We start from the raw sequence: 72,089 nt of genomic DNA on the forward strand, positions 1-72,089 counted from the left end.
GAGTCTAGGAGACAAGTAGAGGGCTTTGATGCCTAAATAGTAGAGGTTAATTTGTTAAGGTCAACTGTAGAAAAGCAGTCCAAGAATATATCAGGTTGGGCAGTTGTTTTTTAAGGTTCCTGGGTTTGAAGAAAAAATAGTGCCAAGCGAGTTCATTTTGTCTCTAATAGTTACAATTTTATCATTAATGAAGGTCATGAAGTTGTTACTACTGAGGGTTATAGGAATACATGGCTCAGTAGAGCTGTGGCTCTCGGTCAGCCTGGCTACAGTGCTGAAAAGAAATCTAGGATTGTTCTTATTCTCCTCTATTAAAGATGAGTAATAGGCTGCTCTGGCATTAAGGAGGGCCTTCCTATATGTTTTTAGACTTTCTTGCCAAACTAAGCGAGATTCCTCCAATTTAGTGGAATGCCATTCACTTTCCAATTTTTTTTTTTGTTTTAATTCATGGGTTTGTGAGTTATACCATGGAGCTTACTTCCTCTGTTTGATTATCTTCTATTTTTAAAGGAGCACCAGAGTTGAGTGTTGTTCGTCGTGAGCCTGCAACACATTCAACAAGGTGATCAATTTCAGAGAAACTAACATTAGTACTGGAATCTTGAATATTAGGATAAGGCATTACATTAAATGCAGATGGAATCGCTTCCTTAAATTTAACTACAGCACTATCAGATAAACATCTAGTGTAGAAATGTTTGCCAAGATGTGAGTAGTCCTGTAATATGAATTCAAAAGTTATTAAATAATGGTCTGATAAAATAGGATTCTGTGAAAAGACTATTAAGTCTTTAATTTCCACACCATAAACCAAAACAAGGTCAAGGGTGTGATTAAAACAGTGAGTAGGTTTATGTACAATCTGACTAAAACCAATCAAATCTAATAGAGAGATAAACGCAATAATATTAAAATCTCCTACAATGATTACTTTATTAGATTTAAGGACTAAATTTGACAGAAACTCTGAGAATTCAGATACAAATTCAGAGTACGGACCAGGAGCATGGTACACTATCACAAGTACAATTGGCTGCACAGTTTTCCAGGTTGAATATGAAAGACTAAGAACAAGACTTTCAAATGAAAGTCGACCACTGCCTCAAGGTAGATGAGTATTAATATGACTGGGAGGAGTCGATTCATTTAGGCTAACATGACAGAGCCAGATATTGAATGAAAATACTCAATAAGACATGATTTTCACAGGAACTCCATCCTAATATGTACTAAAGCGTACCCTGCAATGAATCTGAGGTCAGCCATTACACTGGAGGTCTGAGGAGTCGAGCAGACAGAAAACCCCACCTTGTCTGTGACGCACTGCAGCCATTTAAGGCTCAACATTGGCCACCAGTGAAAATGGCCACTCGGTGATTAGAAATGAAGCAGTGTGGAGAATGAGGAGGGGGAAGCATGCTGACACTGTATCCAGCTAATAGGAAAGGAGCCCCAGCCTCCGCCATTTTGACTGCAGAAGAAACAAGGAGGCCGAGAAGAGACCGAGAGAGAAATGTGCTGGCGTGCATTAGCCAGACCCCACCTACCGCCAATTACACATGGAAATGTTTTGCCCGGGAGAGAAAAGGCCAGACCACTGTAAATCTGACACCCCCTCAATCCTTCAACCACAACACCACCAGCAGCTACGCTTCAAATGAGTTAAATCGAAGCAGTTTACCCGCTGCACTGCTTTGAAGATGGACAACATTTTCAGCTTGAGTGTCTCTGAGGTGTCTGAGACATGCAGCCTTAAGGACTGATAATGCACATGGAGGTGAAATGGAAGGAATATTCAGCAACCAACCTTTCTAAGCAGAAAAAATCACTGAAGTGGGAGTAAAATGTAAGAGCAGCAAAGCAATTCATGTATGAATGTCAGAATCATTCATTCAAATATGTGGAGGACACATTTTTGTAATGCAAAATGCAGATTCACAATTTGAAAAGATCCCAATGCCCTAAAGCAGGAAAATGGCCTGCTTTTCAACTCTGGATGATGTAACTGAAAATAATGAAAGTCCAGTTTTCATAAGCTTCTTATGCTGTGAATAGTTTCAGATATTCTCGCATTTAATACTTTGACATGTTTCGCACTTGCATCCACTGGAGTGTTTAGTTTCAATAATATACAGCTGAAATTAAATGTTTTATTATTTTCCCCAACCCATATAATTGCTACCTAATGAGAAATTGTAATTGTTCTAAAAATTTAAAAAAAAAATAAAAAAAAAAATAAAAAAAAAAGGGGTGGCAGTAGCTCAGTCCATAGGTGACTTGGCTGGGAACCGTAGGGTCGCTGGTTCAAGTCCCTGTGTGGACCATGTATGGAGCGTGGACTGGTTGCTGGAGAGGTGCCAGTTCATCTCCTGGGCACTGCCGATGTGCTGTTGAGCGCCGGTCACTGGCAGCCCCCTTGCTCTAACATCTCTCCTTAATTGCATGTATAGGTCCTGTCTTGTCTGTGCATGTGTGTATTTCGGGCCTGTGTGTGTAACATGATTAATAATAAGAGTGAAAAAATTTAATTTCCCCGTTGCGGGATACATATGGTAATTCTTCTTCTTCTAAATGTAAGCACCATTACACTTTCAAAGTGTTATCTCTGTGTATCTCCAAAACAGTTTCCAATAGCTAAAATTATAGCCCTGTTTAAGCTATGTGAATTTGAAAAAAACTGAATAACCTACTGTTAACATGAAAATACAGCAATGTTTCTATAATATAATATTACAGCGACATTGCTGTTTCAAGCTGCAACAATGACAAACTGTTCCCACAGTGACATAGTGTTCCATATGAGACTATTGGACACAAACAAGACGGTTTACAATCAAATACACACAAATACAACATATTCTTTTCAATATAAATGCAGGTAAGTATTCAGATACACCTATTCATTCTTTTCTTTCAATGTTTTGTCCCATGACCATATTAGGAACTCTCACAATGATTATATTAGATTTAGGTTATATAAAAATATAGTTATAGGCTAAAGTAAGTTGAGTTAAGGTTCATACAAATTCTGAGAGACAGGGTTGGTTGTGGTGGATACTAGTGTGTGTCTCCCTTCCGGTAATCACTAAATGGAAGTCATATTTCCCAGTCCAATCCTGGTGTCAGAGTGACTGCAGCTGCAGCCTCCTCCTGCTCCAACCACGTGACGGTGGGAGTGTGTCTAGATTCAATTCCCCTCCAGAACCTCAGCTCAGTTCTACTGCTATAAAAAATCTAACTTTTTGATTGCAGCAGATACTTGCAGAGGTGCTGCATGGATTTGGCACAGTGAGGAGCGACATTCCTCCAGTAGAGAGGACACTGATGTAGCAGAGGTCACGCTGAGCTGAGAGCAAAGCAGGAGGTAAGAACGGGCAGAGATCCCTAACACTGATCCAGGGCTAATCAGTAGTTTCTTAAATGAATGGCTTTTTACTTGTGATTGAACTTTAAATAGTTCTGCCTGCATGCCTTTGCCTGTCAAAAGTTTAAAAAAAAAAAGCTAAATTTGGTTTTTAAAAAATGTGCATGAAACAGCTTTTGGACATGCTCACTTTTCTGCAGGTTTGCTACCTAAACTTACCATAATTCCACAGGTTTTGGCTCTATGACCATGGGACACACACTGTGTAATATGCATGCAAATATACATTTAAATATATAGGCTGGTTCTGTCTTGTTTTTATCTCACAGTATTATTAGAGCTTTAAGGCCCATGAGCCTCCCTCATGTAGAAGATGCAGAATCAGACTTTACAGGCTCTGGATGAATTCAGGCTCCAGTATAATTGAATTCTGGGTAACTGTATCTAACTGATTGTCTAATTGGCTCTGACAGAATAATGGCCTTAACTGAAGATAAATTCAGCCATCTTTCTTTTTGATGTGTGGATAGACACCAGTGCACTCACCTAAAAACACCCCAGGCGTTATTTTACAGCAAATAGTTCAATCAACAAGCGTGTAAAACATGAAAAGTTTTACAATAATAGAATAAAATGACTTGGATTATTAATCGACTTTGGATGTGAGTAAATGAAGCAGAGAATGTACTGTTTAGAGTGTAAACGAGGCAGGGTGAGAATGTGTGCGTGGTTAATAGTTTGTGGTTGGAGAATAAAGCGGCGGCAGCAGCTCCATCTGCACTTTTCAGCAGTTGGAGAGGGTCGCAGTTGAGTGTCTGTCAGCAGCGCTATCAGGCTGTTTGGAAAGGCAGCGGAGCAGAGCTGCACACACACACACACACACACACACACACACACACACACACACACACACACACACACACACACACACACACACACACACACACACACATACACGGCCGACTGATAAACGGTGGCCCTTCATTCGCTCATGTCACCAACAGATATATAAGCCACACTGGCACCTGATTTATTGACTCGCCGCAGACTTTATGCTTCATTTACTGCAAAACCACAAGCGCATATTTCACCTGCAAATACTGCACACACGCACGCGCGCACACACACACGCACACAAACACACACTAAGGCAAGCATAACCAAGGTGATGTGAGAAGTTTTGGAAGATTATTTTGGTTATGAAGTGATCCATCTTTACTGCGCGAGAATCCGTTTTTTCGTAACCACCAGATTAATTTAAATAAACCATTCTTAGAATAGTTAGGATCCGATGAGTATATACTATAATAGTAGAATCGTTACTATGGTGCCGCTGGTTTGATATCAGTAAAATAACAATGTATGTCTTTATTTAATGCCATTTAGTGTTTGCCAGAGGAATGCGCAGTGTGCAAAACAAAACGGGCCCATTTTCTCACGCTAAAAGAGGATATTTTTCGTAAATCAGAATCAGAATCAGAAATACTTTAATAATCCAAGGGGAAAAAAATAATAAATAATATTAATAAATAATAAAGGTCACTCAGAGACTGTACTGCGGGCTTACGTCGTTACATGATTTTTTCCAGGTCCACCAATCACCATTTGAAATGACAGTTTGGGCTCTTTTACGAGTCTATTTATTGACCACAGGAGAAGAATATTTCTTTCTACGGATTGTTTTAGAGGAATATTACCGCAGGCTATTTAATATTAAATAAGATATGCACTGCAATGCACTGGAATAGATTTCTGATCAGAGGTAATATCTCTTTGATAACAGTGTTTGGGTAAATTATTCTTGGGAAAAAAGAGTGTAATTGTATCGCTGAAGGACGATCACCATTTCCCGAGGCCGGTGAAGGCTGCAATGCTGTTTGTGAGTGAATGAGGTTATTTCACGGAGGTCAGAAATGTGCATTCGGCTGAAGTAATATCTGACTCCATGGGTTTGTGCATTGATGCCATGTCTATGAGCTGTGTGTCAGCATCAGTTCAGGGGAATGAAAGGCTTCTTAAGGTGAAGTCCAACTGCTGACATGAAGTCACATCACCTCATAGCGGTCTGATACTGACCGGAACACGCAGGTCATTGCATTTGACTGAATAATCCTGTTGGTCCCCAAAACAAGATAATGTGGAATAATTGAATCCGGTGAATGTGTCGCAAAAGTGCATGTTGGCTGAGTGAGACGAATAATAAATAGATGGTGGTGGTCAGAATGTGTCCAGTGAGTGGATGTTACCGAGGCTCAGAGGCACAGTCCGCCTGGGACGCACTGCTCCCCAACTGCAGCGTCAGGGCCAGCCCGGTGAGAGCAACAGGGGGACATCACTCTCTCCTGCTGCTCAAACACACTGAAAGTGGGCTGAGCAACTGTGTGTGTGTGTGTGTGTGTGTGTGTGTGTGTGTGTGTGTGTGTGTGTGTGTGTGTGTGTGTGTGTGATTCCAAGAAAACACCCCAGTGTGTTCCCTTCCTCAGCCCAGAGAGCGCACTGCACAGGCGCAGAACGCAGCTCGATGCCGGAGAAGCTGAAAGGCACTAAGGCAGCCTAACTGACCGAGGCACCGACACTTGTGGGCGGACATCCGCCGCCGGAGAACGGGCGTTTTTAAAAGCAGGTGCCGCCGCTGTGTGGAGGGAAAGAGCCCGCTGTTACCGGGCTGGAGACAGCGCTGCGGTGCACAGGGATGGATTCAGGCAGATGATAGCTGAGTGCATGAGGTACAGTAGAGACGCGCTGTGCTGCTGATGAGCTGCACTGTAAATGCATTATCTGCTGATTATCTGCTGACTTGTAAACAGCGCTGTGTGTTCCAGACGGCTGCATTTCAAACAGTACAGTGTCGTCCTCTGAGAGAGGAATCAGCTGCGGTCATTAGACTGCAGGACAGTCTGATATGGGACATGTGGATGTGACAGTTATGGGCAAAAAACGGCTCATTACAATAAGACTGAGGCTGCCTCTGTATGTCACTTTGTTTATTGTTTATTTTGTCTGAGATTTAGTTTGATTGTTTACATTACATTCGTATTGTTAAGAAATAACATAATAATCAAATGCTTATTTAGAGATGCTTTTTTTACTATTAGCTATAATTATTAATAATAAAACCCCTTTATTTTTGCCACACGCTAACAATAAAAATGTCTTATTGTTATTATTATTAGGCGATTTCAAGTAGTAATAATAATAATAATAATAATAATAATAATAATAATAATAATAATAATAATAATAAGAAGAAGAAGAAGAAGAAGAATAACATCGTGTGTGTTTTATTGTTTAATTATTGGCAGGTAGGCTATTAGCAGATGGTAATTATGAACATATGTGATTTTAAATTCCTGTTTTAATTTTAATATATATTCTATCCTTTTAATAAGGAGGTGTTGAGAGGGGTTGTATATGTTCGTTTCCTAATTTCCCTAAATATAAGGCTGGACAGAATCACTTGGGCCTGTTCGTTTCTCAGTGTGACAGCGGTGACTTCTTGTCTTTGAAACCTATCGCAGTGTTGTTAGGTTGTTTGAATCTAAAGCGATTTCTATAATTTCTGTTTCAGCAGACTAAGGGATTTGCAATGAAGTGACATTTGAAGAATGTATTTTACGTGCTTCATTTGCGTGTTCATCATCTGACATTGTTTGTTGTGTGGACCGAAAAGCCTCCCTGTTTATGCTCGGGCCTTTATGCGTCAGAGCTGCAGACACAAAATGGCGGCAGATTGAAATGTATTACAGCTGTCACAGTTAAAACAATCATATCTCATAAACAACACACGTACACACACACACACACACACACATTTATTTCTCAGCTTTTTTGCATGTTTACAGTTGAGAGCCCTCTGTATTGTGCAGAAACAGAACTCCTGATTTCATGTATTTACTTGTGTCTGACAGGTGATAAAGTGTCACAGTGTGTGTATGAATATGTGCCCTGAACAGTTTTCAGAGTGAGTGCCCACAGTGACACAAACCCAAACAGGGTTCTGGCTCCTGCTGCTCAGTTAAACAGCACCAGTGAAAGGCCCATGGTTTCAGGCAGTAAAAGGCTCTATGGTCATTTCCCTGTCAGCCCTTATCTTTATTAGCGTTCACAAGTGTCTCCATCAGTTTACAGTGGACACCGCCTCTCAACTTCCATGGCTGGGAGAGTGGCCGCTCTGTGTTTACAGGCCCACATCCTCCTGTGTGGAATGAGCAGCCCTGGGGTTTCAGGGGCAGGGAAAAGAAAGCCACAGGTTTACACTGACGTGGAGAACTGTGGTTGTTTGCCTCACTTCTTCACAAACATTGGCAGTTTCTATAACTGAGAACACTTATAGGAGAGTAGTGTTGCAAAGAGGCGGACAATTTCTGGTAAATTTCCGGAAATTTTTCAGAAACTTTCCATGGGAAGTTAAGCTGGAGAATTTAAATGGGAATTATGGGAATTTATAGGAATTATTTGGAAATTGGGGGTAAATTAAACAAACTGTATTATATCCAAACTTTAATATAAATATACAGTATATATTGTCATAGGCAGTCATCCATGAAAAACAATACAGTTTAAAAAAAATGTAATGGATTTATTTGTAAGTAGAACTTTATCAAGTTTTAATTATTTTATTTAACTAATCTAAAAAGGCATGGGATGGATGAATGCACAGTGTATGTAGGGGGTGTGGCCTCAATACCCCTACAGTGAGAAGTGTATGTGATTGAGAAAGTGTACTTGCGTGAAATCTGGTTGTTTTAGTCAAGATTATGCTAAAATATATTTTATCCAACTATATTTAAAATCCCTGTTAAGGGCCAACTTACAATTTTGTAAATTCCAGGTTTATTCCTGTTTATTCCCATGGAAAGTTTCCAGTTTCTAAAATTCCCAGAATTTTGCAATGGTATATGAGAGTGCTGAGAACTTGTGGCCAGTAAAACAGCTGGAATAGGATATGAAAGATATGAAGTGTGTGTGTGTGTGTTGAAACACGTCAGAAAATAGTATTTTTAATAAAGACAATGTTTTTGATCCCTCACCAGTAGTTTCAGCTTCGTAAAGAGCGTTCAGAAAAGTGGGAGCTTGCAGTGTAGAGCCGGCTGGCGCCCTCAAGAGTGTGAGACAGATGCAGGATGAGACACAGACACAGATGTGGGCTCATTATGAAGCAGTGGGAAAGACAATCTGCAGTGGTTCTGTAGGTGTGACAGAGAGAAGGACTTATGACTGTCAACATAATGACCATCATTGGTTTTGGTCCTTTCCTGTTAAAACCCCCCTCTAATCCATCTAGTTTGAGACTGCTTTAAATCCCTGGTCTGCAGGTTTCATAATGAAATTAAAAATGGCCCTTCAGGGGCTCCAGTTTTACAGTGTGCTACAGTATTTCAGTACAGTGAACCGCACTCTCAGTTGCATTTTTTTTTAACAGATTTTTATGGAGTCTTGTCCAGAAATGTGAAATAAAAGGTGTCATGGAGCTGAACTGTTTTAAGTCTATTTGGACTTGGGTTCACGTGTGAGACGAAGGGGAGAGTGTGTCGGTACTGGGTGAGACTGTACACTTCAGTAATATTTTTGTAACAAATTCACACCTAAGACGAGCAGATGAGTAAAAAGAAATGCTGATCTGATGTGCAAAGTTTGCCCCATTGCATGATGGGATGCAATGAAGCCTGTCCACAATGAAAAAGTGCTACCATTCTGCTGAACGACAAAATCTTTAATTACATTATTATTAAGGACAAATGGCTCTAGAAGAAGCTCCCCTCAAATAGTTGAAAATCCAATTAGTGATTTTGTATTGTTCATATCCTAATATGTGAGAATTGATTATGTCCATTTTAAATCTAAATACCAAGCCACTCTAAATACTACTTGAATCAAGTTAACAGAAGATTTTTCACTGCAGAGCAATTTTGCCTGACTTTCTTACCAACAACAGCAACTGCTGGTCCAATTCAAACAAATGACCTTATTTTTTCTGAAGAAGTAGCTGAGATGAGAAATCCAATATTTGCTGGATTTTTATGTCCACATTTGACATTCAGAGTATTTTTAGTTCTTCAGTTGGGCTTAAACATGTGAGCTGTGGTGGGAAATGGCATTTCTGTTGCACACCTTCACAGCAGACATTCCCACAGCAAGACAGGTATTCGTTTCAGGGAAGGGAGGGGGTTTATACACTGCAATTAAATATAAAATATTTAAATTTATATTCAAAAGCCAATTAAAAATATGGAAGATGATGGCCAACATCTTTAGGGCTGCAACAACATTTTACCTCTACATTACTTACATTAACGCGAGGATGGAATGTAATTATGGGCTTGCATACAAAAATATATATTTAAAAAATATTCCCATCTCATAATTCCACCTTTTTTCCATGCTCCAGGACTTTCTTAATTTATAATCACAGAGCTGGAGGGAAAATAAATTACATTTGAATGTTATAGAAGACAAAGTGAGGGTCATTGTTAAATGGGAGGAGATGTTATGAGTGAAGACTGCAGATTCAGAGGGAACAATGGGACCAAAAAGAAAATTAAATGTCACTTCCCTAAAAATCTAAAAACAGAAAAATAAGCCTACAGAGAAATCATCCAAATACAATTTGTCAAAGGAAAGTCAAGTCATAATCCATTTCAACACTGCTGATGATACAATGCCTTTTAGGCAAATTTCTTTTTTACAGTCACTTTATAGTCATATTTCACAATTCCCTCTGTATTCACAGTAAAAACTGCCCCGTAAAATGGATGCAACCTCGAATGTAACTGTGATTGGAAAAGGACAGCGCAACATAGACAGAAATGTATTGGCTGGACTGAATCTCTGCGTTTGCGCTGCACTTGACGGCACTGACCAATGGTGCATTTTTACAATTACTCCGATAGTATAGGATTTATATGTGTTAGTATGGGATTCATAACGTGTATTAATGGCATTGGAGAGTTGGAATTAAGCATCTGAAAAGTGTCACATGTCAAGACTAATGTCACGCGGACATGTCTGCGCGTTCACAGCTGCGTACTGCTCTGACAGCCAAATATTTGTGTAATCCTGCAGAGATGCTGCAGGAGAAGCTTTCCGCTGTGACGGATGAATGTCTGAGCCGGGTCCAGACAGGCGGGGAGACGGATCTTCTTCCAGACCAGTCACGACTGGCCCTGTCCACAGACCCCACCATTCCAAGCTCCAGTGATCCAGACCAGGTACGCAAAGACGTACACGTACAACGTACCAACCTAAACCTAACTTAATTTACTGTACTTGGATGAATCTCTTTGCGGTCATAACAAATGAAAGACTTTCCTCCAGATGCAGAATTTTTTTTTCCATGATGGGGGGCTCAGTTAGTAAGGCACAATCCTTAAAATGGATTTCACCCCCCCATTGTTTACAACTAGTCACTGTAAAAGTGTGTGTGAGTGTATGTTTTGTGTGTGTGAGAGTATGTGGGTGATTGTGTGTGTGTGTGTGTGTGTGTGTGTGTGTGTGTGTGTGTGTGTGTGTGTGTGTGTGAGTGTAACAATGATTTCTCTCTTTCAGAACATTGAGAATATTAAGGTTGTTCTTCATGAGAGGGAGCTGTGGAAGAAGTTCCATGAGGCTGGAACAGAGATGATCATTACTAAGGCAGGCAGGTTAGTAAAGCAGCAAACACACCATACCTATAGGAGTAGAAACTTCACCCTGCCCGGACACGGAAAGGATTGACAGATTGATAGAATGCTCATAGCTGACCACGAGAGATTCTTAGTTTAAATTAACACTGCCAGAGCAAATGGTGTCAAACTAGTCATTTCAATTTCACAGTTATGCAAATATGAGTCATGCTCTCTGAATACGAATACATTAGTTCGCCTTTGCTTCGGGCAGTCACAGTCCAGTCCAGACCTAAAGATGGAAAAATCATTCCATTTAGGTTACAAATGAGTCACGATGCTTTTATTCTTAATGTAAACATGTTTCCAATCCATCACCAAACAAACAATTGTAATAGAAATGTGTGTGTGTGTGTGTGTGTGTGTGTGTGTGTGTGCAAGGAGTATTCAGATATTTTACACTCAGCAACACCACACTGTAAAAAACACTTTTTAGAGTAAAAGTCCTGTATTTTAAATTCTAAATGAAAGTACAGAAGTATGAGTAACATTTACTTCATGTGTCCCATTCACAATGTGTATTCTACCATTATATATTTTATTAATCAAACAAATATTTTGTTGATGTAATAACATACAAAGAAAATATTAATGCTGAGGATTTCATGTACTGTTGGGTATTTTAATATATAACAAGGGATCAATTCATAAGTTGATCATAGATTTTGTATGGAAACCTTTATATGTGAAGGAACTATAGTCAGACAAATGTAGTGGAGGAAAATATTTTTAAAAATCCCCCAGACGTTTAAGGGAGTATTAATATAAAGTAGCAGAAAATTAAAATATTCAAGTAAAGAAAAAAAACTTCAGCATTATAATTAGGTACAGTACTTGAGAAAATGTACTTAGTTACTTTCCACAGCTGTTAATAATGAATATGATTTGTTAGAATGTACTTGTTACTATCAATTAAGGCGATATAATGGAGTATCACAATATCTCGATATATGATTTAAAACTGTAAATTATATTGAATTATCACCCAGCCCTACTTGGACCACACCCATCTTTGAACTCTAAATGTAAACTCTAAATTTACTCAAATGTTGTATATGTTGTGAATCACATTAGATATGAAAGCTGCTGATATTCTTTTTAAGTTTGTGGAACATTACGAAGAAAGTGATATCTAAGTGATGGATTCATTACGCAAAATGATTATCATACTCTCTGCGACCATCTGTCCAGACTGCTAATAGTAACATATAGCAGTTATAACTTTGTCTTTAAGGAAGAGGCAGAAATTTCCCGCAGCAGTGACTACATAATTGAAAACACAAATGACTGCTCAGCTTGTTGGATTTAATGCAACCTGAGGATTAGATAGTGAGGCCTTTGGACATTAACCAGAGAATGGGTACACTCTCAAATCGACCTCTGCCTCTCATCCCTCATGGGATGGGGTTTTTTTCCAGTCAAAAATGTAAAAGGTCACCACATTTTTTCTTTAATGCTGCATAACCGTAAGAGATGGGCTTTCCCTTGTCCAGCTGATAAAGTGGGCTCTGAATCCTTAAAGCCCTTTGAAGGGCTGTGCTGCGGGTTAGCTGTGCAGCTGTGCTGGGAAACCTGTCTGGGTTTACCTACTGTCAGTCTGCAGCAGACATGCTGAAGGTCACACAAAACCGGCCTCCTTCAGAAGCATCAGCTCGGATAATGAATTCACACGAAATGATATCAACACCAGACTGAATTATTATTAGTATGTTATGAATAGTGCATGGTAGAGCAGCTCACCATGTTATCATAGCAGAAGACAGTTAGTCACGTTGAAATCTGAATGTTGTAGTAGCTCAGTACATAAGAGTATAACACTGTAATAAGTCTGACATCTGAGCAGAGCATTCTATTCATTTTCATGTCATAGTATCCTGGAGCCTATATATGAATGTTATGCAGTAAAATGAAAGTTATTTCCATTGATTCTCCAAAAATGTATGAAATATTTATCATGGTGCTGAAAATAAAAAATAATAATCCAAATGAGAGTATCTCAATTTTAGTAATCATTGATAACTTTTGAAAGTCTAATCTGTGTTTAATTTGCTCAAATCTATGACATCAATCTTGACAGGGTGATCTAGTAATCAGTGTCAGATATTTAATCATTAAACAGAAGCTAAATTATTTAACAGACAGACAATCATGACAATATATGACAAAGAGCAATATAAAGTTGCATTCTGCTTGATAAGGGAGTGAAATATCTGAAAACAGACAAAACAGGGGAAAAAAACAGGCGGAACAGGCGTCCCACTGCACATACTTATGTTCCTTTGTCTCACATCTCATATAATATCACAATACTCAACAATTTGCCTGGTATTGCATTGGTCAGTTTTAAACAGCCTTCAGTGTGAACAGTGCCAATTGCACATTGCAGCTCAGAGTCAACAAGCAGCAGAGCAGAGACAGCAGGTTAGACCAAGACTTTATTTCTGTCCATCACCCCATTGGTTAAAACATTTTACTCAACAGCTAATCTTCTTAGATTTTGGGATGCAACAACACTGCTAGAGAAAGACTCTGTTGTTTCCAGCCTTTTTGGCCTGTGACAATTTAAAACAAAGCAATGTCCATTTGCTCCACTTCACCATTGGTTGGATTTGTCTTTTAGTTATATGCAGTTCAACCAGTGATTTTGTTCCTTTTTAGATTGTCTCATGCAAATCATTGTAAAGGCCTGTAAGTAAACATATCTAGTATTTTACAAGAAAAAAGCAAAGGTTAGATTAAAGTCAGAAGAAATTATTTTGTGTGGTAGAAAAGTATCCTCTTTCCTATCCTGTCAATAATTTTGGAGCTTTTATAATTTATTTTGTAATCTCTTAGGACTTATCACCCCAACATAAGTGCCAAAAAGCAGGGGTTTAGAAAACATGGTAATACTTAGAAGCTATTCAAAAATGTTTAAACTCTGAACCAGTTTTCCTGTACATTCCACTGCAGCTGTGGCTAGCAATCACAATGTGGTATATTCAGTATCTTCAGTAAAAATACAATAAGACACATAACATAAAAACAACCAAGAAGCTGATGCAGAGCATCTCTTAAAATGAGTCTTCAGTGTATGATAGAGCAGAAGATGGTGAATGACTATGCTGTTCTATGTGGAACTGAAAGGTCAAAGGTCAAGAGTGAAAACACAATAGAGCAATGGAACTAAAATGCGGCTGAACTTTGTGCATGTGGTATGTGTTTTAAAGTATTTGAACAAGAAAAAAACAACATCAAAAGTCAGAACAAACAGACTTCTAAGAGATTGTAAGGTGCACTTCCTGTCACACAGTAAATTAAAAATAATTAGATAAACAGTTCTTCAAAACCAAATAAAATGTAGGTTATCAGTATTAAAAATTAGAATCTGGGCACAACAAATGTGTACATGTTTGTTCCCTACACTTAAAAAGTATGTTGAAGCGGGAACTATGTATGAAAAATGTTTGGTCACAAATTGATGAAGCTAATAAATCAAAGAAGATTCTACTTTAATCATTGCCATGAAAAAAATGAAGCTCTCAATAGCACCAGGATATCTTTGGATGGTAATAATCTAAAGGCAAACTCTACGTTGTGTTTCCATGTTAGTGGAGATTGAATGATTTTTTGTTCCCAAAGTTGTTGCCATGTTTTTCTCATTTCCATTCATTTTTAATAAAGTATCAGTGTACACAAAACAAAGTGGCATTAATATTAACGACATTCGGATATTTGCTTTGAAACAGAAAAATTGATTATAATCGCCATATTAAAAACCCTGTTAAATTACGTGGTTATGACTCAGCTAACATTGGTGTCTGCGCTTGCGAGTTGCCATAGTGACACAACAGACTTGCCTGCCTGTGAGTTTTCCAGGTGCGCAGTCGTCAGAAGCAGTAAATGTCAGAGGGAGGAATGGAAATATTTGTCACTGTAGAGCTAGAATCAACCACACATTTTGATTTCAATCCAAAACAAAATAAAACTGGATGGCAGATATGTGATTCAAGTCATTTGGTCCAAGTCTCAAGTAAGTCCCAAGTCATTTTTTCATGGACAAGTCAAGTTGAGCCATAGTTTATCTCTAATCTAGGTGAGTCCTTAGTTAAGTCAAGTCACTCACCTGCAGTATCGTCTTTATAAAGAGAGAAGGCCTACCTGTCTAATAGGTACGCCAACTTATCTAACTAGTTCAAACAGTATGACAATTAACTGAATTTGATTTGATATTATTGATATTCAGCAAATAAATGTTACTAAACAAAAATCAAGTAACTTTATAAAAGCTTTTTTATTGTTTTATTTTTTCTCATAAAAAAGTGAAATACTGACAGCCATCAAACAACTAATACTTAAGCTTATTTATCTCTTAATATCTTCTCAATCAAAATACAAATGTTTTATCCTAGCGATGGGGTTCATTAGTGATATCAATCGTTATCAGACTAACATTAGCTAGGTACAGAGTTGTTAAGAAACAGATTGTATCTGGCTAACGTTAGCTAACATCTGCCCTCACACACACCAGGGAACATTACACAGACACTTGTAATGTCATCATGGCCAACGTGGAATATTTCTAATATTCCAACTGTCTCATCATGTCTCAAGTCAAGTCTCAAGTCTTTTGTTTCCTGTCAAGTTAACTTGCAAGTCATCAAAACAGTGTCTTGAGTGGACTCAAGTTCAAGTCACCAAGTCTCAAGTCCACGTCTGCTGCATTGCAGCAAACAATACATAGCATTCCTAAGAACTTTGTATTACTTGAGGTAGCCATACTACCCCAAGACACATAACATTATATTTCTGATAATTACAGTACAGGTTGTGTAAATACATATATTAGGTCATGAAACAATGTTATACACTGGGCAATTTATATGCTGCAAAAAAATCAAATAAAGAAAAAACCTACATCAACACATTTGTTAAAACGAAAACAATCTTAATAAAGCTGTGTCCTAGTTTAAAGAGAGTTTGGGAGCCAACGCTCTAACGTGTGAGGAAGGTTGGTGCAGAAGTGGTAGCAGAGGAGGACCAGATGCAGAGCCAGGCCGTCATACAAAGGATCCAACGTTTTCCCAACACTCCGAGATGAAACTCGCTCCATTCCCATGCAGCACCTAACTGAGACTAGTAGACTTGTTATTGTGAGTGTCATTGTCCAGGCGTAATCCTCCCTCTTCAAAGCACCCAGTGCAGCTCTTCCCTCACTCTCCCTCTTTGTACACAGCCCGTCAAGAGAGCAGCGGCAAGTTGATAAGAGGAATCCGGCGCCCACAATAGGCCGAGTCTACTAGGTTGTAGCGCTTCATCATCCACCCCCCACCCCCCAACTCTCCTTTTGATCTTGCCGTGGTACTGGAGATTCCCAGAGAGGGAATGGATCACTGGAGGGCCTAAACATGTGGGATTGTTAAGAGAAACAGCTGGCTGGGCACAGAAACACACACACACCCGCTGACACTGATATCATACACACACTCTCCGACTTCCATTTCTCATGCTCCTCTTAAACTCACTCACTTAGTCACACCAGCGTATGTATATGTATGCCTTCATGTTGTCTGCCTTTGAAAATCAGTTGTCTAGAGTTGCAACACCAAGTTTCATCACATGTATATACGATTACAGACAGACACACAGCTCAGTGACAGGACTAGAATAAAAGCCACTTTGCCTGAGAACAGTTACACACACGCTACAATAAGGGTGGACAATATACATAAATCACAATGTATGTTATATTCCCATACCCGCACACAGTATGTTGTTCTATTCAGCAGATTTTCTTTTTTTTTGAAAAAGCGACAGTTCTACTAATTTTCACCAAAAATTAAAAAGCACTTTCCCCATTCTCCCACTTCTGGCAGCAATAATAATAAACTGTGCAAAAATTAAGATGGTTAAGATATATACAGTAGGTTCTAATACAAAAGTCATACAATTCAGATGAAATATTTAGATACTCAATACACTGGGTTAAAATAGATTTTTAAAGGCCTAGCACTATGCTTCAAACATAGAGCCTGCTTCATCGCCCAACAGTGTCTGGAAACACATTTCTCATAGAGGAACTGAGAAGCTGTTCAGCCATTTTTGTAACTTCCCGATACATAATCCCACAACCCTCCCCCATTACTCTGCAACTGGCCCGGTGTGTGGAGGTGTAAAAGCCGGTAAGGTACAATTTATTGCAACTGGCTCTCACCGTGACTTTAAGTGGCTGTTCTGAACAGGTATAAACACTTTTGCCTAACACATGGCCAGCTGATCTAGTTTGTTTGAAGCATACTTAGACATTAGGAGCATATGTGATTCTAGGACCAAGCTAAATTAGTATCTCGACAGAACTAAGACACATTATGATACAACAATGTTCATTTGTCCATGAGATTACGGTGCATCCGCTTTATCTGTCATCTACAGACTCACTTCCACAGTTGAAGTGTGAGCAGCAGCAGTAGAGCCCTTCACTAGGTAGTTACGGCCATATTACACAAATCTGAGGGCCACATGTGTTGACACAGGCGTCCGTCTGCTGTGGGTTGGAGCCAGAAATGAGAAGAGGTCTGTTTTGAATGTTCCTCTAAGATTAACACGTCTTTCAGTGAGGATGATACCGGGACTGATCTGTCAGACTGATTGGATTTGAAGCCTGGGAGAGAGATTTAAATGACCTGCCCCCAGCCCCCCTCCTCTGTCTCTATCTTACGTCAGGGAGTATTTACAGTAACATGATCAGATGGTGTCAGGCACTTTGAGCCTTTGAAGGTGGGCATTTGAACCAATCGGAACAGCAAGTATGTAGATAGAGGTTTTGATGCTGCGCCATTTTCCCAGAAATGATGCAAGGCTTTCATGAGCGTCTTCCAATGTTTGAGCATGTTGCCATTGGCATCACCCAAAGATAAACTGCAGGCCTTTTTGACCGTAGCCTCTTGAGCAATGACGAGTCGACTGTCTAAACTGTTGTCCGATCTTGGGTGCCATTAAAAACCACTTAGGGCTTTATAAGGGGAGCAGAGCCTGTGCTGAAATTTCCTTTGCCGCAGATGGGATGAAAAAGTTTTTGGTTTCCCAGAAGAGGTCGGCAAAGGTAGCTCCCTTCATGTGTTTTATGGCTTTGAGTGGTATATTAACATATTCTTTCTTTTAGTCTGGCGGCATTTAAAAGATGAAAGATAGAGCGTGTTCCCATACTTTTTATGGCGTCTCAGTATCACAAGTATGAGGTGATTTCAGTCATCTCCCAAATAAATGCCTGCAAGGAGACAAACCATTACCAGGCCAGAAAATGCCAGATTTTGACAGTACTGATAACATCAAGAAAATTATCCTGGAAGGTTTGGCAAGTGTGCTTAGTGGGGTTATCTGTGTAGAAGTAGGTTTCATCCACTTAACGTTCAGGGTGAGGCAGCCTCTCAACCTACTCTTCTCTCAGTCCCATGATATCTGTGAGTCCTTTCTCATCCAATCCCTCAAAAAGACATTCTTTCTACATCACTGAGCTGCAGTCAGTGAGCTAATCAGATCTTCATTTGCACTCTTTGAGACGATACTTCACTTATCTTGCACACACACAACTGTTTTTAATAGCCCGTTGAATCCTTTTTTTAAGAAGACAATCTTTGCAGAGTGCAAAATACAGACATTTGGTGAAAGCAGGTTTCATTAATCCCAGAAATTGGTGTATATGAAAAGGCAGTTCGTTTTTATTGTCACTGACGATCATGTATTGGTTAGAACCACAGTGATTTCTGTTTGAGAGTAATACATTTTGATGCTGAAGCTATTTAATCTAATTGTTAAATTGATTATTGCATCGCCTTCATATGAAAGCCAAATAAGAGCATTTTTCTTTATATTCTTCAACAGGAGAATGTTTCCCAGCTACAAAGTTAAAGTGACTGGGATGAACCCCAAAACCAAATACATCCTGCTTATTGACATTGTCCCAGCTGATGACCATCGATACAAGTTCTGTGATAACAAGTGGTAAGTTTGGAAGTGCAAAGCCATAAATAAGCCTTGCTTAAGGTTGCCTACTACGTCTGGTGTGACCGGTAGCTTAATTTATGTTAGATATTGCTGTGTTGCTGTGACATTACAAAGTCTTCTCTAATATAATATCAGATAAGAGGGGTCCTGTATTGAATGCATGACAACTTTATAAAACCTTTATTACAGTAATGGCATGGTACTCATTTGTAGACATGTCAAATCTAGTTTTAAGACCATCATTATTTTTAATTTATATTTTACACAATAGGAAACCAACTGTAAATATTTGCTTTCAGGCCCCTAACAGGTTGACCAGGGCCTGGCCCTTTGGGCTCATTCACACTTTGCCGAGCCGTGCTTCAGCGTGATAGTCCCCTTTCCCTCTTCCCCTGCAGCCCAGTCACTGCCTTCACTTACATTCCTTCAAAAGATCTGGGTCTCATCACAACACCTTTTTGCTTATACGTCATCACCCCTCAGAGTTTAAGTTTTGTCCAACTGTTTATGAATATTTTCATCTGACCAAGTCTGCAGTAAACATCCCACCTCTGCATCAGACCACCGAACCCTTTGGCGGCATCTTTTTAAATGTCTGTTGCGAGGAACAGTCATATATAAATAGTCTCAGCACCGCCATCAATCCTTGTGCTCGTACTCGTACACATGCACATGCTTGTGCTCTTACATGTGCAATCCAGACTACCTCTCTCAACCGGGCTGAGGCTGGGAAGTTAAGCACAGAACAGTTGTACTCACACTGGTCAAACAAACTAGACTTCAGCCGTGAATCGTGCTTGGGCACGGTACGAATGGTATAAGTGAGAAGGGCCGTAGTTAGTAAACCAAAAGGTCACTAAAAAGGGCCAAACCATGATACCAATGTTCTACTCCCTTTCTTTCCATGAGAAAGGGGGGATGGAGGGTCATTATGTGTACTTGCTGCTTCAGTCATGCCTATATTGGGAAAATAATATCCTCTTAAAAGAAGCACTTGGTTCCTCTGATATCCATCCTCTACTCACCCAAGACGCACAGCTTTTACTAAAATCCTCAGAAAGGGAAGGGACAAAATTGCCACACAAAATCATGGTGGACGGTCGTATTTCAATTATTATATAAGAGCAGAACACCTAAGCCTGTCATGGTCTGATCACCTAAGTATTACAGCAGATCATCACTGGTTACAGCTCCTTACTTCATGGTACAGTCAAGATGCTTGTCAAAGAGAAACAGCTGCTGGACTGAACTCAGTTTTTTCCCCTTTGCCACTGTATTTGGAAGCAAAGACATTGCAGACCTTCATCAATCAGTGGGACATTAGAACTGGCACTGCCACTTGTCCATGGGTGGACAAAAATGTTTTGCCAGGAAAATCTAAATAGAACCCAAAATAAGTTATTTTACAGCCCTTTGCTCCTGATCTTGGGGCATGGCCTGCAGCTGGTGGGTTCTGGTGTTTCTCAGGGACGCCTTGGAGAAGCATAATTAGTAATGATGTTTTAGCAGAGGCCACCTCCTTCCAATCTAAGGGATTTATACTGTGAGCCATTGAGAGCACTCATGAGCAGCTGCATTAATGAATAGGGGACTTGGTTCCTGTGTTAACAGGAATGGACATTTTAAATTAGCTATGTTATATTAACAGAGACATAACCTCTAAATGTTGGAGAGCATTAGCTCTTGAAAACAGCTGGAGAAAGACAACATCACATTACTTGTTTGGTTCCTTTTCACAGTTTGCTTCAGCACGTTTCTCAATCTGTTTTTAGGATGGTGGCTGGCAAGGCCGAGCCAGCGATGCCAGGCAGACTCTACGTGCACCCTGATTCCCCTGCCACAGGAGCTCACTGGATGAGGCAGCTGGTGTCGTTTCAGAAGCTCAAGCTAACAAACAATCACCTGGACCCTTTTGGGCATGTGAGTAACTGAAGAGAATATTAGTACTTTATTTAATTCAAGACTTTTCCAAAATGCTTTTATAGAATGTATTTGGTTTTGCTATCATTCTAACAACTGATGATAAGAATCTGAGAATATGTCAACAGGTCTCATAGATTTATAAGTATGTCACTTAGAAATCACTGGTTCACACAATAACCACTTAATAACCTGTCTGACTCATGTAGCCTGTCCTAATGGGCTAAAACTGTTTTGAGAGCTGTTGCCATGTTCCCAGACTGAAGCAATTAAATTGGTGAGTAATATGTTAACGGTCTGGAACGACTGATTGGAATGAGTTGCTACACCCTTATATCCCTCAAATACATCTGGTGACTATCATCCAGACAATGAATCATGGGCAGGATCTAATAAAATAAAACATATGATGTAAAAACAAACAAACAATATAAATTACAGAATGGCCATTAAAATATTCAGCAATTGACACATCTGAGTTAATTCCATGACAAATTTTGATACGTTGATGGAGCTAAATGAAAGGTCAGGACAGCCGTTTACAAAGACCATGAATGTCAAACTGCACTGTAATCCACTCAACAGTTTAGACACTTCTCAATGAACCACTAAAATGTCAACCTCATGGTGGCGCTGAGAGAAAGTCAGGAGATCGCCAAGGTCACAGTTCCTTTTAAACATAATTACATCCATATGAAATAAAACAAATATATTCCCTTTTTTAAACTTAAATTATATATTATTGATTTAAATGAACTCAAATAGCATAACTGACTTTGATGGCAGCTATACTCCCACCAAATCACTGGTGATTTCTCTAATGAACTAAAGATAAAGATTCAAATAATAATTCAGATAATGTTTATGATATTTGGTGTGAGGAAAGGCAGTGAGACAAAAAGGCTGCATTACTCAGCTTCAAGCAGGGTGACGGTCTTGTGGATTGGACTGACGAGGTAGACTGGCTTGTTGAGTCGCATTCCTTGGTCACTCAAAGTTGAGTCATTGATAAGCAATTGCAGCTACCTCACACATCCATCTTCACCAGGGTACACTTCAGTGACCTTGGCCAATTTCCCCTCATTTCGTGGTGCAAGGTCATCTTGTATTATCACTACATCGTTGACTCTTGCATTCCGATGTGTCTTGTTCCATCATGTCTCCATTGCAGGTTTATCAGGTACTCTTTTTTCCATCTCGACCAGAACTCATTGGCCAAAGATTGCACTCTTCGCCATCTTTTGCGAAGATAAAGGTCTTCTTTCACAAACTCTCCCGGTGGTGGCAGGATTATGGAAGACTTCATCGTCAGGGTGTGATTGGGCGTGAGAGGCTGTGGCCCAGTTGGATCATTGAATAAATGTGCTGTTAAAGGTCGGCTATTTATGATCGCCATGACTTCATACAGATAAGTTCTCAAAGGCTGTCATGTCTTTGGGAGGACTGATCAAGAATGGATGTCAACACACTTCGTATTGTCCTGATTTGCCTTTCTCAGGCTCCCCCCATATGGCTGGCAGATGGAGGATTCATGACAAACTCGCAGCCCAGTTGCATGAAGTACTCTTGCTTCATCTCCTTCACAGCTTCCAGGAACTCACGTTTCGCACCAATAAAATTGGTTCCTTGGTCAGATCAAAGTTGTCGCACATTTCCACGTACAGCGATGAAGGTCCGAAGTGCATTAATAAAGGCGTCTGTTGTCATGTCATCAAGTAGTTCAATGGGCATAGCACGAGAACACATACAAGTGAACCGCAAACCGTAGCGTTTCAGCTCTCTCCGACCCTCCTTGACATAGAATGAATCAAAACAGTCCATCCCACAATAAGTAAAGGGTGGAGTTGTTTCCATGTGTTCATGAGGTAAATCTGACAATTTCTGTTCTTCTGTAGAACGTCAGAATTTTCTACAGTTCACACATTTGTAAATGTAGGACGACACAGCATGATTACATCCAATTATCTAGATACCATTTGATCGTAGTTCATTGTTATGCAATGCCCTTGGTGGTGCACTTGCTGATGATAATACTTGATCAGTAAGGTCCATATGTGGCTAGACTTTGGCACGACTGCTGGATGCTTGACGTGAGGATGTAAAGCAAGTCGACATCCCACTCTAAGGATGCCCCGTTCATCCAAGAAAGGATCCAGTCAATGCAACTTACTGGTCTTATCCTTAGCTGTGGAGGATAAGACCAGCAATCTCCTGGCTTCATTGGTTCTGGATACCAATCCTTTCAGCTCTTTGACCCACCGCACAAGCCTGGCGATGGCTTGGACTAACCTTGTCCTGCTGGAGAACTTAAGGAAGCGATCGAGCAGTGAATCTTCTTTTGTTAAAGTCTTGTGTACAAAAGCTTTACACACTTCTAGATCTTGAACTTCAATTTCTGAACCAGTTGGAAGCAATACGCTTCTTTGACTTAAAACCCCGAGATGCGAGGCCACATATCTCCATTGACTTGGATCAGTGCTTTCCTTGAGTCGCTGAATGCGATTTGCCACAAATAAGTGGAATCTTCTGGTCTCGTTGTTGACATATCCAAGTACGACTCTTGAGTCCGTCCAGAAGATTTCCTGGGCTCCTTCTGGCTCCAAGCAAGTCACTGGTGCAAACAACAACAACAGCTGCTGAAAGCTCGAGTCTTGGTACTGTAGTGACCTTCTTGGGGTCACTCTCAGCACATCTGCTGGAGAATTTGCTTCCCGACAAGAATGAAAGGCGTTACGAAGCAGAATGGGTCGTAAACAGACTCTACCGTTGACAAAATGCCTCTTCTAGAAAGCAGGCGTTCACTCACCACCACTCTAAAAAGGGAACTGAGCTAAAGAGATGCACCACTAGGGCTCTCTCAACCAGTGGCTCACTCAAGGCCAATTCTTGATGTCTTGCTTTTTCTGGCTTGGCTTGAAAGTTTCCATCGTCCCACCAGAGGAATCTCAAATAGTCCTGGTCTTCTTTTCTGACATGAAAATGATGGAACATACGTTCAATGTCGCACATCACTGCTACAGGACCCTTGCAAAACCGACAGAGAACACCAACCACCTCTGGTCCAGTAAGCAGATGGTTGTTCAATGATACGCCTTCAAACTTTCCTGAACAGTCAAACACGACTCTTATCTTCCCTGGTTTCTGTGGGTGGTACACCCCATGGTGCGGGATGTACCAAGCAGGGCTATTATTTACAACTTCCTTTGAAACCTTCTCAGCTTCTCCGCAAGACATTGTTTCACTCATGAAGGCTACGTAGTCCTTATGATATTGTTTCTTTCAAATCTTCTTCTCAAACATTTCAGACGATGCTCTGCGCATTTCCAATTGTCTGGAAGATTCGGCCTACCTTCTTTAAATGGCAAGTGACCGTCTTCCTTAATTCTGATTCCTACCACCATTATCGATAGGCGGATAAGCGGAGATCCTCTTGAGAGATGTGAGCATCTTCTACACCTCTTTTGTTGAAGTCAGACTCAAGTGCTTTTATCACATCCGGTGGAGTGATGACTTCCTTTACTTGTGTTCGACTTATGTATCGGCCTTCACTTGTCAGATTAGCAGGCGACTGCTGATAAGGTGTCACTTGTCTCACGACTGTGTGGCTGCTTCCAAACGCATCACCATAGTTGACGATACTTCAGTCCGTTCTGTGGGCAAAGGCTCATTGTCTTTGCCAGCCAAAACCTCTCTTGGTAGCAGGGCTTGAGAACAATTGTAACCTATAAGCAGACCAACATCACATTCAATTAAAGGAGCAATCTCTTCGTCAAGGTACTCTAGGTGAGGCCATGCTCTTGCTGTCTTAGATGTGGGAATATGACTTAGATTGACAGGAATAATCTTCTTGTGTAAGTTACTGGGAGAGGGATTTTCTTTGCCACTTACTTGCAACCCAGTTTGCTTCTGACTTGGAATTACTGTACTTCTGGATGTGAGCGTTGAGAGTTTTAATTGCACAGGCTCCCTTTGTGTATCCAGAGTATTAGCCTTTTCTTGCAAAACAAAGGTGGTATCACTTTGATTGTCAAAAAGTGCATATAAGAGAACATCACTGTCTGGGTTACTTGTTGTGGATAACCATACTGGCATAACCAAGGAGATAATGGATGCTCTTCATATCTTGTACGACCCGGTGAGAAGTTGCCTCACTCAATGTTGCATCAGTTGGTTTTTTCTTTTGACTGTTCTTTCTTTTGACCTCTTTTTCTCTTTTGAGTGTTTCACACTGTCTTTTCCTTCTTCGTCGCAATGTTTTTTCTTTCTGTCCTCCTTAGGTCGATCTTTGTGTAAGCATGTTGGATGCTTCCTTTAGCATGTGTCGCAGACACTCCTTTTTTCACAGTTCTTTGAAACGTGTCCAAAACACATTTTATTTGTTTGCACAAATTTGACTCACTAATAACTGACTTGTCCATGAATCTGCTGAATGCTATGGTTTGAATTCTCACAAAATACACAACCTTTAACATCTGAGTTTTCTTCAGAGCTGCTTGCTAGCACCTTTACAAGGCTTAGGGCCTTTGGTGTCTCTGTTTCAACATCATTAGATTTCAGAGCATGAAAAGAGAGGTCACAGGACTACAGGCTATCTTAGCTTCCTTTGCGACAAACTCAACAAACTGACTGAAGCTGGGGAATGTCTTAGCTTCTTCATCAATCTCAAATCTGTTCCATCTGGCTGTCAACCAATCAGGAAGTTTGGTAAGTATCCTTTGGTTTTCACCACAGTCAATTAGGGCTTTAATAGTCCTAAATGAGACCTTTAATCTCAGACATTGCTGCTTCACAGCCTCGAAGAAAGTCTGTTCAATACTATCCCTGGGTCCTATCTTTGGCCATGAGGTGAGCTTATCTCTGAAAGCTTTACGGATCATGAATGAGCTTCCATATCTTTCTTCCAAGACGTCCCACGCTGAATGGTAAGCTGTATCCGTGCCTATCAGAAAATAACTCTTAATGGCTTTCTTTGCAGGTCCCCCGACAAACTTACGGAGGAAGTAGACCTTCTCATTCACTGGAATATGTTTCCTTCCTATCGGAGTTTGAAAAGACATCTTCCAGTCCTTATACCTTAGCGGGTCTCCACTGAAGACAGAAGGCTCTGGTACAGGCAGTTGGCTTGCATTGATGTAGTGCTATGCTCTTGGCGGTCGATAACAGCTGGCTGCTCTCTTGTGGTAGTTTGCGTTAACACAGCAGGTCGTACATGTGCACCAGGCTGTGTTATATGATGCACTGGGCGACTTCTTAATTCAGATTCAGGTTACTCTTGCCTGGGCTTGCAGTCGTGGAGCAAATCTGATATCTCTTGATCTGAGTCTACTTCTTGTGGATTAACAGTACTTGCAGTCGATGAATAGTCTTGCCTTTGCATTATTCATCTACTGACTGTCTTTAAGTGCTCTATCCACATGCGCTTCTCTTCTAAAGCATTTTGCCTTGCAGCATTTTCAGCTTCTTGTAATGCAAGTCTCTGTCTGTTCTCATTTTCAAGTGCTTCAAGCTCTTGTTTCTCACGTTCCATTTCTTGTAAAACTTCCAAAGTGGCTTGAGTTGCAGCTAACTCCGCTGAAGCTTCTTGTACCCTTGCAGAGGACAGACTTGAAGGTTAACTCCTTGATAGTCCACATTAGATGGGCGGCTGTGGCTTGGTGGCAGAGTGGGTCGTCCTCTGTTCGAGAGATTGGTGGTTCGATCCCCATCTCCCCCTGGTCCACATGTCGAAGTATCCTTGGGCAAGACACTGAACCCCGAATTGCTCCCCGTGCTGCGCATGGGTGTGTAAATGTGGTGTGAATGGTTAGATCAGATTAGATGGTATGTAGATGTCCACTGCCATCAGTGTGAATGTCTGTGTGAATGGGTGAATGTGACAGACACTGTGAAGCGCCTTGAGTAGTCAGATGACTAGAAAGGCGCTATATAAGTACAAGTCCATTTACCATTTAGATCTCTGGTATGTTGCAGATAAAAAAACTGAGCCAGTCTCAACCCAGTATGCTTGATCTTTATTAGAATCTTGTCCTTTACCTGTCTCTTCGCTCAAATCCCATTGCAAGATCAAGTCTTCATAGGCTTGTTTTACATCTGTTGAAGCATGGTGGACTTTAGCAATGTGGTCTTGCAGTATCTCATTGGAAGGAATCCGTCCTGGGCTCTTTTAGCCTCCCTCACAAGAGATTTCCATTTCTTGTAAGCAGTTGTGAAACTGTTCAAAAGCTTTTTAGATTTGTTGTCTTGGCGTTCTTGACCCTTTTCAGTCAGTGTTCGGTTTCTCTGACTTTTTCTTGGTCCTTCTTGCACAGCAGCTTGTTTCTCAACACCAACCTCACTCTCTTGTAGTGAAATTGTGTTTAAATTTGCTTCAATAAGATTTTTAGACTGCTTTTGTACTTCTATAGCTTCAATATTACCATGATACACAGCCATGTTCAGAATTGTTTGAGTTAACCTTACTTGTATTTATTGATGTAGTTACCCTTTAAATGTAACTGAAACTAGTTAAGTTGACTAGCTTAGCTTGAAGATTACTAGTTAGTAAGTATAGCTGTAGAAATTTCAACTAACCTAACCCTTTTAATATGTAAATTTAATTTTTTGCATTGCAATGAATTATATCACTTATTTTTAACTTTAAATGTACCAAAGAAGGACTCTTTAAATGTCAAAGAAAATTCAAATGGCAAAATAATAAACAAATATGATGAAATCAGAAATGACTTGCTTGTTTTCATGTACATAACACCAGAAAACTTGGCTCTTATAGAGTCCCTTATAAGCAATTGATAAGCTAGACCTCTTAACATTCAACTTGTTTTAAATGTATAACTTGTTATACGCTGATGCTCTTGGACTCTGCCTGCTGCTTGCTTGAGTTACTGGTATGTGCACAGTCTTATTTTCTTGCAGCTCCGTTCACGGCGGGCGCACACATCGTCTTTTCACCTCACGTCAGACAGGTTGAGTTCTTACTGTAACTACTGTTCAGTCAATCATGACACAGCGTGTTCCTCAAGTCACAGGCATTTATTTCTCTTGCAATCAGCCGAGGAATTGTCAAGAAAATGTCCACAAATCGACGAATGTCATAAGAACTAAATAAAACAAACATAAACAAACAATTAAATTCACGTAACACAGAGCGAGTTACGAAGCACAATATAAACAATGATAATACACAAACATACCTCATTGACCTTTTTAACTAAACCGAGTTAAGGACACTTTATTCTTCTCCTTTCATCTGCTATGCTTCTTTCATACCGGACTGACCGCTGCTCACTTCAAGCATGGTGAAGATAAAGTGTGTCAATACAAAATGACGTGAGAGCACTGACACGGCGAACATTGGTTCCGCTACAATAAAGAGTTCCTTTTAAACATAATTACATCCATAGGAAATAACACAAATACATTCCCTTATTTAAACTTAAATTATTTATTATTGATTTAAATTAACTTAAATAGTATAACTGACTTTGATGGCAGCTACAGCTACCAGTGACTGACTTTACTTCTGCATGTCCATGTTGTCTGGGGGAGCAAACATCAAAGCAAGAGATCATCAGCCATAAAAAAAAAAAAAAGGGACCAGTCTACTCTACATTAACAATCACATGAAAACTAGCCTCCCTCCTCATCTTTTCACTATTTTGCTTATGTAAGCGCTTCTCAAACAGCAAGGCTGCTGTCAGTCATAGTATAGAGACTTTGTAACAAAACAAGAAGGCTATTCAAGGCAAACGAAATATGAACAGGTAGTTGAATGCCAAGCTTTGATTTTTGGTTTAACAATTTCTTGAACATTTTATGGTGACAGTGTTTGACCCACCTCAACTCAGCTACCTGGAATCCAGGCATCACTGAATGACAGCTGATGTTAGTGGTGCGTTCATGTGTATGTGTGTGAGTGCTATATGAGAATCTGCAAGGTAGCAGTGAAAATGTGGTAAACGTGGGGGGGTTCTACACTTATAATTTTAATGATGGATGGGGGAGAGTGGGAGACTAACATATCAATCACCACTTCTGGCATGGCTAAAAACAAGAAAAAGACGAGAGCAGATCAAGTCCTATTTAAGATGAAGGTCTTTTCAAGTGTTCGCATGATAAGTGAAGTGATGGTGATCTGTCCTGTACTATACTGTTATGAAAAATCATGTGAAACATTTAATTCTAAAATTCATCCCATCATCATTCCCAAGGCCCCATCCAAAAACAAGGCATAAACCTTGCAGGGAATCATACAGCTGATATGAAAGATTTAGTTGATATGCAAACAGCAAAAGGTGAAGGTGTTATTCACAGGCAGCTTTCTAAAAGGAAGGATTAAAAAAGTGAGGAGGCAGGGGCTGCAGAGGGATGTGAAGAGTGTGACTGTGGCAGCGCTCCCCAGGGGGACTCTGGGATAGCTTGTCTGAAGCCATCCCATCAATGGGCGGGCTCATTAGGTTCATAACCTCTCAGATCAGTGGCTGGGCCTGCTGTCAGATTGAGTTGAGTGCCTGGCTAGTGATAAGGGCGAGTAATGAGGACAGAGCAAGTTTGAGCCCAGGAAAAGCCCAGATGACGCCCAGACCTGGAGGTGTGTAGTCAGCCGGGGCTTCTCACAGTGGAGTGAAGGAACTCCTGTCCAGTACTAATTATACACATTACTGAAAAAATTCAGCCCGACTGTAGAATACTAGGTTGGCACGCTGTAGAATCAGTGTTCTACTGCCTATAGTACAGGAATAGAGACTTCTATTCCCAAGTTAATTTACATCGGTGACTGTCATTCTTCTCCATATTGCACCAAATCCATCACCCACCATCAACCTGTCTTGACAATGGACATGCTCAGCATCAGCAATATAAACTATCTTCTGTTTACTGATAACATATAGATGTTAGTGACCTGGGATAGATTTGCTACTGTTAACCACACAAAATTCAGAGGAAGCTCCACTTTAACAGAGCTGATTCATTTCACACACTAGTGATGGGGTGGTACAGTCTATTGATGTCCAAATATAGAATGATCATGTACTATGGTTATTCAGCCCAGTATCCCAAAGAATGACGCTCATATTGAACAATACCGCCATTCACCATTCATGCCCATGCCAACAGTCATTACCAATGCAGGAAGTATTATGCCTTTTATGTGGGAATGTAGAAAGTAAGGGTGGGTAGGCTGGTGGATGGATGTGTAGACTGGAATTTCCATTCCATCACAGACCTTAAGTTGATAGTCACCTTTTTATTAACCATAACCTTAACTAAGAGTTTTATTCGCATAACTCCAGCCCCACTTTAACCATACCTTCACTTATTTGCCATAACCTTGACATGACATGACATGACATGCCATTTTTCCTCTAACCATACTGTAGTTGCCATTCAGAGAAAGAAACCATTTTTAAATTGTTAACACTAGACATAATCATCCAATTTTGACATTATTTTCTGGCAATAGGGTTGGGTCATTACATGCTATGGTAATAAAATAATACTTATTTTCCTCAACTCATCACAAGCACATATCAGTTGAAGCAATACTCATGCCTGAATGTTTTTTTATCAGAGAAGATGAAAGCAAATACCCTCTTTAGCTCTTCACTGACCTGAGGAAGGCTTCACTACATTCAGACAGTTGCCCAGGGGTACAGTATCACCCTTAAAACAGCCGCCAGATAGCAGAGTGGACAAAGGTCAACACAGAGCCTCTTTTGAACCAGCTAATAGCTTATATATGTCCCTCGGTCTGCCTCAGCAACAGGAGCATGTGAGCACGGGCCACTCTGTGCTCAACCTGAGCCTAACTCCCTTATGCCCTGTTCAACCTTTGCCTGGTTTTGACAGCCCCCTAGAGGAGAAGGCTCCTTGGGAGAGTGTCTGGCAAATGAGGAGGGGAGCCAAAGTGCAGAGCTTGATGCTTATCAGCACTGACAGAGCTGGACTAGTGATGACCCTGCCCTGCTGTTGCTAACGCTTCGCTATACACAGCACTCAGATGTGGTGAGCAGACTGACCGGCAGTCACCCAATCTACCTAAACACTAAGCACGCTCAGCACATGCTACCTGTTATACTAATACAGAACACATTTAGATTCTAGATCAAGTGTTTTATAAATAAAAAATGCATCTAATCCGATCTTAAATGTTGCACTTCAAAGGCTCACTTCTAATGAGGAATTCAGCAGGGAATGGATGGTTAGAGGCATGGTGTAGTATGCATGTTAGCTAACAGTACTAAAATACATAATTCACCCTATCAAGCTAACTACTTCACGATCAATAATATCAAAGAAAGTCATAAACAAACTCATACAAATAGTTTGATCTTATGACATGAATTTAGGTGTGTCAGACGGGTGGTGAACAGGCCAAGGAGTCAGACATTTTCTTGCATGTGAGCCTTCATTATTGTTACTAATTTTACCTGCGGATGACCTACTATGACAGGTGAATACTGAATACTAAATCTGCTTGATTTAGCATTTAGGACTGCAGACACATCTACAACTAATATAAGTAATGGCATATGGAATATTACGCGGTTCCTTTTCACAACTTTTTCCAACACTGTATATAGCTTCTTACCTAATGTGTTGTTGAATTTTTAAAATGTCCCAGGTCATTAACTCATATCTGAGTCTCAGTGTTATTTGAATCACTGGTTGTAAACTACTTCATTTAGTAGTGATTCACTACCTAATGCACAGTGTTGACTGGATACTCTGGAAAGAGCAAGGACAATATCATGTGGAGTGTCCCAAACCGCCAGATCATACCATAGCTATTTAGCAGATCTTCTCTTATTTTTAGTGCATCAAGGACTATAAAACGTTAACTGTTTGATTTATTTACACTTTAAGGTCTCACTACAAGACTTCCAAAGTCATCAGTTGTCTGTACTGTTCAAACTACACAACTTGCTGTTTTATGTCAAGAGTCTTGAAGTTGTGGTTTTCACACTCCTTGCACAACTACAAGAACCTTCACCAGGTGGGATCCCTGATGTGTGTCTGTCTCCAAACTGGAGCATTTGCTCTGATATCTAGTATCACCTCGGGTGGGTTTCAGGTTGAAAGCCCGCTGTGTTTGAAACCGATGCTCAAGGGTGCCTTGTGTGTCCGAGGGCTGTATCAACACAGCCGGAAGCAGCAGCTTCTCCTCCGGCCTTCTCACTGGACCCCGGGGCAACAGGTTATGGCTATGGCCGCACATACAATAAAGTTTAAGGCGTCCCCTCCCCCTGGTTTCCCCTCAGCCTGTGTTTTGTCATTGGCTTTAGGAGTCCCGACAACTACAGATATTTAGCCTGCTAGATACCTAGAGTATCTGCAAGGCACCAGCAAGCTGCTCTGCTCACATCTTTAAAAACTTCACACATCACGCTCGAGTGCCGACACATGAGCGCTGAGCCAACCCTGATTTGCTTCTGATCTGGGGCTTTTGTCGTGGAGGTCAAAATGCTGTCGGGGAGTGGAAAATCAGGTCAAAGTTGGGTAGTGGGCACTTTGCATAGGCTAGTACACATTGTCATTTTCTTTGCAAGCTAGTATTGAAAAACAAATGTATACCACAACATAGTGGCTGTTCAAAGTTGCTATAAGAAGTTAAAAATGGAATGTGATACCTTCTCTTCCCCTTCCTAGATCATCCTGAATTCTATGCACAAATACCAGCCCAGACTACACATAGTCAAGGCCGATGAAAACAACGCCTTTGGATCCAAGAACACTGCCTACTGTACTCATGTCTTTCATGAGACAGCCTTCATCTCTGTAACCTCTTATCAAAACCACAAGGTACAGCAACAATAAACAATACTACAGATATAAAAAATAAAGTTCATGCATTATTTCTATTTTTTCTTAATTTTCCTTTATGAAGGAAAATCATGACTAACTAAGGTGTAGGAAATGCTTCTAGGTGTAGATTTAAAGAAATTTAACTTTAACTTTTTAATTTTTATTAAAGTGTGCATGGGATTACATGGGTGGTCCCTCACATCGAAGAACCTGAGGTTGAAAATTGTCATTGTTCCTTTAATTGCTTTATCAAAATGAGGTCTTAAATGAACCATCATTTTCCTAGATCACTCAACTAAAGATAGAAAACAATCCATTTGCCAAAGGATTTCGGGGCAGCGAAGAAGGAGATCTGCGCGTTTCAAGACTACAGGGGTATGTTTACACATAAGGAAAGTAAAACTGATCCTGTAGAACCCTTTAGCACAGTCTCTCGTAGCTTTTTTGTTGTGTCTGGATATAAAAAAGATACCTGGCATTGAAAGACTGTGCTGACTGGCATGGCAGACTGATTCCTTTTCTTTTCTGTTGCTGCTTCTGATGTATAGGAAAGAATATCCAGTGATTTCGAAGAACATGGTTCGCCAGAGGCTCATCTCCACGCATAGTCACCTAGCAGGGAAGCTCGGAGCAGGAGTTCTCACAGGGCACCCTCAAGTCCTGTCCTCTTATCAGTACGAGACTGGGGTTCCTTTGTCTAACACTGACTCCCAAGATCCTATCTCGAACCCCTTTCCTCAGAGCAGAGATCCCAGTCTTCTGTACCACTGCTTCAAACACCGAGGTATGTCCTTAGCCGGTGTTCTTTCAGCCATTGCACAGAATCAGAGGTGCGCATCAAGTACTCCTTGGTTTAAAAAAACAAAACAACAATGCCGTTAACTTTATCCTTTTGCAGATAATGCCCGACACCTAGAGCTTGGATGTAAGCGGCCATATCTGGAGACATCATCTGCAGTCTCAGAGGAGCATTACTTTCGTTCAGCTGCCTCTTATGACTCGCCGTTACTGTCTCATCCATACTGCACTGAGGCAATCACCTCTAGAGAAGCTTGTATGTACGGTAGTATGGAAACAGAATCTGAATCTGGGGCTGGGGACACAGATGACCTGACCAACCCCTCTTCAATAAATTGCAACATGTGGGCGACAATGCAGCCCTACCCTCGCTACAGTGTGGAGGGGGTCTCGTACCAGCCCTTTACTGCTCACTTCACCAATGCGGCCACCATCGCGCCGGTTGTACCACACCCCACATCATCCATGGCGTCACGACCACAGGCTGACTTGGGGCCCTACAACTCAGCTACGGCCCAGCGAGGTCTACCCGTCATATCCCCTTCATCCTCCTCTTCATCCTGCTCTCCAGCTGTTCCGGGATCCAGAGATAGATCAGTCCATCCACCTCTGTACCACAAGAAGCCAGGGTCACCGCTCCGGCCTCATAGAGATTTCTCAGCCTATCCCACACAAGGCACTATAGCTATCCGGGATCCATCCTATCAGTACCAAGTCGGGCTGAGTAACGCAGGGACTCACTGGACTGACAGCTAACATGGACCACTAGAGAAAGCAGTTTTATCTAATGTACAAGTCTGAAATTAGTCAAGGTTCAAGACGCCTCTGTGGACTGCTGATGCAAAGCAAAGATTATCAACAGCCATGATCATCCCTAAATTGCACTCCAAAGCCATTAACCTCCATTAATTTTCTCGCTGAAGCACTATGACATACGACACTGTATGTAGCTTATGTACTAGTCTGTGATCAGATAGGGGGATTCAACACTCAAATGCAAAGTGCTGGTTTGAGCAGTACTTAAAAGTCTATCAGAGGAAGCTATAAGCTCAAGGACACATGATGTGTTAATGCTGTCGCATTCTGACAGCAGCTGGCTAATAGCTATCCAAGAAGTGTTAGCTACCTAACCTGAATTAAAAATGTGTATATTTTTTTAGACAATAACATAGAGGAGGGAAAGTCAGCAATGACTGTGCTTGCCCCAGATATGTAAAATGTGTACATGACGGTCTTCCACAGAAAACTGAGCACTGAAGGTTTTAGTATTTCCTGTAGAGCTCTACCTAGATTTAGCATGTTTAATGAACAAGGCTGTCGTTATGCTAATTGTCAACAATCAAATGAATAGACCAAAACCAGCAGTGTGTTAGTCCATCTCTTAATACCTTCAAACCCTACCTTTTCTGTATCACTTAACCTCAAGTGTATGATCATGTCTCAGCAATTTACTACAGCTGGCTACTGCAGTTTTGGCCAGAAATAAATAGCATTTGTTGAGAGTTTCAGCTGCTGATTTATGTGAGGAGATGTATTACAAAACAAAAGTAAACTGTTGAAAAAGTATGTATGTGTTTTAATAATAGATTAATCATTTTGAGTTAGTTATCAACATTTTTTACAATTTTCTAACATTTTATAGACCAAAGAACTTGATCAGTCAAGACAAAAATTTGACAGATTAATCAATAATGAAAATAATCTTTAGTTGCAGCCCTTCTGTTCATACAGCCTTTCAAAAGCTCCACCTCCACCACAGAATCCACTAGTAGGTTCTGAGTCCATGTTCCTCTAAGGGGGAAGTTATTGTCTTTCCCCACTCGCTGCTATGCAGTACTTGGTGCTTCTTTGTGGGGGCCAAATATCAACAGTGTATGAAGGCTATTCACATAATAATCCATTCTATGTGAGTTGACTAGAATTAACATTTGGAGGGCTAGTGAATCTGTCTGGCAGCAGGTTGGATATGTACAGTTGACTCAAGATAATTTACAGTGGCTGTGTTTGTGGTGATAAAGGAAGAATGGTTGGTTTGGGTCTTTTCAGTAGCAGTACTGTCAGTGTTGAGAAGTAGGAGGGGCTGGGTTGATGTCCAAAAAGTATAACAGATTAAAAAAGTTACTTCAGCCAATTACAGCCTTTGAGTCCAAATTATTCATATGTGCCAAAATTCGATTTACCATGGCTACATGGTAAAGACAGAAAAGATACTTGCATAGTCTAAGAATCATATGCAAAATACATTCAATTAGCTAGCTATGAATGACAAGTCTTTTCCCATGATGTGCATACGGAGTACTTAAATCAAGTGAAATATGCACCAAAACACATCCATTTTGAGAGTTGTTGGGTCTTATTGAAATAAGCAAACAGATCTATGCTACTTGCGTGTTACTAGCTCTAATCTAAAGAAAAGTTCATGTATTGAGTGTAAGAATAAGCCACACTACTGTGGCTCCAAAACTCAAGGCTCCAAACAATATTCTAGTGAAATGGGACAGCAACCAGATGAGGGCTTAAAGAACTGATGCTAAGCCATGGTGAGTACTGGAAAAGAGAGCTGCACACAAATCCCACTCCCAAATGATTTACTTGGAAAAACTCTTTATACGACTGCAAATACAAAGCAGCATGGGCAGGCAGGAAAGCTGAAAGAAAAGGCTCTGGGTAGCATTACATACAGTAGAGTTTGAACTTGCATTGACAAGGAAAGCTAATCTGTAGGATATTATGGCGATCCCTTATGCATTTGTGTATTGTTCCTTAATTTCATTTTAATTCATTAAAACATCTTGGAATATGCTGACATTTTTGCACACCTGAATAAACATTTCCATGCTTCTGGTTGTTTGCGATATTTGATTCAAGACCACCATTGTACTACTAAATTACATTAAACTCACACTAAAATAAGATGACCATTTTGGTCCTTGAGGCTTTACATATAATTAAATCTATTCTTTAACGGTTTGTCAATTTACATCATATGCAAAATGTTCAGTATTTACTTTTTTTTTCAGTTTTTATTGATGTAAGAGAGAACTTCACACAAAACTGCATGGTAAGATTACCCGATTTTTTCTTGTTCACTTTAGAACATACCTTAAATAATGTTAGTAAGAATGTAAACCAAAAAAATACATCAATCAATCTTTTTTAATACTAGAACGTGAGTTATTCCAGTGTTCTATGGACAAATCACGGATCAAACTGTTCAACATGACCTCCAGATTTGAACGTGACAATCAATCAAGTAAGTTCTGTTGGGTAATTTGAATACAGTATATGTATGCAGTATGTAACAGAGAAGAGCATTTTCACTTTCAAATTCACTCTTACCTCCTACATAAGCTTGTTATTAATGCTGACATGCTCTATGGTGACATAGATGCCACTTCATTTGATTGAGTCTATGGACCAGAAGTTTAAGATCAATGTATTCTTACTGAAGCAACGTCTACCACTACTTGGCCACTACACGCTGCTATCCAATAGAATAATAGATATGCACTTATATAGAGAATCCACTTCAGTTACAATCAGTAAATGTCAAAGAGGTCTACAATCACTAGTTAAGGTAAAGCACATTTTTTGAAAGGAATGTAGATACAGCAGGGTAAGTATATCAGCATACAGGGCACTGCTTTCTCTCACACAGAGCTCTCATTAGATCATGAGTTATGCTGATGGCTAGGTCCTGGTTCATATCACCACCTCTTTTTCTATCACTTTCCCAGTTGTTGATGCATTTCACATGAAGGGAGGCTCTTCACAGAGAGTTACCAATCATATCAACAAATCTTTAGCTGGTTATCTTGAGATGCTGAGCTATAACGTGCCTGATAACAATAATCAGACATCCATTAACTGTCAAAGTACAGTCTTGGTCACCATACTGGTATTTTTTGAAATGATAAATTATACATTTCATTTTCGTTTTTGCTGACCATTTTCAAATGAATGCTGTGCAGATTTGATGTTCAGAATGGCTTTCACCAATTTCAATATGGCATCAATAAATTAATTGGCAGACTGTTGAAACTTGTCTGAGTCGGCTGGGAACATCAAGGCTAAATCACTTTATGTTAAAATATATTTTATAGTACACACACACACACACACACATGGAAACCTATGGCTGCCTGGAATGATGGCGGCATCCAAAAATCAAAATCACATCAGCATGTTTGGCAAAATGGTTGGCTGTAATATAAAATATGTGATTAGGATTAGGATGTGAGTAGGGTAAAACATGCAAAAACCACTCATATGGAAACCCTGTGTCTAAGAAATTATCTTCATATACTACAAATATGTTTGAGGGAAATAAAATTGCTGCCTGGATTAGGTTCACTCAAAATATTTATTTCAGTGAAGGAAGTGCTACGTTCTTGTACCACACACGAGACATGGGGAGATGGTCAGGGGGGATGGTGAAGACTTTGACATCGAGGAGACCAGAGTATATTTTGTGGGTAGGTTTAGGCAACAAAAATGCTTTGGTTAAGGAAGGATTGTGGTGTGGTTAAATGTTAATAAAGGATACACATCATGTCTCTAGTTTAAAAACAAATCTTAATTTGAAACATTATGTTTTTCTCAAAATGTATTTGCTTTTGCACATTAGTAGAAAACCTAAATTCCAAGAGACAGTGTTGGATATGAACATAAATAAGTACATTAGTAAATCCTGACAACATAGGACACACCGCACAGAGTTACAAACAGGCAATATTCTACATGTAGCTGTTACAAAATAATGGCACCAAAAACTGTGAATGTATACACCAATCTCCTACCATTAGAGAGCTCTTCACTCTGGTCCTGTTTAAACTTCAGCTTTTAATATGGATGAGAGAGCAGAACTGGACTGCTGCTGGGGCCAACCATATCTGTAAAGAACATGAAACAAAGTTTGATACTTTCCCTAAAAAATAAAGTACTGTAGATGGATAAATATCTAACTTTATAATTAGTAAATGTTTAAAGTAAGGTTCTCTTGCAATTAAAAGGAAAAGTAACAAGTTTATACCAAAGATCCCTGAGTTCAGTTTCAGAGTCCAAGTTTTTTAGTCAAAGCCTTAATAGTGCATTACAGGGCCAGGCAGGCTTTATATTGAAATTTATGTTATCTAACTTTCCACATAAAACCCCACTCAATCTCATTATAAAGAAGCCAAGTTTAAGCCCCTTATGGAGCACAAGTTAACCAAGCTGAACATGTATCTCCAGTAAGAGAACCTGGGCCTGCAGTCCATCTGGAATTCATTGAATAGAGATCTGGCCATTCCCCTCTCCCCTGCGTTGCACTGCCCTTCCTTACTGTCGTCCCATAATCCCAACTAACAGCTGCCTGAGCTTGGTTGGCCCATTTCGACACACTGACGGGCTTAGTTTGGCCGTCTTGTAAAAAAGAAAAAGCCTGGTTATTCGGCAAGGCACTCCAAAAAGACACTTTAAATATCTGAGGGGGATTTAATATCAAGTCCATTAGGGATTTTCTCGAGCCCTGTAAATAGTCAATTAGTGGATAATTCTGATTTGATCCACATGCAGAAAGATCTGCCATGGAAAGGACAAGGAGAGGCTGGGGGTTTTACATCAGATTAACATCCATGTGCAACAAGCACAGGGTGACATCGTGCATTAGCAGAAGTAAAGGATAATGAGCAGTATTCTTTCTTTTACTCCTTCATAAAACATAAAAAACTGTGTACAGGAGGCCAGAGGGACACAACACTCACAGATGGATTACCATCAGTGGGCATTGTGCAGAAGAGTGAGAGCCTTGAGGACTGGGACAAAAGGGTACGCTGTGGGTTCAAAGCTCTGGTGGAGGGACATTAAACTGTGTCTGTGTCCCTTGATCAAACATTCAGCTGTTTGGCAGCAGTATAAACCAAAGCTTAATCTGCTGTATTAAACAGGATCCCTACATTTGAAATAGCCTTCGATAAAAGCATTTGTAAAAACTAATAATCATAATAAATTACTGGGTTAGACATTTAGAGAGGAAAGAGGCACAGCTTATTTACATTTTACATTAGACAAAAACATTCATATTGGAAAAACTCAAATTCTTTAGAAGTGACATACAATCGAGCAGAGACAGACAAACATACAGTCCAATGTGTTGTCTTTGAACTTATGGCTTTAAAGCAACTTTTAAATGAAACATTAAATAAATCAAACCCAAACTACAATCAAAATCAACACTAAAGTCAGGCATGAAAGATACTCCATGCTATTGTCGAGACATACAGAAATATTGCAAAACTGCACAACAAAGAGAGCCAAGCTTTGACTCCCCCAGGCAGGGTCATAAATTAGGCTTGGAGGAAAAATGTTCTCAAAAGTTTCATAAAGTGCTTGTGAAATCACAAATGACGAGACATTTCTCTTCTTGACCCTTTAATAAATTTCACATTTACATTTAAAGTGTTTTTTTAAACTGTCCACATTTTATTCACATTTGAATAGTGTGAGTGTAAATCCCTATCTGGAACAGCATTTTATGATTGGGAGGACTTTTTCTTGTGTCATCTGAGTATAGCTCACAGTATATCTGTTTTTCCAAATTTCAATATAAGTGCTTCTGAAAGGGTAAAACACTGGTAGGGCAACTGCATGGCTGATATTACTGGACTCTCAGCTGTATAATATGTATAACATACAGAGTCATCAGTCGGATTCGAACCAGGAACCCTGATTCGAGCCCTGCATGCATGCATGCTGAAATTGAGCTAGGAGTAGAAGTCTGCCAGGCTAATATATAGCCTACAGAGAAAACACAAACACTTCAATGCTGTTCCGTCCATCTACAAGTCGAGCTATAATCAACCAGTCTGAGTGTAGTGGTCTTCACAAAATATCTCTTTAAGAAGGAAAAGGCTAGGAAGATTAACTTTGTCTACACGGTGGTGTAGTGGTTAGCACTGTCGCCTCACAGCGAGAAGGTTCCAGGTTCGCATCCCAGCCTGGGCCTTTCTGTGTGGAGTTTGCACGTTCTCCCCGTGTCTGCGTGGGTTTTCTCCGGGTCCTCCGGTTTCCTCCCACAATCCAAAGACATGCACGTGTCAGGTTAATTGATGACTTTAAAATGGCCCGTAGGTGTGAATGGTTGTCTGTCTCTGTTCGTCTCTATGTGCCCTGGGATAGACTGGCGTCCTGTCCAGGGTGTACCCCGCCTCACGGGATCGGCTCCAGCACCCCTCGCGACCCCGACCCGGGATAAGCGGTTGAAGATGAATGAATGAATTTCCAGTGAAATCTTTGTACAGTATATCTGATGAAACTGTCAGTGACTGCTTGAGCAACAGTGTGTTAGAAGGACTTAGTTAACTTTACAGTGTCTTTAGTGATTTAAAAAAAATGGTAAAATGAAATGAAAATGTAAGTATTAGTATTAGTATTAGAAAGTATTATACTACGTATAGCTCAATGGAAAGGGTCAAAGTACCCCTAAAGGTCAGATTGTTGTTACTTTGCAGAGCAGCTGGATTCTGTTGATATTGTGATATCAAGAGTTCATGAGAGAATAACGACTCACAGAGATGACTGTTCTTTCAAAACAGCAATGGCAGCTCCTAAAGTGGTTAGTGTAGATGCTGAATTAGTAACAGTTGTGTCAGAATTCTAGAATAAAGACTAAAGAATGGAACTGAAGGCCTTTCTCTATGGAAAAGATGTTTTGCCCACACTGATACCGTAGACAGATGGTTTATCCATTCATCTTCCAGGTATTTTCTGACAGTGCCTGCCTTTTTCCAAACACTTTCCAATTACGACTTCTCAGATAGTTCTATGTAACAAACCATCTGGCAAGTCAGGTGAGAAAAAACGTAATGAGGAAAAACAGGGATTCTAAGGCAAGACAAAGGCGGCCATTAGACCTCGGTGGAAATCTTCATGTCAGAGCAGGCTAAGAACATGACTAACAACCAATACAGCCTGAAACTCAATTGATATATGTTGAGACATTTGGGTTTCTCAGTTATTAAGCCTATTTTGGCGTTGCACTAGAAGTTCCATGGATCCACAAATTTGACCTGCAACCTGAGTTGGACCGGGTATAAATTATGTTCAGACTAACTTGTCCAGGTATAGTATTATTTTGTTGCAGCGGGTTTGTGTGCCAATAGTGTATATCAAAGACCCAAGCAAAGTCACCATCAGCTCTGATCATGTTTTATGCTATAATTATAGCAGGAGGAAAATGTGTTTTCTTATGTGAACCTGGGGTTTTTGAAAAATAATTTATACGTCACAGGTTGGGGTAGGTTTTCCATTTTGGATAAGGTCCAGACTTCTACTCGTCACATCTGTCTTTTGTGTATTGTTTGGCTTTTATCAGCCTTGTTGTACTATGCAGGAATTGTTCCTTGGCTCTGAATGTACACTTAGGAAGCCTGAGGAAACTGCTATTCTAGCCTAGCTGTGTTATTTACACTTTGTGTCTTATGTATTTAACATGAAGAAATAGAAAACACACCAGGGTTTCAGAAACAGGAAGCTCACAAATCCTTTCTTGGCTGACAACCGCTACAACCAGAGACTGCACAGCATCCCACATGACAGTTGGAATTTTTGGGGCCTAGCTTTCTTGCTAACCCGATATAATGCTAAATAAGAGTTTGGAAGGAAGGAAAGTATGCTAAGTCACTTTATTGGCGATAGTTAGATGAGAAGTTAAAAAAGTTTGTAGAAGTAGAGTGGTGGTTTCTGGCATAGCTTTACTTACATCAAAGGAGCATGGTGAAGGGAAAGAAGTCTAAAGAACACATTTTTTGTCTTACAATAATGTTGTTTTATATTCTACATGTGTTGAAGGTAAAAAAAGTTTAAAAAAATGGTCTTTCCCAAAATGTCAAACTGTTCCTTTAAAGTTTGTCATAATGATGAGTGGGGGTGAACTATAGTGCCTCCTCTGGTTATGTTATAGATGTAACTGCACCTTTGACCTGGGTCTACTTGTGCAGTAATCATGTAAGCTGCTGATCCATGTACTGGAAATGTGCTGTTTAAGTAGCAGGGAAAGCCGCACCAAAACAAGAATACATTCAACAGTGGACCTACAGTACACAAAAACTGTCTTTAATTATTTTGTCTTTAATTTGTCAGGTTGGGAGTTACTAGGCCAGCTGCTTTCATTAGTAATGTGATACTTTTCACTTTGCAATACTAGATATTAACACAATTATATCAGATAATTCTCTCTTCAATGAATATACTGAACACAGCACGGAAAAGTTCTGACATATATATACAGTACAGTGTCTACACACTGTTCTAGTGTACCGTTGAAGACGTATAGGTTACTATAATTCCCCAGCCCTTTGAACTAGATATGTATTCATTGAAGTTTAAACCCCTTAACATTCAAACTTCTATTTTTGTTTCCTATTAAGTTGATTTTGATCCTATTAAGAAGTTTTTTTAAATTCCCACTGTCTGATAGTATAATCATTCAGTATCAGCTTCTTGCAGCTCTTTCCTGAATAAATTAGGGATCTTTACATCGAGCGGGTCTATAAACCCAGACTAAGACTCACACCATGTTTTATGGCTGCACTAGAGGAACGGATTGGCACTGACACCATCCAAATCTGTGTGTACTCTCTTATTAAATAATCTACCCGCCACCCACTCAAATTCATTATTTTGTCCGCTTTATAGACCCACATCCGCATGGTCATGAATGTTTTCTGCTCCACATAGCAGCAGAGGTCTATGTTGTGGAAAACTCTGTCCACCTCTGACACAAACGGAAGCCAAACACCGATCATGTGTTCACATGGATGTTCACAGTTCACACTTTCCAACAGTGGAAAGTATTCCTTTAAGTAGCAAAACTAAAATCTATACTGATAAAGTTGAAAGAGGAAGCAGAACTAAACACCACCTCTCCTAATGGGGACACCGACACACATGCCTGATGAAAAAAGTAGCTGTCCGCCGCAGCAGAGGACAGCAGCTCTGCTCTGCTCCACTTTATAGAATTGAATTAATATTTTCCTTGATGTATTATTTCACCCACCTGCAACCTATCTGCTGTTAATCAGAATGTTATTTTTTAGGACGTCCCCCACCCAACAGATTAACTACAGTGCCTGCAGACATAACTGCAATCCGAGCATCATAAGGCTGAACTATTCAATCAAATACACATTTATACATGCTAAAATTACAGTTTTGGGATCTTTGGAAATTGTAATTTCCAGTAGATTGTAGTTCTTTGGCTTTAAACAAGGTTTGGCTGCACGTGAAAGGTTTGTAATTGCTGACCCACTACATGGTTACTAGTTTTGATAACTTCTAACTAATGTCACCACTTATACAACTGTTCAACACTTAAAATAGAAACAGATTTTTGCCTCCTTACCTTTCTTCCTTGGCTGCTCTTTTTATGTACTTGAGAAAACATTGTTAATGGATCCTGCTATTCACGGTTTTGCTACAACTTTTATAACGCAATCAACATCACCTTTGGAGGAGAAAGAGTAATAAACGGGTAAATGTCAAAAACAATAATACTTGTGACACACACACACACACACACACACACACACACACACACACACACACACACACACACACACACACACACACACACACACACACACACACACACACACACACACACACACACACACACACACACACACACACACACACACACACACACACACACACACACACACACACACACACACACACACACACACACACACACACACACACACACACACACACACACACACACACACACACACACACACACACACACACAAATCCTTGTTCTCCTGCATGTGCATCAACTATAATTTGCATTACGCTTCCAAAGTAGATGGTAATAGTAATCTCTAGCCACTAACATCTATTACAGCTGTATCATGTGGCTTGTAAAGTAAAGCCCTGCTATTGATGAAAAACACATTTGTCTACTTGGATGATTGAAACCAACCTGCAACTGAATATTAGCTGAATATAAACCTTTTACAAGGAATAAATAGTAGCTTTTGTACATAAATATGAAGGTAAACTTGGCTTTTAAAATCTTTTCCATCTCCATTCCTGCTCGTGGAGGGCCGCTGCCCTGCATGTTTTAGGTTTCTTCCTGCGCCAACACACCTGAGTCTAATGATTATCAAACCTGTGACAAGCTTCAGCTGCTTGTTATCAAGAAGCTGAAGCTTGATAATGAGCAGAGCATTAGACTCAGGTGTGTTGGCGCAGGGAGAAACCTAAAACATGCAGGGCAGCGGCCCTCCATGAGCAGGAATGGAGATGCCCGCATAAATGTCTTTGGCAAATATGAATTGCTACTGAGACATGCATACAGTATAATAGATGTAATTCTAGTTACAAAGTAAACACATTAGCAGGAGCTGTTAAGCACAGTCAGTAAGACTTAAATAACCCACCTACTTGATTCTGCTTCCTTCTGGTCTTAATTATAATTTTCAATTACAGTCGACACGGTGAAACATGGGAGCTTACTTGCTACATGCTAATGATGGAAAACTTTCACTTAGCCATGACCAAAATGTTTCTTGCTGACATGCCTGGCTCGCCATTAACCAAGTGAGCTCTGAGATGCACCCTTTCGATCCCTAATTATTTCCGTTAACCGGCTCAGCCCTCTTTCACCTCTGGCTGGAGTCTATTTGATGTCTGGCTTTCTAGGCAAACACACACAAAGACCCAAACCTCTCCACCCCCACCCCAACCACATTCATCGCGGCTAAGTGGGTCCTTTCAAAGCACATGCCCCCATTTAACAAACTCAGTAAGGTAAAGGAAACTTCCTCAGATTTAGAAGTGAAAGCTAGTATTATTGCTTTTTAAGATCTAGTGTTGATGTTTACCCACATGTCGGAGAAGGATCTCTAACTTAACAATGCTTGGTTATTTCAACACGGTTTCAAATGCTGTAAATGGTGAACAGAAGAAAACAGACTGCTGCACAAAGTTTGACAGTGACTCCTGCTGGTCTCTTAAGTAAGTAAGTAAGGTGGTATGACATCAGTACACACACACACACACTGATGAAATAGGATGAGGTGAGGGAATGCAATGAGACAATGAGGCTTGGGAGGAGGAGGATCTCCTCTTGGAGTACTAATACCCTCTACTGGCTGAAATGTGCTATGTCAAATAGGGATGAATTTCTGCATTCGTCTAGAGTGTCAAAATGTCCCAGTATCTACAGTATATTAATGTAGTATCATCTAGTAAACAAGATTTAATTTGATTCTTTTTTGCATTCTACTTTATTACTTTAGAACTGTTTTCTCTTTCTTGCACTTGTGGTATCTGCCATTAAGATCATTTTGGTTTTATTTTACCACCAAAATGCTTATATAAATATAAATATAAAACTTGTTTAAGTCGTAAAAATAATTTCATCTATTTTGAAAAACAGATTTTCCCAGGCGGGGTATACACAAAATACTGTTATTGAATAGTTTACCAACTTGCAGCTTTGTGGATTGATGTTGTTCATACTAGTGAGACAGAGGTCATGAATATGTCCCTATGGGTTTTTTGCCTCTTCTTTCTCACAGCCTTGTAACTTGAGCAAAAATAAATTCCGAGTGTTCTTTTATTTTAACAACGTATATGAAATAAGAAACTTTCCCCCATACCCATATCACTGTATTTTGAAAATAAATAAAATAATGACGGAACTGATGCTCCTTTGCCAGAAAGAACACCTTGAGAAGAGACAGTTTAGCAACGATCCAGCTCGGTCAACCAAATGTGGGGTTCAGGGCAGAGAGGTCACATTTATCCTACTAAGACGTTTGTCCTTCATTAAGTCTGTAATCACAACGCTCTGAGCCGGCTCCTTAGAGATCCATCTTTAGCTGCCAGCCGGGTCCGGATCAAGTATTTAGTTTAATACGGTTTACCGGGGATCACACGCTGTTGACGGGCAGGTTAGCCAAAGGAGGAACTATCCTCCTGAAGGTGATTAAGTACCTAAAGAAAGGCTGGGTGAGAGACACAACTAACGCTCTACGCAGGTAGGCTCATGACGGGATCAAACAAAACAAGGTCATGATTGGCCCGACCTGTTTCCTCTGCTTTCAAAGTGTACATGCAGTGAGGTCAAATAAAACATAAATACATTCCCAGTTAGACTTAATTTATGTCTGTTTTTTTTAATTGTCTTCTGATTCCATTTGCAATCTGTAGTTGTCACCTGAGTGGTCAGTCAAAGGAAAAACTTGCCCAGAGAGGATGAAATAACCCTACTGAAAAAGCAATAACTAAAGATAATGTTTAAATTTTGACACAAACAAGTCCCTGCTACATTAACACACAGACTGAAATATTTAGCATCAGTAATGTTAATGATACATTGACAACAGCCTTGCTATCGAGTTCAGATGAGGGGCAGCTTCATTATCATGTCATGACAATGAGCAGACCAATTATTTAATTGGCTAAACCAAAGCTCCTCAGTGGTTATCATCACACACACGTTTTAGGTTTATGATAAGACCCATAGGCCCTACGATTTGATTGGGTGAATGGTCCATATTGTTTCTTCAAAGGATTTGAGGTAAAAGCAACAGGGAGAAAACTACAGATTCAAATAAGTTCATTTAAAAAAAAAAAAATTTCAACACAAAACATAGGCATACACGTTACAATACTGGTCATTTCAGACTTTAGGGGAAGTAAATCCAAAACAATTCTCTTCCTGGAGAAAAAAAAGGTTTTAGCATGTGGTTATTTAGACAACTTATTTAATAATTGAATGACCAGAAATATCCTGATACTGTATCATTATTGTTATTATTATTATATCAAATGCCCTCTATCAGGACAGACAATTTGGTCCAGCCCTATCTATAGCAATTTGCTTTTTGGATGAGATATTCTCAAGAAGCTATGTGAATTTAAAGAGGTCCTATTATTTTCTTTATCAGGTTCATACATGTTCTTTGTGTTTCTACTAGAACATAGGGGTCATGCCTGGAGCAGATGAACTTCTTTGAAAATCCGAGAAGGCTAGAAACTAAATCTAAAGAACCAAAACTAAAGGCAACCCATACCGTCACGATGTTGACAAAAAAGGGATCCCACTGGTAAGTAATAGATGGATATTAAAAATTGGGCTATTAAGATGCCATTTCTGAGTTGTTTCTCTATCCATCTGTTAAGGTCTTATTCAATACTTTTATAAATGTCTAAAAATTAATTGAAATTATTGAATTTACCGATGGGTATATTTCATTACCAAGGTATTATAAGTGTTTACCAATAGGGATACAGGGTGGAAGTAAACTCAGTGTCAGATAATGATTCAATGACAAAAGAGATGATTTTGACCAGTTTATTTTATAACCCGATAAGGAGGCAAACTCTGCAAAAGTGTTTCAAATATAAGGGATAGAGGCAGGTGCTTTATCAATATATAATAATACATCATCTGCATAAAGAAAAGTTGAATGAGTAGTGTTTTCAAAGCTGAGTCGGAAAATAAAAGGATGCTCTCTGATAGTTTGTGCAAGAGGTTCGAGTGATTAGGGGCTAAGTGGGCAGCCTTGTCAACAAGACTGTGTGATTGGATCAGGGTGAGGCAATACTGCCGGTAGAAATCATAGCTGTAGGAGTTGACAGCAGTCTGTATCCTGGGCAGATCTGCTCAGTGTTTATAGTTATGGTTACCCATAAACACGTTTACCTCATTATTTGAAGCTTTGGTCATATGGCAGAAACTAAGGAAAAGCATAACAGAACCCATTTATTATAATGATTAAAAAGCAATGCCATTTACAAAATGTGTTATGAAAGGAAAAGGGGCACATCCCAACAGCGCTGGTGAAAAATAATTTCCATCCTTGAACCTCAAATTAAATCTCAAAGAGTGCATCGATTATACAGAGGGCCATGGTGCCGAAAACTGGATTTGCATAAATCTCATCTTCAACCGCTTATCCGGGGTCAGGTCTCGGGGGCAGCAGCTTTAGCAGGGGACCCCAAACTTCCCTTTCCCGGGCCATATTAACCAGCTCTAACTGGGGGATCCTGAGGCGTTCCTAGGCCAGTGTGGAGATATAATCTCTCCACCTAGTCCTGGGTCTTCCTCTAGGCCTCCTCCCAGCCGTGCCTGGAACACCTCCCTAGGTTGGCGCCCAGGGGGCATCCTTACTAGATGCCCGAACCACCTCAACTGGCTCCTTTCCACGCAAAGGAGCAATGGCTCTACTCCGAGTTCCTCATGGATGGCTGAACTTCTCACCCTATCTCTAAGGGAGACTCCAGCCACCCTCCTGAGAAAACCCATTTCGGCCGCTTGTACCCGCGACTTGTTCTTTTGGTCATGACTCAGCTTTCATGACCATAGGTGAGGGTAGGAACGAAGATTGACCGGTAGATCAAGAGCTTTGCCTTCCGGCTCAGCTCTCATGATTTGGATTTGCATGGATTTCTCATGGATTTGCATACATTTCTACACAAAACCTTTGCTCATAAGCTACGCAACTGAGGTGTAAAAAACAGGCCTCGCCCTTGCAATGCAATCTCAGTAAATCTGGACACCAGGTGTCCTTACAGCAGGTGTTGGATTACCAGTCGGCCTTTCCAGGACACAGCTCTGTGTCCTGCGAAGTGAGGATACAGTAAGAGGATTAAGAACAGGTAAGAAAGGTAAACTTGGGGATTTAGGTCTTCAGCTCTGACTCCAAAGAGTCTTAGCAGGTGATTTGTGGCTCATCCCCTGGGGGCTTAGGCTGTGACGATCTCCACCATCAAATCAGGTGTCTACTTAACGCAGTGCAACCAGGTTGATTGGGGAGATGGCTGAGGAACGAGTCACACATCCAGTTAGTGAAGCTGTTGCTGAAAGAGTATTTAAAGAGTGATCCCATTATGCTGGATTGAAAACTCAATAATGTCTTCCAAAACAGCCCAAGGAAGGATTCTGACAGCAGCTATCGGCAGGAAACATTTACAGAACACATGCCTATGTGAGTCAAGCTTGTTTTCATCATGTAGGAGGGAGCACACTGCAGTTGTTTTGGGCTGAGAGAATGATTAACAGATGTCACACAAGCAGACTACAGAACTTTCAAAATGTCTGAATGTCTGTACTGCTCACACTACTGTACAAGACAGTTTTTCTTTCAGACTGTTGTTATGTTGACATGGAGCACCCCAACACCCCAAATGAGCTAAGATGAGATGTACTGATTACAGTGTCATTACAGTGATCCACAACTGAAACAAATGCTGATAAATAACAAAACCGGTAAAATACCTGTACTGTGTTTTGAGTGCCTGCTGCCTCCATCCTACCTCAGTTTCCTCTCATCAGATGCTGCTCATCTCCAGTCTCAAGCCCAAATGATACTTTTTGCATGTGATGACTGTAAGGGTCCAAGAGGATCCATGTGGCATACACTTGTCAAATGCTCATACCACTCAGTGGTACACTCAAAACTGATGGAAGCAGCCCCCTCGCTCTGACATGTCTCCACACATAATGCATGTGTACAGGTCTTGTTTGCAGGCTTCACACATAATTTTAAAATGTTTCCATGACTTTTCGAGGATCCATAATAAAATTCCCACGATCATTAACAACAGAACACAAATAGACCTGAAGTGTATACTTAAAGTCATAATGATGTCCAAATAATGAGATATGTTGTTTCTAGCGGCCTCTTTGACAGAAAGATGTAATTGCAGGCAAGCCTGTTCTTTCAGAGCCTCCATCTTAGACTTAGACTTCTCTCTTTTTTTTTATTGTCACATTCAGTACGTGTGTTGACCTTCTTTTGCTCTTTTGTTAATTTTATTGACTCACATTCACTTCTCTACTTCTACTAAATGTTCCTCTATTGAAACCACATACACACACACACACACACACACACACACACACACACACACACACACACCCCTATAATACTTCTGCCCTTATTACAAACCTGACTCAGAAGTTGGGAGTTCCGATTTACGATTACAATGAAACGCAGCATAACCAGCAGTGACGAGCTCTACTGACAGACCAACCGCTGTCAGCAGCATCACTAACATGGCGGCGCATTTACATTTAGAGAGGGAATGTCTCGACAGACATGAATATTGGACTCAGCAAAGAGGCAAAAATCTTACAGATTATATCTTAAACTCCAAATGTTGATTACTGTACGGAAATAAACAATCTCTAATTGTTGGTTCTGTTCGTTCACTTCAATACTTCAAACTAGAGACGCAGTAAATAACTTGTCTTTTTTATTGCTTTACAAGCTCTTTCATAAGTTTGGCAATGGCTTTCAAGCATGAGGGGAAACTGATTTTAAAGTCATTTTTGAATGCAAGTCTCAAAAACAATGAGTCAACTCATTGTAGCCTACATATTACATAACATTTCATGTACATCATTTTTTCCTTGAATTATTTAAACATATAAGATTCAAATTCTATTCAAACACAATAACAGCTAACTGGCATACGTGGAGGGAGAGACCAAACGCAGGGAGAAAATGAAGAAAAAGGCAGATGATAAACAAAACAAATCACTTAAACAGCTACAGAGCATTAATTCAGGATTATGTTATTTTTAGTAATTCAATTAAACACAAGAAAATCCTATAGATAGAAAAAATTGAATTTCCACAAGTGGGATTAAAAAAAAATACATTTATCTTCTTCCCCTTGTCTTCATTCTAGTATCGAAAATGGGGTTTCATGCTGTTAGACTGTGCCAGTGAAGAAAGAATGTACGATCATGCAGAAAAAGAAACAAGCCTTTTTAAAGCATGACTAGTCTCACTTGTGTGAACCAGCCGTCTGTCCTTTATCATCTCAAGTGTTTGTTTAGAGTCTTGTCATGTAGCCCTTGGCTTCTATCATGAGGTAGTGATGGCAAAACGAGCTGAGTGATTATAATCACCAGAGCCAGGAAGGGTGGGCAACTGCAGTGGAACTTATCACGTCCATCTTGCAGTCCCTTCTCATTGTGACCTAAACTCATTTGCACCTCCTCTCCTCCTGGCCCCAGAGCCTCATGTCTGATGTGAGAGGATGACACCTCCCCTTCCATTGCCTTCTTCCTACAGGCCCCACTCCACATCCAATGAGCTCTAAACAAGCACAATTACACTTAGTGTATCTATGTCCTCATTCTGCCTTTTCGAAAAACATCCGCTCACCCTGCAAACACACCTTCTCCTGTCGTTCTGCTAAGCGGAAGCAAGGATGCATTGGATTTTAACTGCTTTAACTTATACGTTCTCCTGACACCACATGTTTCAATAATTTAAAAACACAGAGTTGGATGAAAGGATTTGTTATGTAAAGAAATCACAGTGAAGGAACTGCTATCCTTGATGACTTAGATAGCAAAAGCATGGAGCCAAGGATTGTTATCACTAACACTCATCTCACATAAACACACACAGCACAAACAATGATGAGCAACGTTTCTGATAGAACAAACAACATCCTGATATGATTACACAATCTGCTGCATGTATCAATCTGAGCATGTACACTACACTGTATGTGAGAGAGGAAGACGGAGTGCTGGCTTGGTCTGGAGATGACAAAAGGGATAGCCAATAGTGGTGGAAAAACCCCAGACCCATTACTACTGTAAATAAAAGACAGGAAAAGCACAATGTCAATAATTTTAAATATCAAAAAGTATTATGCGGACAGATTGGTCCCTCCCTGTGTTATAGAATTACTTTACTTTAATGATCCCAGACTGGGAAATTATTTATACTGTATTATTGTATTATTATTACTGATGCATTTAAACTTATTTTAATTTCAACCACTTTATATTCTGTTGGTTAGTCAAATATACTGTTTAACAATTATAGATCCTCATAGCATTTTAAAATCATAATCTAAATAGTAACAGATGAATAATGTCAATAAATAGTTTCTTTGTAAATGCTTAGGGGTGGAAGTCTAAAGTAGCACAAAATGGAATATTAAATTTTAAACATGTGTGTTTTAACATGGTATTAGTTAATTTCATCACTGATGAAAACACACCATAAAGACCCTTCAAACACAGCTCTGGAAAATAGGAAGGGTACTTGATACTATATATAAATATTTTAATGACATGCACTTTCCTGTCACTCTTCAGCTGCTTCATTATAAAAAAAGGAAATAAAAAAAGCGATTTTGAAAAATTATATCATATAAGAAAAAATGATCTTAAAACAAAGTCTCTGTCATGCTATCGCAACACATGCACACGAGTCGAAACTTCAAAGCTCTGTTGAGTCTTTTGATTTTTCAACATTCTTGTATCACTATTGCTGTGCCAATCTACAAATCACAATGGAAGCCAGACTCATTCACTGTGCTCAAATTTAGAAATATTCATGAATGACACAGACTCAGAATCGTTTTCAGTTGTTTCCTCTTTAAATTATTACACAATAGAAATTCAAAATGTTATCTCCAAACTTCTTGATTTTAGTTCTGCATGATCTGCACTTTATTGTTGATATAGTATGTATTACTAGGAGGAGGTTGAGGTGAATGGATGGCTCAACTAAACATTGGATTTGACACTGGAGACTAGGGCTGCACGATTATATTCCAAATAATAAAATTGATCAACATTGATATCCAGATTATTTGTTGTGTTTTTACAAAGATTTTAATTTATTGCACTTTCACATTTATATAACAGAGCACTGCTTGCACTTCTATGTTGTGCTTAATTCCTGCTAATGTACAAATGGCTGCATTAAAATATGACTTAAAATAAGGTTCTTCTTCATCTGAATTAAGGGCATCTCCTAGAAGCTAAATATAAATAAAATTGTGTCAAAAAGTTTCTAGCTCTTGTTCTTCTCCTCCAGACATTTAATTTGGATGTTGCCGTCTGCTCCCTGTCTTCTACTCTGCAGCATGACAGCTTCCCAAAAGTGAATCTAAAACATCTTGATCGGCTGGCTGCTAGTTTAGGAAGCATAGAGTTTTTTATGGGTGGAGCCACACTTTTAATGTCAATATTGCAGTCGATTGTGTTAATTTAATTCAGGAAAGCCCAAATCATGATCACGATGAATATTCAATTAATCGTGCAGTCCCACAGGAGACTGTTGTTCATTTCCTTTTTTCTGCTGTGTTTTTTATTGCATGTGTGTCCCTAATCTTCACTAAGTACTGATTTGAACGCAAACCTATTTGTATTTGTGCCTAAACCTAACCAAACATTAACAAGAGTGTTGTCACATCAATACAACAGCTTCTATGTATCATTCTAAAGGGCTGTTACAAACAACACATTTTGTCGCTTAATTTGGAGGACTTGAGGCTGAAAAAAATAGAAACACTGATCACTGTCATCAGCCGTGTGTTTAAGATGATTGATATGTGAACATTATCAAACTCCACTTTTATCAAATTTGTGTCTTGTTTAGATATTCATGAAATATCCTTTGTTACATTTATATGAAGTAAGTATTGACGGGTTGGAGGAAAGATTATTATGACAGTTATTTATTGCAGTCCATTTATCAAAGTCTGTGAATACAAAGGCTTGACTGCAAATGAATGACGTCTCAGATTTCCTCTCCTTAGAAAGCTTATTTTTCCATTAACACTCGTTGCTGCTGAAAGGCCAGAACTGGATAGGGCTTTAACTGAGAGACACCTGTCAAGCAGGCTAAGAGAGTAAACATTACAGCTCTATCCATACCTATGTGCAAACATACACACGCAGACAGGCAAGCAAACACATGTGTGCGCAAACACAATTCAAAAGGTGAGAAGCAGAGCTCTCTCTGACACCCATGGGCCCTGCTGCCTGAACATTCTTTTAAGCTCCACTCCCTTGTTTGCTCTGCAGCTTATTCTTGTCTCTTCTGCATGTTTTTGTCTTGCTGCTGTTTGTGCTGTAAGTGTGTAGGTGAGAGTGCGCATGGTTGTTTTTGTTCCAATGACATGAGTGTTTATTTTGGGGAATCCCTGTGGTTGGTTTTTGCACTTCAGGAGTTGACACCCTTAGTGACATTACTTTGCTGGGAGAGTTTACACCCAATAATTAGAGCACAAATATGTTTGTTTTTGATAGTATACAAAAAAGCTTTTCTGTGCAGTATGGTAATGGGTTTATAATTTAACCTGACTTTTGCATGAAGCTGCACATCAGTAGTAAGAAAACTGAAGAATAAACAAAGTTACAGTATGCTTCAAATGAACTTCACATGTCCATACAACCATGAGGAGAGGCAAAAGTGATTTTTCCCTGTTCCCAAATGGTTACACTTGGATGTCTATAGTGTGTAGTCTCGACCCAATAAATCGTACAAATGTGCATGATGGCACACACTTCTGAACAGTAGCTTCGAAGGCATTCATGGTGTTTGTACACACAAAAAGTGACAAAAGTAGCTGTGAGAAGACCAAAAAATGGAGCTTAGAGAGAAGTTCAAACTCTGCTTTACTTTAACGCCTCCTGACCAATTGCTACATAAAATGGGCGTGAAAAGATTTTGTCAAATACTACTTTGTACGGTTCCATGGATTCAGAAAGGGATGCTGTTTGATCAGAGGTCTTCAAAGTTTTTTTAGGCCAAGAACCCCTTAGGACCGTTTATTTCACAAATTTTGTATTTGATAATAATATATTGGATTAATAATTACGTATTTAGACATTTTATGTGTACTGTTTATTTGCTGGGATATACTGATCCACATAGTAAATGAGAAAATATGGGGACGGCACGATGGTGTGGTGGTTAGCCCTGTCGTTTCACAGCAAGAGGGTTCCTGGTTTGAATTCCGGATGAGGCCCTTCTGTATGGAGTTTGCATGTTCTCCCTGTGTCTGCGTGGGTTCTTTCTGGGTTCTCCAGCTTCCTCCCAAAGTCCAAACATATGCAGGTGTTAGGTTCATTGATGACTCTAAATTTCGCGTAGGTGTGAACGGTTGTTTGTCTCTATTCCCGCAACCCCGATAAGGAAAAGCAGTTGAAGATGAGTGAGTGACATTTCTTTGTAATCTGATAAAAAAAAAATAATAATTATTATTATTATAGAGGTGCTCCTGAGGTGGGGGTTCGGTGCCTTTCTGAAGGGCCCCTCAGAATAGTCACCTAATAAAAGGTTTTATTAGCATATCCCTAAGTTAAACGCAGCTGAATAATGAGGAAGTCTCAAAAATAGAATATAGCCTATGCGGAGTATGCTACTGTACCAGTACATGACATACTCACTTGGTCTGTGCTGACAGACAGGGTTGAACTGAGTAAGGAGCAGCTGATGTGTTCAGATGAGAGCGGAGAGCAACTGCTGCTGCAGGAGGAGGCTGATCCCAGAACAAAGTCCAGTGGGAAGGACGAGGCGCAGATCCCACCATAGGCAGCATAGTCACCTAATAAAAAGTTGTATAAGCATATCCCTAAGTTAAACGCAGCTGAATAATTAGGAAGTCTCAAAAATAGAATATAGCCGATGCATTAAACATTATAGTAATTCAGTGGTGACAGTGGTCCTGTTATATAGGATCTGACATTGACTGATCATTATGATGTGTCATGACACCACAGAGCAACCATACACTCTTAAGTAACACTGAAAGGTGCTTAGAATTTTTTCCTACCTAATTTATACCAATGATGGTCAAACTCTCGGTGCAACACATTCCAATCCAATGGCAACAAAATGTTCAGCCTCCAACATCACCAAGGCATAATGGCCAAACACTGAAAATCAAGGCTAAGCAACCACAACTTATGAGTCAGATGCCCTGGTGATGTCATCTCTGTTAGTATTTTTCAAGATAAAATCCTCATGGCTTCTCCTCAGCCAGCGGCACCAAGAGCAAAAGACACTAGTCTGGCTGCAATCTATCTCCACATGTTTGTGTGGTAGGCTCAAGCAGTGCCAGAATGGTAAATGGTTTCAGAACAACCCCAGGCTCAGCCGGGGCTCTACTCTATAGCTCAGCTGCACACAGAGCAGTGACCGATCTTTTCCTGCTAACTGGTGTCATTAATGGTTCATCCCGAGAGATACCGGTGTTGGTTTAAGCTCAGCTCTGCTCAGCTTGTGTCATTATAAATGGTCTCTCCTTTCTGGGACCCTTGGTCATCTCATGAAGTTAATGTTCAACATTCTTTCATGTGCTTAATTTTAGCAACAGTAAATCTGTTTGGACAGATAGGCAAAACAAAAGTGACAAGATGAACTGAACGATGGCAGTGTCTTGTTGTCCCCGGGTAAGCCGCTCACTTTAGAGAGCTTTGTTGGGATACCAAATGAACAGAATTAGCTTAAGAAACAGATGTCTCTTTATTGCTGCGGACACAATAGACATCACAGTGAAACCTAGCAACAAAGTACAAACACTAGTCATTGCTTAATCACACTAGTCTCTTCAGGCAAAGTAGGGAAACAGTGCCCCACTTTGTCCACAATGAGTAAGACAAATGGGATGACTAAATTATTTGCAGGGCAGTGTGTCAAGGGCAATAATGCTTAAAGACTCAAGCAGGAGGTGGGCAAAGGCAAAGACAGCATGTCTGCAACACCTTTGTCTCAGAAAAAGGATTATTAGGTTGCCCCATGATCAGTTTACATAGATGCACGCACACAAAAATACAGGCTTCCCTATTAATTGGAGACATAGCTATTATAAGCACAACAGGGGTGCGAGGGGCTTTGTCCCCCCAAAACTGGGTCATGATTGAAAACCACAAGGGAGAATAAAGGAAACTGCATACAAATTGGTTGTGGGGGTGGGTCCTCATGTTCTCTGACACTGTCACCTGCCCACCCTCTTTGCACAAGGCTGTGCTTGGCTGAAATTTCACACAACTGTGATGAGACTACCTTAAACCTCCTTTTGTGCTTCTGTCAATAATCATGTTTGCACTCTCATGATCCTATGGCTTTAGCACTGGCAAATTATTTGCTGCTGCACCTCTTCCACCTACATGACTGACTAATGTATGACTTTTCTGGTCCACAGGGAACACAGCAGTTACTGACTGCTGTGTTTTCTTTGCTTTGCTTCCTTTCCTTTTAAATCATTTCCCCATGGGATTATTAAAGTATTTCTGATTCTGATTCATCTCTTCATTCTGCCTCCCAGTTTTACAGTATTTGAGCAAACAATGTCTGTTTAAAAAACGGCATGACACAAAAACAGTATAAGAAATGTTTGGAAGTTCATGTTAGGATACATACAACATAAACGCCTTTTATATTATTATCACATTAGGGAGTGACTGCCCTTATAATACAGAAGGATGCAGATTCTTGGTTTAAGTTCTCATTGAGTTTAAGCTTTAACACAGCAGCATTTATATCTTGATCAGTCAATCAAATTTGGTTTTCAAGTGGGCATATATTCTTTTGCAAATGCCATCTGTTTAATATCTTCATGGAAGCATGAAGGGCCTTTTCAAATAACTGTATGGGAAATATTTGGACAGTGACACAATTTTCATATTTTTGGCTCTGTAATAGGACTGCCCTCAATTGCAGAAATTCTTAGTCGACTAACACTCATTTGATCTTGTTGACTAATGTGTTAGTTGATTTAATCGACAGAGCTGTGAAATTGAGTTTCTCCACAAAGAATCCTGGAAAAGCACCACACTACATCTTGTGTTTACGAAAGATCCAGACACTTTATTTGGAAAAAAAAGTCATTTGGCATGAAAAAACATAAAAAAAATGACTTATCGACTTAACAAATCTTAGTAAACTAAGATCGAAACTAGATTATTTGACTGAGTCAACTAAGAGGGCACAGACCTAATATTCACCACAATGGATCTTAAAAAAAAAAATCAATATTCAATATAAGTGCAGACTTTCAACTTAAATCGAAGGGTTGAACAGAAATATAGTATCAAACTCTGGCAAAAATGGCTTGATGGCGTAGTGAAGCAGGTTTTAAAAAATGATTGAGTATGGCGACTATATCCGTAACATAAAGCAAACAATGCACAAAATTAACACAAAGAGATGGAGATTTTTTGGAAAGGGGTGAAAATACTGGTTGCTGATTGGATAAACCATCTGTCTATCACCAACATACGGGCCCAATCAACCAATCAGATCAACATTTGCAACTTTTGCATCAAGGCAAAGCTCAGAAAGTAAACAATATGTTGATAAAGGATATTTTCCGTTTGTGTAACGTGAATTTACGGATCAAATGCCCAATTTCAGGAGCCCGGTCCATATTCAACAGAAGGATCATAGAGAATAGCTGCATAGCGAGCATAGCTGCACTCATCTCATCCATCGAAGCCTCCATGTTGTTTACACTGAACAGTTGCTTCTCGTTTCATCACTTAAATCCACCTCAAAACCAACACTGATTGGTTTGATCGCTGGTCAAACTTCTCCAAATTGTCTCCGCCAAACGTTACCAGACTTATGTGAGAGTAAAATACAATGGGGATCATTGTATTTCGCAAGATCAGGATGGACTCACAAGGCTAATCCATGTACTACTTTCTTTCAGAATTTTCAAGCGCATCTTCACCGGTCTTCATCAATGTATGGAGTTTGCTCAGTTGTTGCTCAGTTAGATGTGGTTGATAAGTGGTAAGTGGTAAGATGTTTTGTCATACTACTATGTCAAAGGTCAGGAATTAACTTTCATCCTCACGATCAATCTAATTGAATACTTGTCTCACCCACATCAAAGTCAGCAAAACAAGCCAGAGATACAGCAGTGTGATTTCTCACAGGAAGAACATGTGTACTTTCATAAAAGTAGAAGCAAACACACACTGCACATTTACTAAGCCACGCTTTCACTGCAACACACAAAATGAAAGGCTGTAGGTTTGTTGAGTACATTCAGAGAGAGTCACCAACAAAGTCAGCTAGGAGGGCAAATATAAAACGAGATGGGCGTTTGGTACTGAAGAAACAATGAATCAGAAAAGCAACTTCAAGTGGCACCTGTTGTGGAGCAGGAGAACCCAGGGACGAGGATTGGCCGGAACAAAGGCTGAGCATTATGCTGCTGTTATAAAGAGCGGGTAAGCTTGTTTGCTTTAGAGGTGTTGTCCGGTTGCCCCAGGAGCTATGTACTGCAGGGACGCCAGTGGCCTTTGTTTTCTGACACGAACAGGGAGTACTGAGAGCGAGCTGTGGACACTGATGCGTGACTGAATTCCTTTCAGACTGGTAGCACTGGAAGAGTCTCTAGATTGCACCTGCTACATCATCTCTATGCCTTATAGCATAACCATGTGTGATGGAGTCAAACTGATTCCTGAAAATGGGTTATAATACTGAATGTTTGTGATGATGTTATAATATATCATATTTTGAGAACACAGTGGATGTCGAAGCATTTTATTCTTGTCAGGCTGGAAGAGCTCAAACAATATAGAGAACATAACAGTACTTTAAATAGGTCAGGTGGGGCAAGAAACATGAACATGAACAAATCCCCAGATTAGTTCAATTATTTGCAAGAAAAAGGAAATGATAAAATGATGACTAAAACATCCATTGCAGTTTACAGATCAGCTTCCTGGTGCACATTTTACCTGCCCTACTTACCTGCAGTTGTGGCAGTCGCCACTTCAGGGGGACTGCCCTTTAGTCCTACTCCAGACATAGTTTAGATAATCTGGAAAAACTGTTGATTTATGTACAAACTGAGGCTTTGATGTAGCGATGGCACCCTGTTTTCTGGTTTCAATCAATGACTATGGTGTACACACATAAATACAAATAAAATGACAATTAATCCTGTAAATTTAATAAGAGTGGGTTGGTAGATCTTCAAGCTATTCTGAGCTTAAAATACAGAATCATCATGTAAGAAACTGAAACTGACAAATATGTCAACAAGCAAAAAGTTCAAGTCTTTCAATTAAACCATATTGTGATAAAATCATATATTGTGATGTTGTGATAAACAATTATAGAATATAATAGAAATACTGATTCCAAACTGGTAAATTGCAGTGTTACAGCAGCATTACATACAGACACATCAAAGCAGTAATATAAAAGATACCTAAAAAATAAAACGTTTAAATAAGAGGACCAATTGTAGTGCAAATGTAAACATATAATAATCTAAGGTGCAGTGGACAGATTATGAGAAAAACATAAGGTGCTTCTGATTGTATTGTTGTGAACAGTTGAACTGATATTGTAAAGTGTTATTCATGTGGCAGGAAAGATTTCCTGTATCTGTCCCTTGGACAGCGGAGCTGGAGCAGCCTGTGTGAGAAGGTGCTCCGCTGTCTGACCACTGTGTGATGGAGAGGGTGCTGATCATTGTCTATCATGGATAACAGTTTGTTCAGCGTTCTCCTCTCCACCACAGACTCAAAAGACTCCAGCCTGAGACCAAGTACAGAGCCAGCCTTCTTGATGATTTTATCAAGTCTGTTGGTGTCACTGGCTCTGATGCTGCCGCCCGACACACGGCAGCAAAGAAAATGGAGCTGGCAACAACCTAGTTATATCGTATAAACTGATAATAACAAGCACATATTAAAGTGCCAACAGACAACTTTCTACACCCCTAACGTTGGTATTGTTCTTGCTGTCACAAAAACGGCTAGATAGGTTTCACTTCCTGTTTTCCTCAGTGCTAACGTTACCAGCAACACAGGACACACTCCATTTGTTAACAAACAAACTGCGCTATGGAGACTGTGATAATATATTTTCTGCCCGTTGATTTTCACATGAACATGTAGATAGATCAGTCAGGCTGGCTGGATGTATCCACCAGTTAATTCATATGGTTAGCAACATGGCTACTGCTAGCTGCCTGGATACTGTCAAAAGCAAAACACAACAATTTGAACCCTAAACGCCAATCTCAATGCTGTGATGAAAGCAGAGTGAAACACTCAGCAGTATTAATATGTAGGCAGGTTTTGTTACTTACTGGTCTAACTTTGTAGGAAGAAAGGTGTTATCGACCTTCCTCTGTCTTAGGGGATCTTCCTCTTTTCCAGGTAACATTCCAGTTACTCCCATTGTTCTACCGTTGTCATTACGCTGATGTTACCTACGATACTTTCTGTAAGCTGTTTTGTTGAGTTGCCCCTCATCACTGCTCTCTGGTAAGCGGTGATGTAGTTTATGTCAACGTTAAGAGGGCAGTAGTGAACCTGTGATGCGTTGCTGTTGATGTGGAAGGGGAAATAGTTTGCCATCTTTGTTCAAACTACAGCTCGCCAGCTTTATTATATTATTACCTTCATAAGTACAGCAACAACTCAAGCGCTTTCCTCTTCCTGCGTGCCGTAAAGCGAATCGTAATTTTGCCGGGACTGCAGACTCGCAGGCAGACAGAATTGCAAAGTGAAAGTGAAGCTGATAGAAAACCAATCCAAACGGCGATGGCAGGGTCCGAAATTAACACTGACTTTTTCTTCCGATTTTATTTTACATAAATCTGCTAGTCCTTCTACGGAGATTTGACACTTTGATCTCAGAGTTTTTTTCTCGTACATCTGCTACTTTTTAATTTGTTTTCATACAATGACCCTAATATACCGTTGTAAATATGAGTCTGAACCTAGATATATCATAATGTTCAGCATGAGTTCCTAACAAGTTTGTGGTTACAGCATAAGCTTGTGTTTCATTTATAAAGAATGGCAGCACTCATTAAATATATGGCTGCAACTAATTATTTTCAGTATTTTTTTATTTTATTTTAACCGATTTATCATTTAATCTATGAAATATCTCCTATTCCAATTTCCCTGAGCTCAAGGCAGACATCTTCAAATGTCATACCCTTATTGGAGGAGCTAGAACCAGAGACTATTTGGCCTTTCTTATTGATAACTGACTTAAATGGTTATTAAAAACCATTGCTGATTTATTTTCTGTTAATAATCAATGTATCAACTAATTGTTGCAGATCTAATGCATATACATTATTTGAGATGTATAATTTAAAACTTAGACTAGTTAAACCTAGTAGTATATGTTTATTTCAGCTTTTCTCTAAATGTTCTCAATATTATCAAACGTACTGGGAAAACTTTGGCCACAAAGATGACTTATTAAAATTGATCATTTCAATCTAAATCTGTGTTGACAGTTTTAAGTTGAGTTATAGCAGCAAGCCGACCAAATATATACGTGTGGAATAGACGGGGTAATTCTTAGAGCTCAGCAGCAAGTTGCATTGATGTCAACAATAAAACTGGATTAATTCCTACTTCAAACACATGGTAGGCACATTGGTGTGCACACTTAGGACTTGTATTTACGACTCATTAACCCTTTTTTGAAGTCTGAGCTTGTGCATTCAGCCAGCGCTCTATCATAAATCAGAAAAGCTGTTGAATGTCCAACACAGAGGACAGTGAAAGTGGAATCAACTTGTTCAAACAGAGATGGGTTGAAAAGTGTCATTCCCACGGCGAGGTGTGCCGGTGAGCTTTGAAGGACTGATGAGTCAGGGCAAGCTCTTGGGTATGTTTCCAGAGAATTAAGAACTGAGTGTGTCCTGTTTGATTTTAGGAGCTCCTGTTCTTAAATAGTCTTGTCTGTCAGCACTTACACATTCTACTAAGAGGCCAGAACAAAGAACTTTCCCGTCAGTACTCCATTGGGATTTTCCTCAATGATTAGAATGAGTGAGTGTGGTGAGAATAGGTGTGAGATCATTGGAGTGGGCAGGATATATCATGCTTTAACAAAGGGCCAATAACCTGTCCAGCCCAACATTAGTCAGGGGGATCTATCTGCATGAAAAACCCACAAGTTACATTTTTGAGGTGTTTTAGATTCATGAGCAAACCTCTTGAACCTTTGGGGTGTTTTGACACACAATGACCCAACACTTACAATATTTACACAGGTCTGGACCACCAACAGCACAGTGCTTTCACCCCTCCCATTTTTCAACACATTACCTTGCATATCTGTAAGTCCTTAACTCATACTTAGCTTAAAGTAGACAGTTTTTAATACCCCACCTTTCTCCTTCACTTTGTAAAAAGAAAAGGCATCCATCATTTCGAGAAGAGAAAAGCGGAGCATTTAGCAGGAGATGAGTGAGAAGTAACATGTTTGATCTGCTGAAATATTTGCAGAAGGATTCCCAAATGTACAAGTGCTAAAGTGTATCTGAGGGAGTTTTTCCCATATCTACCTAGCTTGTCAGCACAAACTCCACCCTAGGATCATAACTGTACTCCAAACATTTATATTATTGGGCTGCCAGACAGACAGAAAGTTGATTTTGGATGATTCTATAAAAACCTTCATGATTTTCAGCGGAAACAATTTGTAACGCTCAATGCTAATGATTTTGCAAGTATTTCTCTCTATAATATCTTAGTATGGCAAGTATGGTATGTATGGTTCACGCGTTTCGTGCAAATTGGACTGCATGATTACATACAAAGTCTATGCAAAGATTGGAACAGACATAAATTTATAGGGTGGCGCGACGAGTGTGAACACATTATAAGGGGTGCCATTTTCACAGTAGACCCAAACCTTAAACCTGTGAAGTAAGGCTGGGCTTTAATTCGATATGATCATTCAGTCATGTATCGGGATGAAATCATATATTGAGATATCGTGATACAAAATTACTTCCTCTAAATTGATAATAAAAAAGCACATACTAATTATAAATATAATAATATTTTGCACTAAAGTTCTTATTAAAATGAAAAGATATGCAGTGTTGTTAAATTGTCGTGTATTTAATTCAGAGACTATATAGTGCCAGATAATTTTGATTTTTCAGGTCAACTACAATAGGTCAACATGCTTTGATCTTAAAAAAAACACATTATGGGGCGGCTGGTGGAAAAGTGGTTAGAGCAGTCGCCCCATGTAAAGAGGCTGAAGGTCCTCGAGGCAGCGACCGCGGGTTTGACTCTGACCTGTGGCCCTTTGCTTCATGTCTCCCCCTCTCTCTCTCACCCCGTTTCCCGTCTAAAAGGCTTAAAAAACTGCCAACAACAAAAATCTTACAACACATTACTTTGGTATTATTTAACATGACTATAAAACCTACACCAACTACATTTATAGGTCAGAAAAGACAGAAAAGCATAATAGGTCCTCTTTAAGGATACCTTTCCTAAAGAAAAGGTGTAACTTGTTCTTTTATTAAACAAACAAAATAGCCTTATCTTATTTGTCTAGGGGTGCATCAACCGACCGGCCGATAGACCAGCGCCGATTGTCTTATTTTGCCATTATTGTTGCTCGGTCGGACTTCTCTACCATCACTGGTAATCCCCGGTAATCTCTCTTTATTGTAATTTGTTATTTATTTTAGACTACCTCACCTATTACATGTTAAAACCTAAGTTTTACAAATATTTATACTTATTAGTTTTATACATGTTATATTTTAGTTTGGTTCAATAAAAGAAAAAAAAGTTCCTTGAGGAGTTTCCGGTTTGGCTGATATTAGGTTAGCACAGCAGACGAGGCAGGTGGCGAGATTAGCATGGCAGCTATTGCTAACCTCTGGGCAGAGCACCGTACAGTTCAAAGTCCCCTCCGTCGATCTTAAAGCCTCCATTTCAATGCTCGAAGCAAAGCTGGACCATGTCCACGCCACAGTGTCCAACCACGCTCAGAAGATAGGCTCCCACAAGGTAAATGCAAATCTAAAAGACGAGCGTCTGCTAACACTGGAGGCCTCCTGTGCCACGCTAACAGAGAGCAACGTCAAGCTGCTGGCTAAAGTCAGCGACCTGGAGTCCACGAGCTGGCGTAATAATCTCTGTGTAATTGGACTACCTGAAGCATTGGCGGGGCCGCAGCAGACAGCCTTCTTCACGGAGCTGCTCATGGAGGTTTTCGGCGAAGGCTGGAATCACCGCCGGAATGTGACGCTATCGAGAAGCCAAAGCCAGGCCAGAGAGTATGGGCAGTCATCATCAGGCTGCACAGATACCAGGTGAAGGAGAAAGTCATACGCGTAGCCCGCACCAGGAGAGATTTTTGGACTGCCGCATTAGTAGTTACAGTCCTGACGGGTTACTGATAATCTGTCTGTTAAAGAGTTTTGAACAGAAATTGCTAACAGGAGATTTTAACACACTTGTCATGAACGGTTCAGGGAATAACACAGTGAACCTGTCCCAAATGCAGAAGGAAACAGCGAGCGGTTTTAGCAAATATTTACTAAACAAAGAAAACAAGGGACAAAACAAAACGGGACGAGACGGTCGAGGGGAAGGCAGGAAAGGAATCTCGGGAAACTAAAACGAACGGGAACAAAGAAACAATAATTAACAAACAAATCTACAAGCAGCAAAAATACCATCAAACAAAGCACGGGAGCCAACCGATGAGAAGTTACCACGTAAATGAGGAAAACGGTCTGGCGCCTTCTTATACTCCAGGGAAGGTAATCAGTGGAACTGGATACAGCTGGGCGGAACCCCGCCTTCCAGCTCCAGAAAGACAAACACCGAGAGGGGAGACACATGCAGTGAACAACAGACAGAGGGAAACAAACAAAAGCACAAAAGGAAGGAGGGGATGGAATCCTGACAGTACCCCCCCTCAACGAGCGCCTCCAGGCGCTCCACCGGGCCTCCCAGGATGAGCCCGGTAGAAGTCCCTGATGAGAGAAGGGTCGAGGATCAGGGACCAAGAGACCCAGCTCCTCTCCTCAGGGCCATATCCTTCCCAATCGACCAGGTACTGGAAGCCGCGCACCCTGCGTCGCACGTCCAGGATAGAGCTGACCGTAAACGCCGGATGGCCATCCTCGGTACGGGGGAGTGGTGGGGCGACGGTAGGCAGGCACAGCGTGCTGGTGGTCACAGGCTTCAACTGGGAGACGTGGAACGTCAGATGGATCCTGAGAGATGCAGGGAGCTTGAAACGGACGGCACTGGCATTGATGACAGCCTCAACCTCGAAAAGACCAATGAAACGGGGAGCGAGCTTCTTGGAGGTGACATTCAGGGGAATGTCATGTGAACTTAACCAGACCTTCTGACCCGGTCAGTACTTGGGAGCTGGGATGCGACAGCGATCCACCATCCTGCGATTCTGCTCAGCAGTCCGAAACAACGCCCCTCGAACCTCCCTCCAAATCCGACGAACCCTCTGAAGATGATGTTGAATGGAGGGCACTGCAATCTCGGACTCCTGGGCCGGAAGCCTCGAAGGGCGACATACCTGTAGCAGAGCAGGAGAGTTATGGGAGTATTCCACCCAGGACAGCTGAGACGACCACGACGAGGGATTGCGGGCACAGACACAGCGAAGAGCGGTCTCCAAATCCTGGTTGGCTCTCTCTGTCTGCCCGTTAGACTGAGGGTGGTAGCCCGAGGACAAGCTGACCCTGGCTCCCAAAGCCTGGCAGAAGGCTCTCCAGAAACGGGAAGTGAACTGGGAACCCGCTCTGAAACGATGTCCAGAGGGATCCCATGGCGTCAAAAACATGGTCCACCAAGAGGGATGCAATCTCCATGGCTGACGGCAGTTTAGGCAGGGGAACAAACTGAACCATTTTAGAGAACCGATCAACAATGGTTCCAATAGTGTCGTTACCTTGAGAAACAGGATGTCCAGTGACAAAGTCCAATGCGATGTGAGACCAAGGACGACCGGGCACAGGGAGAGGACGGAGAAGACCAGCTGGAGGACGATGAGAGGACTTGCCCCGAGCGCAGACGGTGCAGGCCAGGACAAACTCCCGGGTATCCTTGGTCATGGTTTTCCACCAGAAGTGACAGTGCAGGAGTGATAGAGTCCTTGTGATCCCGGGATGACAGGCGAGATGAGAGGAATGTCCCCACTGGAGCATCTGGGAGCAAACACTGGCTGGAACAAACAGTCGGGGTCAGTGCGTTGCATTTGTCTCACCATCGTCTCGATCTCCCAGGTGAGAGCGGCTATAACGCAAGATGTGGGAATGATGTGGTCCCACCCGGTCTCCTCCTCCTCAGCAGGTCCAAACTGGCGAGAAAGGGCATCCGGTTTCAAATTCTTGCTTCCTGGAATGTAAGTCAATGAGAAATTAAAATGCCCAAAGAACAATGCCCACCGGGCTTGCCGGGAATTCAGTCTCTTAGCCGTCTGGATGTACGACAGGTTCTTATGGTCAGTCTAAACCACAAACGGAGTCTTTGCCCCCTCCAACCATTTTTGCCACTCTTCCCGGGCCTATTTGACCGCCAGTAACTCACGGTTCCTTACGTCGTAGTTCCTCTCAGGGGGGGACAGTTTCTTGGAAAAGAACGCGGATGAACCTTGTTATCTGTAGCCATTCCTTGTTATCTGTAGCCATTCCTTGTGACAGAACCGCACCAACTCCCAGATCTGAGGTGTCCACCTCCACAGTGGACTGACAAGAACGATCGGGTTGAACCAACACAGGGGCGGATGAGAAGCGCTTCTTCAGGGCCTTGAAAGCACTTTCAGCTAAAGAAGACCACACAAAGGGAGTAGTGTGAGAGGTTAGCTTGGTCATAGGAGACACTACCTGACTGTAGTTAAGGATGAACTGACAGTAGAAGTTAGCGAAACCAAGAAAATTCTGTATTTGCTTCCTGAAAGATGGCGTAGGGCCACTCCGTCACAGCTTTAACCTTTGCTGGATCCGCCTTCACCTGCCCGCTCTCCACAATGTACCCCAGAAAAGTCACTGATGAAACGTGGAATTCACATTTTTTTGCCTTGACAAACAACCGATTCTCCTGTAGGTGCTGGAGAACCTGGTGGACGTGATTTACGTGCTCTGACAAGTCCTTAGAAAAAATCCAAATGTCGTCCAGGTAGACGAACACAGAGCCGTTCAGCATATCGCGGAGAACGGCATTCACTAATGCCTGGAAGACAGCTGGGGCATTAGTTAAGCCAAAGGGCATTACCAGATACTTGAAGTGGCCAAGAGGGGTATTGAAAGCGGTCTTCCACTCGTCCCCCTCCTTAATTCTGACTAAATGATAAGCGTTGCGGAGATCTAGTTTGGAGAAGACAGTGGCACCATGCAGCGATTCAAACGCGGAATTAATCAATGGCAGAGGGTACTTATTTTTCACAGTAATGTTGTTAAGACCGCGGTAGTCAATACAGGGCTGTAATGACTTGTCTTTCTTGGCCACAAAGAAAAAAACAGCTCCCAGGGTGGGAGGAAGAAGGACGAATGTTGAGTAACCGATTACTAGTATCACAATTTGAAACTGGGTGGTCAAACACGGAAAGGATCTCGTTAGAGGATTGCCGAAAGGTAGCATGTTGTGTGAGAAGGTTGTTCCAAAAAGCTGCTCCCCAGACTCGGGCCCTACCGGTGAGCAAACCTAGCACATATGCTATCTTGGAGCTATTTCTAACGTAGCTGAGGGTCTTCTGACTGAACACTAGCGAGCATTGAAATAAGGCAATCCTACACTCCCCCAAATTCCCATCATAACGCTCAGGTGCAGGGACATAAGGCTCAAGGGGCAGAAGGGTACTCACAGTGGTAGCGGGTGACTTAGCATTCGCAGAGGAAGCAAGGAGAGGCCCAACCTGTCTTCCGTCCATGCGAGAAACACAGGCGAACAGCTGGCTCAGCCTCTCAAGGATTCCTTGCAGGGTCTGTAAATGCTAACCGAGCAGAACACCCAGAGTGGATATCGCTTTACGAACGGAGAAGCCCGGAGGGTCGACTTCCATGTCTGCAGGGTCCATGTTATGGCCAGACCGTTCTGTCATGAACGGTTCAGGGAATAACACAGTGAACCGGACCCAAATGCAGACAAGGAAACAGAGAACGGTTTAAACAAATATTTAATAAACAAAGAAAACAAGGGAATCCAAAAACAGGGGAAAGGGGACATAACAAAACATGACGAGGCGGTCGAGGTTATGCAGAAACAGGATCTCAGGAAACTAAAACGAAAGGGAACAAAGAAACAATAATTAACAAACAAATCTACAAGCAGCGAAAAAACCATCAAACAAAGCACGGCAGCCAACCGACGAGAAGTTACCACGCAAATGAGGAAAGCGGTCTGGCGCTACATCCGGCTTCTTATACTCCAGGGAAGGTAATCCGTAGAACTGGATACAGCTGGGCAGAACCACGCCTTCCAGCGCCAGACAGACAAACACAGAGAGGGGAGACACATGCAGGGAACAACAGACAGAGGGAGACTAAAACAAGCACAAAAGGAAGGAGGGGATGACTGCACACTATGGAAATGTTGACTCGAGATCCGGTGTTTTCAGATATTTTCTGATGTTTTTTGAATTCCTGTTTTTTAATTTTTTATGTGCCTGTTTACACTGTTATGTGAATTCAGATTATTTTTAATCGGCCTTCTTTCCAGGTACTGGAAGCTCGTCCACATGTGGAGTTCAGTTCATTAGTAAAGTATATATTTTCTTCACAGGTTTCTTTTTTTTTTTATTATCACCCAGCGCCACAAGGTTATCTGAAGTATTCTTGTTCTCTGTTTGGTCAAAGGGCTTTACTGAAGCCTGACACTTATCATAGACAGATTTACAGAGGTGACCTGTATCGATAAAGCATGTGCATTCTAACCCACGGTGGACAGTGGGGTTTCATACAGACAGGCATTCTACTTATTTATCTTATCTGATGTAGAAAAATACCTCATGGCCTGCCGACCTAAGGCATCTTGGCGCCCTCTGCTGGCTAATTGAATTAACTTCACATGGTTATTAATCTGTCTGTTCTGGAATATATATTTTCCCAGTGTATTATTTTTTCTCCTTTCTTGTGGTGACTTAATGGGTCAAATACTGTTTGTTAAGAGAGGAGAGCCCTGAAGCTCAGTTTAGCTGTTAGTTGCCAGCTGGAGAGCTCAGAAGGTGTTTTTTTTCTATGGGAGTAGCCCTCAGATTGGTCACAATGTTATTGTCTTGGGTCCCTGTATCTTTTGGTCAGATATTAAAATACAAAAAATTTGTGGTTGGTAGTTGTGACTGTTTTGTTCAAAACTGCTGAATTCTATCTTTATGACTTATTGTTGTTCAAACGCTAGCTTGTTGTTGTTGCCATAGCTACGGTAAACATTCAGGTAACGTCAGTGACAGTTACCATTACTATTATTATTATTATATGGATAAAATACAGAACAACAACCCATAATACTTAATTGATATACTAAGAGCTATAACTAACGTTAGATATAAGGCCACAGAAGCTCTGTCATTGCCTTAGCTTATATTAGGTTAGCTATAATCTTCCAAACAACTATAAACCATGAAATCCAGCATTTCTGAACAAAACCTACTACAAATAACAACAGTCACACCAGTTAGAGGAACTGTAACCGATGTGTTATAAGTTATTTTGTCAAAGTTGGGCGGCTGTTAAACTACAGTACGTCACACGAAAATCAAATAAAATGCTTAGTAATTCAATTTGGATTTTAGTATTTTAAAACAAAAATCAAATAACAATTCGTTTGTGAATTGAAAATCGAGTGACCATAGATTATACAGACCTTTTATGTTGTTTTGTTCTGTTTTATGTGTTTTTGAACTTTTTTTTTCCTTCTGTTTTACCCTTCCTCCCCACTCTCTTCCTCCATTACTAGAGAATACTTTAAGGTCATGAGGTGTCATTCTAATTTATTATTATTGTTCCTATGGCTAATGCTGTAAAAACAGGTACTGGAGTGCATCTGATTTCCTGGAATACTAAGAACAATGTGATCAAAATTGGTAAGGTCCTGACACAGTTGCAGCACCTTAAGGGGGATGTGATGTTCCTGCAGGAAATACATTGCAAATCAGCTGACACCCCATGTATTAAGAGGGCGTGGATGAGTCACTTATTCCATGCAAATGTATAGATATAGAGTTGGAGAGGCAGCCATCATCATTTATAAAAGGGTCCTGTTTGAGCCGACAAATCCTAGATAGTGACTGCCATTATGTCATAGTTTCAGGCACACTTCCGAACACACCGGTGGTCTTAGTTTCGGTTTATGTGCCCACCTGGGACGATGAACAGTTTTTTACAAGGCTATTTGAAAAAATCCCAAATGCCTTGGTTGGAGACTTTAATCTGGTGCAGGATGTGACTCTTGACAGATTTACACTATCCAAATCAGCGCACACAGTAAAAACTGAACGACTGAAATCCGCTCTTACATAGACTTTAATGACACCCCTGACGTCAGCAGTGGCACTCTATGGGAAGCGCTTAAAGCTACTATTCAGGGGCAAGTAATATCCTATGTTTCTCAAATGAGAAGGGCTGAACGGGCTAGGCTGGTGAAAATTGCAGAGGAACTGTTAAAACTTCAATTCAATTCTATTTTATTTATAGTGCAAAATCATAACAAAAGTTATCACAGGACACTTGACAGAGTAGGTATAGACCACACTCTATGACTTATTTATGATTTACATAGACCCAACAATTCCCCCGTAGAGTACGGTAGCAACAAAAACCTTCCCTAAAACTTGATGGAACTTACTCCACCTCTCCATCCCCTTGCCTCTATAAGAAACGGCTACTACTGCATTTGGAACACGGCCTCTTAATGACATGCAAAGTTGAGAGACAGCTGCGACAATTCAAACAAATCTTTTTTGAGCAGGGAGATAAGGCAGGGAGTATCTTGGCACAGCAGGCCCATGCAGATAGTG

At 40.5% G+C, this 72,089-nt stretch overlaps 1 protein-coding gene across 1 annotated transcript; it reads left to right on the plus strand.

The window, feature by feature from the left end:
• Positions 1 to 10,431: 10,431 nt before the first annotated feature.
• On the plus strand, positions 10,432 to 34,287 carry tbx4 (T-box transcription factor 4; the record flags this gene model as incomplete). The annotated part of the gene is made up of 8 exons (XM_083914063.1): positions 10,432 to 10,575; positions 10,913 to 11,007; positions 18,889 to 19,008; positions 20,784 to 20,931; positions 32,578 to 32,730; positions 33,020 to 33,108; positions 33,282 to 33,517; positions 33,632 to 34,287. The coding sequence occupies 8 exons, from the start codon at positions 10,432 to 10,434 to the stop codon at positions 34,285 to 34,287; spliced, it is 1,641 nt and encodes a 546-aa protein (XP_083770189.1).
• Positions 34,288 to 72,089: the final 37,802 nt, after the last annotated feature.

This window comes from Echiichthys vipera (genome assembly GCF_963691815.1).
Source record: "Echiichthys vipera genome assembly, chromosome: 5".
Classification (NCBI taxonomy): Eukaryota; Metazoa; Chordata; class Actinopteri; order Perciformes; family Trachinidae; genus Echiichthys; species Echiichthys vipera.